Genomic DNA, 72,089 nt, shown 5'->3' on the forward strand with positions numbered 1-72,089 from the left:
CGGTCACCTCCGCTGAGGCGCAGAAACCTGACGAACCGGCTGAGGAGTGAGAGCCTGATGAGCCCTCCCCGGTTGCCTTGGTTGAGGCTCAGGAACCTGTTCACCCAGCTTAGGCATGGGAGCCTACAAACCGGCTGAGGCCTCCAAGGTAGCACCAGCTCCAACATCACCCCCAACACAAAAACAAAACAAAAAAACACTCCCTAATGCTTTCCTTTGTTGAGTCGTCATTCTGTAACGATGTACGCTGAGGAAGCAAGTTCAGGGAGTGAATACATTTAATTAATTAACAAAACAAGACACACAAACAGAGCACCAACATGAAACAGCAACAATGACGACTGGGGAAGAAACCAAAGGAGTGACATATAAAGGGCAGGTAATCAAGGAGGTGATGGAGTCCAGGTGAGTGTCATTATGCGCGTAATGCTGGTGACAGGTGTGCGCACTAACGAGCAGCCTGGTGATCTAGAGGCCGGAGAGGGAGTGCACATGACAATGGCTTTGTTATGGACGGTTTGGGAATCAATTCCTTTTAGGTGGTTGTAGAATTTAATGGCTCTTTTCTGGATTCTGTATCGGCCTAATTCTGCTCTGCATGCATTATTTGGTGTTTTAAGTTGTACAAGGAGGATATTTTTGCAGAATTCTGCATGAAGAGTCTAAATTGGATTTTTGTCCCATTTTGTGAATTCTTGGTTAGTGAGCGGACCCCAGACCTCACAACCATAAAGGGCAATGGGTTCTATAACTGATTTAAGTATTTTATGCCAGATCCTAACTGGTATGTTACATTTTATGTTCCTTTTGATGGTATAGAAGACCCTTCTTGCATTGTCTCTCAGATCATTGACAGCTTTGTGGAAGTTACCTGTGGCGCTGATGTTTAGGCCGAGGTATGGATCGTTTTTTGACTGCTATAGGGCAACGGTGTCTAGGTGGAATTTGTATTAGTGGTCCTGGCAACTGGACCTTTTTTGGAAGCCCATTATTTTTTGTCTTACTGAGATTTACTGTCAGGTCCCAGGTCTGACAGAATCTGTGCAGAAGGTCTAGGTACTGTTTTAGGCAAACAGTAGACATTTGACTTCAGATTCTAGTAGGGTGAGACCGGGCTGTTCTAGTGCCCTTGCCAATTCATTGATATATATGCAGTTGAAGTCGGAAGTTTACATACACTTAGGTTGGAGTCATTAAAACTCGTTTTTCAACCACTCCATACATTTCTTGTTAACAAACTATAGTTTTGGTAAGTTGGTTAGGACATCTACTGTGTGCATGACACAAGTACATTTTCCAACAATTGTTTACAGACAGATTATTTCACTTTTAATTCACTGTATCACAATTCCAGTTTGTCAGAAGTTTACATACACTAAGTTGACGATGCCTTTAACCTGTCTGGGCTAGGGGGCAGTATTTTCACGGCAGGATGAAAAACGTACCCAATTTAAATAGTTTACAACTCTGGCCCAGAAACTAGAATATGCATACTATTAGTAGATTTGGATAGAAAACACTCTGACGTTTCTAAAACTGTTTGAATGGTGTCTGTGAGTATAACAGAACTCATATGGCAGGCAAAAACCTGAGAAAAAGTCAACCAGGAAGTGGAGGATCTGAGAATTGCAGGTCTTCTTTCTAGTCCCTTTCGAAACTACAGTATCCGTGGGGTTACGTTGCACTTCATAAGGCTTCCATTGGCTGTCTAAAGCCTTCAGACAGTGGTTTGAGAATTCTCCTGTCACTGGGCAGATAATAGGAGCTCAGTTTCTGAGTGGACTGCCTGGCAGCAAAGGGATTGGATATGCGCGGTCACGCGAGCACGCCGTTCCTTCTTTTTCTTCTTGAATGAATATGTTATTGTCCGGTTGGAATATTATCGCAATTTTACGTTAAAAATACCATAAAGATTCATTTTAAACAACGTTTGACATGCTTCTAAGTACGGGAAAGGAACATTTTGACTTTTCGTCTCTGGTTCCGCGCTCGCGCGTTATGCCTTTGGATAAGTGATCTGTACGCACAAACAAACCAGAGGTATTTGTACATAAATATGGATTATTTTGAACAAAAACAACATTTCTTGTGGAATTAGCAGTCCTGGGAGTGCTTTCTGACGAAGATCAGCAAAGGTAAGAGAATATTTCTAATACGAATTCTGAGTTTAGGTTGCCCCGAACTTGGCGGGTGTCTGAGTAGCTTGCCGTGATGGCTGAGCTATGTACTCAGAATATTGAAAAATGTGCTTTCTCCGTAAAGCTATTTTAAAATCTGACACAGCGGTTGCATCCAGGAGTAGTCTACCTATAATTCTTTAAATAATTGTTATATATTTTGTCAATGTTTATGATGAGTATTTTTGTAAATTGATGTGCACATTCACTGGAAGTTTTGGTGGGAATACATTTTCTGAACATCACGCGCCAATGTAAAATCCTGTTTTTGGATATAAATATGAACTTTATCGAACAAAACATGCATGTATTGTCTAACATAATGTCCTAGGAGTGTCATCTGATGAAGATCGTCAAAGGTTAGTGCATAATTTAGCTGTGTTTTGGGTTTTATTGACACATGTCCTTGCTTGTAAAATGGCTGTGTGATTATTTTTGTCTATGTACTCTCCTAACATAATCTAATGTTTTGCTTTCGCTGTAAAGCCTTTTTGAAATTGGACAATGTGGTTACATCAAGGAGAAGTGTATCTTTAAAATGGTGTAAAATAGTTGTATGTTTGAGAAAATTGAATTATGACATTTTGTTGTTTTTGAATTTGCCGCCCTGATATTTCACTGGCTGTGTCCCACGCTAGCGTCCCACGTAGCCCATAGAAGTTAAACAGCTTGAAAAATTCCAGAAAATTATATCATAGCTTTACAAGCTTCTGATAGGCTAATTGACATCATTTGAGTCAATTGGAAGTGTACCTGTGGATGTTTTTCAAGACCTACCTTCAAATGTAGTGCCTCTTGCTTGACATCATGGGAAAATCTAAAGAAATCAGCCAAGACCTCAGAAAAAAATGAAAGACCTCCACAAGTCTGGTTCATCCTTGGGAGCAATTGCGAAACGCCTGAAGGTACCACGTTCATCTGTACAAACAATAGTATGCATGTATAAACACCATGAGACCACACAGCTGTCATACCGCTCAGTAAGGAGACGCGTTCTGTCTCCCAGAGATAAACGTACTTTGGTGCGAAAAGTGCAAATCAATCCCAGGACAACAGCAAAGGACCTTGTGAAGATGCCGGAGGAAACAGGTACAAAAGTATCTATATCCACAGTAAAATGAGTCCTATATCGACATAACCTGACAGGCCGCTCAGCAAGGAAGAAGCCACTGCTCCAAAACCGCCATAAAAAAGACAGACTACGGTTTGCAACTGCACATGGGGACAAAGATTGTATTTTTTGGAGAAATGTCCTCTGGTCTGATGAAACAAAAATAGAACTGTTTGGCCATAATGACCATCATTATGTTTGGAGGAAAAAGGGGGAGGCTTGCAAGCCGACGAAACACCACCCCAACTGTGAAGCACAGGGGTGGCAGCATCATGTTGTGGGGTTGCTTTGCTGCAGGAGGGACTGGTGCACTTCACAAAATAGATGGCATCATGAGGAAAGAAAATTATGTGGGTATATTGAAGCAACATCTCAAGACATCAGTCAGGAAGTTAAAGCTTTGTCACAAATGGGTCTTCAAAATAGACAATGACCCCAAGCATACTTCCAAAGTTGTGGCAAAATGACTTAAGGACAACAAAGTTAAGGTATTTGAGTGGCCATCACAAAGCCCTGACCTTAAACCTATAGGAAATTTGTGGGCATAACTGAAAAAGCGTGTGCAAGCAAGGAGGCGTACAAACCTGACTCAGTTACACCAGCTCTGTCAGGAGGAATAGGCCAAATGTCACCCACATTTTTGTGGGAAGCTTGTGGAAGGCTACCCAAAACGTTTGACCCAAGTTAAACAATTTAAAGGCAATGCTACCAAATACTAATTGAGTGTATGTAAACTTCTGACCCACTAGTAATGTGATGAAAGAAATAAAAGCTGATATAAATCAATCTCTCTATTATTATTCTGACATTTCACATTCTTAAAATAAAGTGCTGAACCTAACTGACCTAAGACAGGGAATTGTTACTAGGATTAAATGTCAGGAATTATGAAAAACTGAGTTTAAATGTATTTGGCTAAGGTCTATGTAAACTTCCAACTTCAACTGTATGTGGAAGAGGGTGGGGCCAATTTTAACCACACACTTGTTGTTTGTGAACATGGATTTTATAATGTTGTATGTTTTCCCCCAAAACCACTTTCCATCAATTTGTATTGAAGACCCTCATGCCAAACTGAGTCAAAAGCTTTTTTGAAGTCAACAAAGCATGAGAAGACTTTGCCTTTTGTTTTGGTTTGTTTGTCAGTTAGGGTGTGCAGGGTGAGTACGTGGTCTGTCAGACGGTAATTTGGTAAACCGCCAATTCAACATTTGCTCAGTACATTGTTTTCACTGAGGAAATGTACAAGTCTGCTGTTAATGAAAATGCAGAGGATTTTCCCAAGGTTGCTGTTGATGCATATCTCATTGTAGTTATTGGGGTCAAATTTGTCTCCACTTTTGTGGATTGGGGTTATCAGGCCTTGGTTCCAAATATTGGGGAAGATGCCAGAGCTGAGGATAATGTTAGAGTTTTAGGTATAGCCAATTGGATTTTGGGGTTTGCATATTTTATCATTTCACGTAGGATACCATCAACACTATAGGCTTTTTTTGGGTTTGAGGGTTTGTATTTTGTCCTATAGATCATTCAATGTTATTGGAGAATCCAGTGGGTTCTGGTAGTCTTTAATAGCTGATTCTTAGATGTGTAATTGTTCATGTATGTTTTTGCTGTTTGGTCTTTGTTATAGAGCCAAAAATATTGGATAATTTGTTTATCTACAACATCTCCATTTTGGATACATAACTCTTCATGTTGTTATTTGTTTAGAGTTTTCCAATTTTCCCAGAAGTGGTTAGATTCTATGGATTCTTCAATTACATTGAGCTCATTTCTGAGGTGCTGTTCCTTCTTTTTCCGTAGTGTATTTATGTATTGTTTTAGTGATTCACCATAGTGAAGCCGTAGAATCAGGTTTTCTGGGTATCTATGTTTTTGGCTTAGGTTTTAGCATTCTTCATCAAACCATTTGTCATTGTTCATTTTCTTAGGTTGTCTGCTTGACGTTTTTTGATATGATAGGGAAGCTGAAAGATCAAATATACTGTTTAGGCTTTCTACTGCCAAGTTTACACTTTCACTATTACAGTGAAATGTTTTATCCAGGAAGTTGTCTAAAAGGGATTTAATTTGTTCTTGCCTAATAGTTTTTTGGTAGGTTTCTACACTACTTTCCTTTCGTCTATAGCATTTCTTAATATTGTGCAGTTCCTTTGGCTTTGATGCCTCATGATTGAGTATTGCTCTTTTCAGGAAGAATGTGATTTTGTTGTAATCTGATAGGGTTGTTAGTGGGCTGACAGGGAACGCTCTGAAAGACTCTGGGTTGAGGTCAGTGATAAAGTAATCTACCGTGCTACTGCCAAGGGATGAGCTGTAGGTGTACAGCCCCAGGTGCGACAGAGCTGCAGGAGTTGACGTATTTATGTTGGTTGTTTTGTCATACTTGTGTCTAGGGGGGCATATCTGGGAGGGAATAAATCAAATTGTATTAGTCACATGCGCCGAATACAACAGGTGTAGACCTTACAGTGAAATAGAGTTATTAAAGTGACTATGCATAGATGATAACAACAGAGAGTAGCAGCGGTGTAAAAGAGGGGGGGGGGGGCAATGCAAATAGTCTGGGTAGCCATTTGATTAGATGTTCAGGAGTCTTATGGCTTGGGGGTAGAAGCTGTTTGAAGCCTCTTGTACCTAGACTTGGCACTCCGGTACCGCTTGCTGTGCGGTAGCAGAGAGAACAGTCTATGACAAGGGTGGCTGGAGTCTTTGACAATTTTTAGGGCCTTCCTCTGACACTGCCTGGAATAGAGGTCCTGGATGGCAGGAAGCTTGTCCCCCAGTAATGTACTGGGCTTTTCGCACTACCCTCTGTAGTGCCTTGCAGTCGGAGGCCGAGCAGTTGCCATACCAGGCAGTGATGCAACCAGTCTGGATGCTCTCGATGGTGTAGCTGTAGAACCTTTTGAGGATCTGAGGACCCATACAAAATCTTTTCAGTCTCCTGATGGGGAATAGGTTTTGTTGTGCCCTCTTCACGACTGTCTTGGTGTGCTTGGACCATGTTAGTTTGTTGGTGATGTGGACACCAAGGAACTTGAAGCTCTCAACCTGCTCAACTGCATCCCCGTCGATGAGAATGGGGGTGTGCTCGGTCCACTTTTTCCTGTTGTCCACAATCATCTCCTTTGTCTTGGTCACGTTGAGGGAGAGGTTGTTGTCCTGGCACACGGCCAGGTCTCTGACCCCCTCCCTATAGGCTGTCAAGTCATTGTCGGTGATCAGGCCTACCACTGTTGTGTCATCGGCAAACTTAATGATGGTGTTGGAGTCGTGCCTGGCCATGCAGTCATGAGTGAACAGGGAGTACAGGAGGGGACTGAGCAAGCACCCATGAGGGGCCTGTGTTGAGGATCAGCGTGGCGGATGTGTTGTTACCTACCCTTACCACCTGGGCGCAGCCCATCAGGAATTCCAGGATCCAGTTGCAGAGGGAGGTGTTTAGTCTCAGTGTCCTTAGCTTATTGATGAGCTTTGAGGGCACTATGGTGTTGAACGCTGAGCTGTAGTCAATGAATAGCATTCTCACATAGGTGTTCCTTTTGTCCAGGTGGGAAAAGGCAGTGTGGAGTGCAATAGAGATTTTATCATCTGTGGATCTGTTGGGGCGGTACGCAAATTGGAGTGGGTCTAGGGTTTCTCGGATAATTGTGTTGATGTGAGCCATGACCAGCCTTTCAAAGCATTTCATGGCTACATACGTGAGTGCAACAGGTCGGTAGTCATTTAGGCAGGTTACTTAGTGTTCTTGGGCACAGGCACTATGCTGGTCTGCTTAAAACCTCTTCGCTATAGGGGGCAGTATTTTCACGGCTGGATGAAAAACATACCCAAATTAAACGGCCTACTACTCGGTCCCAGAGTCAAATATTTGCATATTATTAGTAGATGTGGATAGAAAACACTCTGAAGTTTCTAAAACTGTTTTAATGATGTTTGTGAGTATAACAGAACTCATATGGCAGGCAAAAACCTGAGAAACATCCGACCAGGAAGTGGGAAATCTGAGACTTGTAGTCTTTCAGACCATTTTCTATTGAAACTACAGTGTCTGTGGGGTCAACTTGCACTTCCTAAGGCTTCCACTAGATGTCAACAGTCTTTACAAAGTTGTTTGAGTCTTCTATGGTGAATTTTGACCGAATAACAGCCGGTTCAATCAGTGGACTGTCTGAGGTCATGTAGTTACTTCATGCGCATTCACGCATGGATAGCATTTTTTATTTTTCTTCTGTAATGAATACGCTATTGTCCGGTTGGAATATTATCGATTGTTTATGTTAAAAACACCCTAAGGTTTGATTGTAAACTTCGTTTGACATGTTTCTACAAACGGTAATGGAACTTTTGAGCTTTTCGTCTATTGATTTGCGCCCCTGTCTCGTGCCTTTGGAATAGTGTTCTGGACGCGCCAGCAAAACGGAGGTATTTGGACATAAATTATAGACTTTATCAAACAAATGAACATTTCTTGTGGAAGTGGGAGTCCTTCCGAATGCATTCCGCCGAAGATCAGCAAAGGTAAGAAATATTTATAACAGTATTTTAGAGTTTTTACGATGCCGTGGCTTGACGGCTAACTGTATAGCTTGCATTGATGGCGGAGCTCTGTACTCAGAATATTGAACAATGTGCTTTCTCCGTAAAGTTATTTTGAAATCTGACACAGCGGTTGCATTAAGAGGTAGTATAGCTATAATTCTTTAAATATTTGTTATATATTTTGTCAACGTTTATGATGAGTATTTCTGTAAATGAATGTGCACATTCACCGGAAGATTTGGAGGCAAATCATTTTCTGAACATCACGCGCCAATATAAAATGCTGTTTTTAGATATAAATATGAACTTGATAGAACAAAACATACATGTATTGTGTAACATGATGTCCTAGGAGTGTCATCTGATGAAGATCGTCAAAGCTTAGTGCTTCATTTTAGCTGGATTTTGGGTTTTTGTGACACATCTCCTTGCTAGGAAAATGGCAGTGTGGCTTTTCTTGTTTAGGTGGTGTCCTAACATAATCTAATGTTTCGCTTTCACTGTAAAGCCTTTTTGAAATCGGAAAACGTGGTTGGATTCTGGAGAAGTGTATCTTTAAAATGGTGTAAAATAGTCGTATGTTTGAGAAATTGAAATTATTAGATTTTTGATATTTTGAATTTCGCGCCCTGCTGTTCCATTGGCTGTTGGCTAGGGGTCCCGCTGGCGGAACGGGGTTCCGCTAGCGGAACGCCTAGAGGCAAGAAGTTAAAACATGTTGGTATTACAGACTCAGACAGGGAGAGGCTGAAAATGTCAATGAAGACACGTCCCAGTTGGTCACCGCATGCTCGCAGCACACGTCCTGGTAATCTGTCTGGCCCTGCGGCCTTGTGAATGTTGACCTGTTTAAAGGTCTTACTCACATCGGCTGCGGAGAGCGTGATCACACAGTCTTCTGGAACAGCTGGTGCTCTCATGCATGTTTCAGTGTTATTTGCCTTGAAGCGAGCATAGAAGTAGTTTAGCTCGTGTGGTAGGCTCGTGTCACTGGGCAGCTCTCGGCTGTGCTTCCCTTTGTAGTCTGTAATGGTTTTCAAGCCCTGCCACATCCGACGAGCGTCAGAGCCGGTGTAGTATGATTCGATCTTAGTCCTGTATTGACGCTTTGCCTATTTGATGGTTCGTCGGAGGGTATAGCGGGATTTCTTATAAGCTCCGGCTTAGAGTCCCACTCCTTGAAAGTGACAGCTCTAGCATTTAGCACAGTGCGGATGTTGCCTGTGATCCATGGCTTCTGGTTGGGGTATGTACGTACGGTCACTGTGTGGATGACGTCATCGATGCACTTATTGATGAAGATAATGACTGATTGGAACATATTCCAGTCTGTGCTAGCAAAACAGTCCTGTAGCTTAGCATCTGCTTCATCTGCCCACTTTTTTGATTGATCTGGTCACTGGTGCTTCCTGCAAAATTTTTTCTTGTAAGTAGGAATCAGGAGGATAGAATTATGGTCAGATTTTCTAAATGTATGGCGAGGGAAAGCTTTGTATGCATCTCTGTGTGTGGAGTAAAGGTGGTCCAGAGATTTTTTCCTCTGTATGCACATTTAACATGCTGATAGAAATTTGGTAAAACGGATTTAAGTTTCCCTGCATTAACTTGTTATGGATAGGGGGCAGTATTTTTCACGGCCGGATAAAAAACGTACCCGATTTAATCTGATTATTACTCCTGCCCAGAAACTAGAATATGCAAATAATTATTAGCTTTGGATAGAAAACACTCCATGGTGTCTGTGAGTATAACATAATTCATTTGGCAGGCCAAAACCTGAGAAGATTCCAAACAGGAAGCGCCCTCTCTGACTATTTCTTGGCCTTCTTGATCATCTCTATCCAAAACAGGGGATCTCTGCTGTAACGTGACATTTTCTAATGCTCCCATAGGCTCTCAGAAGGTGCCAGAACATTGAATGATGACTTTGCAGGCCATGGCTGAAAAACAGTAGCGCATTTTGTAAGTGGTCGATCTGAGAACAATGAGACTGGCGTGTGTGCACGAGACGACTCCATGTTTTTATTTTCAGTCTTTGAACGAAAACAGGGTTTTCCGGTTGGAATATTATCGCTTTTTTACGAGAAAAATCGCATAAAAATTGATTTTAAACAGCGTTTGACATGCTTCGAAGTACGGTAATGGAATATTTAGAAATTTTTTGTCACGAAACGCCCCGGGCGCGTCACCCTTCTTTACCCTTCGGATAGTGTCTTGAACGCACGAACAAAATGCCGCTATTTGGATATAACTATGGATTATTTGGAACCAAACCAACATTTGTTATTGAAGTAGAAGTCCTGGGAGTGCATTCTGACGAAGAACAGCAAAGGTAATCCAATTTTTCTTATAGTAAATCTGAGTTTGGTGAGTACCAAACTTGGTGGGTGTCAAAATAGCTAGCCATGATGGCCGGGCTATCTACTCAGAATATTGCAAAATGTGCTTTCACCGAAAAGCTATTTTAAAATCGGACACCGCGATTGCATGAAGGAGTTCTGTATCTATAATTCTTAAAATAATTGTTATGTTTTTTGTGAACGTTTATCGTGAGTAATTTAGTAAATTCACCGGAAGTGTTCGGTGGGAATGCTAGTTCTGAACGTCACATGCTAATGTAAAAAGCTGGTTTTTGATATAAATATGAACTTGATTGAACAAAACATGCATGTATTGTATAACATAATGTCCTAGGAGTGTCATCTGATGAAGATCATCAAAGGTTAGTGCTGCATTTAGCTGTGGATTTGTTTTTTGTGACATTATATGCTAGCTTGAAAAATGGGTGTCTGATTATTTCTGGCTGGGTACTCTGCTGATATAATCTAATGTTTTGCTTTCGCTGTAAAGCCTTTTTGAAATCGGACAGTGTGGTTAGATAAAGGAGAGTCTTGTCTTTAAAATGGTGTAAAATAGTCATATGTTTGAAAAATGGAAGTTTTCGGATTTTCGAGGAGTTTGTATTTTGCGCCACGCCTTTCATTGGATATTGGAGCAGGTGTTCCGCTAGCGGAACGTCTAGATGTAAGAGGTTTTAAAGTACCCGGCTACTTGGTGTGCCACCTCTGGGTGAGCGTTTTCTTGTTTGCTTATGGCGGAATTCAGCTCATTAAATGCTCTCTTAGTGCCAGCCTCTGACTGTGGTGATATGTAAACAGCTACGAAAAATACAGATGAAAACTCTATAGGTAGTGTGGCAGACCAGGGGGTTGGGTCAAAACGTTTAGTCATGAGTTTAGTACCCCAGGTACTCCACTTCCTCGAACGCTATTTTGCATTTCTTGGGGATCGCGGTCAACCCGACTTGTCTGAGCACATCCAGAATCGCCTGGAGGCGCATCAGGTGCTCTTCCCAACCTTGGCTGTGGATGATGATATCATCCCAATATGCTGCTGCGTACTGCCTGTGTGGTCGAAGTACTTTGTTCATCAGTCGCTGGAATGTGGGCGGGGCTCCATGGAGACCGAATGGGAGCACCCGGTACTGATACAATCCGTCTGTTGTCAAAAACGCCATCTTCTCCCAGGAGGTTCTGCCAACGATACCTGCCATTATCCTTTGGTCAGGTCAAGGGTGCTGATGTACTGGGCCTTTCCCAATCGTTTGATGAGCTCATCCACCCTCTGCATGGGGTAGGCGTAGAACAAGCTTATGTCGTTCACACCCTGGAAATCATTACAGAAGTGCAGGCTACCGTCCGGTTTGGGCACCAACACGATGGGCTGCAACATGCACTGTGAGACTCTTCAACGACCCCCATCCTCAGCATAGCCTCCACTTCCTGTTTCACGGCCTTCCTTCGGGCCTCTAGAATCTGATATGGCCTCTTTCGTACCATTTCCCCGGGCCGGGTACGGACGTGGTGTTCAATGAGGGTCGTGCGGCCCGGCTTCTCGGAGAACACCGCCGTGTTCCAATCGACGAGCTCCCTGAGCTCTTGCTTCTGGGCCGGGTCGAGGTCCTCATTGCTCGGGACCACCACTGGTACCGTTGGCGTCCTGGGTCCCGACCATAACATGGCCAAGGCTGTCCTCTCGTGCCACTTCTTCAACAGGTCACGTGGTCAATCTGTTGGGATTTCCTTCTCCCGGGCTGGTTTCTGTCTCCCGGGTTGCCGTACGTGGTAATTGACAGGTCCCAGCTTCTCGATCACCTTGTATGGCCCATGCCATGTTACCAGGAACCTACTTTCGGCCGTGGGGATCAAGACCAACACCCTGTCTCCCACCTGAAATTCTCAGGGCTGGGCTCCTCGATTGTAGACCTGAGCTTGGGCGCATTGGGCCTTCTCCATATGTTCCCTCACGACTGACCATATGGCTGTCATCCACTCCCTCATCGTCCCCACGTGCTCTACACGCTGCGTAAGGGAGTCGGTTGGGCTTCCCACACCTCCTTGGCGAGGTCCAGTAGGCCGCGTGGCCTCCTCCCATAGAGGAGTTCAAAAGGGGTAAACCCAGTGGAGGATTGGGGTACTTCTTAGATTGAGAACATTAGGTGGGATAGTAGCTGGTCCCAGTTCTTCCCGTCCTGCTCGATGACCTTCCGCAGTATTTGTTTGAGCATTTTATTGAACCGCTCGACGAGCCCATCCGTCTGCGGGTGAAAGATGGAGGTCCGGATCTGCTTGATCTGCAGGAGAGCTCACAAATCTTTCATTAGGCGGGACATAAACTCAGTACCTTGGTCTGTCAGGATCTCGTTCGGGATGCCCACCCGGCTAAAGAGGTGGAACAGCTCCCAGGCAATTCCCTTGGACACCGCCGCCCGTAGGGGAATGGCCTCGGGATACCGGGTGGCATAGTCTAAGATTACCAGGATGTACCAATGTCCTCGTGCTGTTTTTCCAGGGTTCCCACTATGTCCATGGCGATGCGTTCAAAGGGCACCCCGATCGGTAGGGGGACCAATGGGTTTTCGGAAGTGTGCCTTTGGGGCAGTCATTTGACACTGCGGGCAGCTGCGACAGTAGTCTTCCACGGCCCTCCTCATCCCGGGCCAATGGAACCGGGCGGCGATCCATTCCCGGGCCTTCTCCACTCCCAGGTGCGCCCCCGACAGGTGGGTGTGGGCCAGATGAAGAACAGTTCCCACGTACCGTTGGGGCAGCAACAATACTTCTCGAAGTTCCCCCTGTTGGCGCGACACCTGATACAAAAGTTTATTCTTGATTTGGAAATGGGGGTGTCACCAGTCACTCACCCTGGAAGTAGCTGTCACTTGGGCGGCGGCGGCTTTCAAGTTAGTGTCCTCCCACTGGGCCATCCCGAATTGTCCCCTCAGTTGGCCTCCAGGGGGTGTCTCGACTGGCCCCTCAAAATCAAGGAGGGGGAGGCTGGGCTCTACCTCCCGTGGTTCCCCAGGGGGGTCGGGTTCCGGCACCCCCTCCGACTCCAGACCTGTAGATACAGGTTGGTCAACCTTTTGCTTCCGGGCCACACAGGCGATGGGTCATCCTTGCTCGTCTATGGATGGCTCGTACCGTCTTCCTCAGCTCGTGCCCCCACAGGGCCGCGAACTGTGGACAATCTCGTCCCACTAGGAGAGGTACCGGCAACTTGGGTACTGCACCCACTGTCATCTGGCAGTTCCCTTGTGGCATCACGATGTTGGCCCATACGGTTGGATACTGCTTTGTGTCCCCGTGACCACAGGAAATGGACATCTCCCTACCACATTCGGTCTGCCTGGTTCAGCAGGCTCGTGGTTACGAGGGTAACCATACTTCCGGAGTCTAATAGAGCTTCCGTGTCATGTCCATCAACCTTCACCGGGACCATGGGTGCAGTTGATTCGTGGTGTGCGCAACAGGAGGTGACGTAGTTCACTGCATGTTCCACCTCGCTTCCAGGGCTTGCTGATGGCATCGACTCCTCTCGAGCCGGGCAATTCCAGGCGACGTGGCCCCGGGCGCCACACTCAAAACACCTCCTTTGGTCTCCATCTACCTGGGGTCGTCGGTGGCGGGTCGGCCCTACCCCAGCCATCTCTCCATGGGTTTGCGGTTCTTTGGCCCTGCTGACTGTCGGTTCGGGGTACCCAGCAGTGGGGTTGTCCTTCCGACCTCTCGAATGGGTTGCCGACTCGGCCCGGCTCCCACTCAGCAGGGCCTGAGTGTTCTGATGCTTCTCCACTGCTTCCAGGAGGCCCTCCAAGGTTTGGGGAGTGCATAGACTCGCTGCCCTCTTCATGTCGTGGGGTAGTGCCCGTAGGAAGCGAACCATGACCACTTTGTCTAGGAGGGAGAGGGTGGGTATGTCGGTTAGGAGCCATCCCCTGGTGACGCGTAGTATGTCGCTCATCTGGGCTCGGGGGGATGCGTTGGCTATGAACCTCCAGTTGTGGAATAGTTGAGCCTGATGGGCCAGGCTGTTTCGATGTCGTCATCTTCTGTTAGCTTGATTTAAAAACTGGTTTGGATGTGATTCAGTAGACACTCCTCCTTGTAGCTTCCTGATTTCCTCAATGAGGCGGACGTTTTGTAGCCGCTATTCCTCCAGCATTCGTTCCTGAACCGCCTGTTGGGCTTGTTGGGCCCAGAAGAACTGAGCTATCAACTCGTCCATGCTGATGTAAATGTCAACCCTGATCTGACCATGTTGTCAGAGTGCCCGCATTCTCCACCACTTGTGGCAGACCAAGTTGGTTGTAGTCATAGCAGATAATATTCAAATTTTTGGTGACTTTAATATTGACATGGAAAAGTCCACAGACCCACTCCAAAAGGCTTTCGGAGCCATCATCGACTCAATGGGTTTTGTCCAACATGTCTCTGGACCTACTCACTGCCACAGTCATACTCTGGACCTAGTTTTGTCCTGTGGAATAAATGTTGTGGATCTTAAAGTTTTTCCCCATAATCCTGGACTATCGGACCACCATTTTATTACGTTTGCAATCGCAACAAATAATCTGCTCAGAACCCAACCAAGGAGCATCAAAAGTTGTGCTATAAATTCTCAGACAACCCAAAGATTCCTTGATGCCCTTCCAGACTCCCTCTGCCTACCCAAGAACGTCAGAGGACAAAAATCAGTTAACCACCTAACTGAGGAACTCAAATTAACTTCTTTGGGATAGGGGGCAGTATTTTCACGGCCGGATAAAAAAACGTACCCGATTTAATCTGGTTACTACTCTTGCCCAGAAACGAGAATATGCATATAATTAGTAGATTTGGATAGAAAACACTCTGAAGTTTCTAAAACTGTTTGAATGGTGTCTGTGAGTATAACAGAACTCATATCTAGCCCTAACAGGTTAACCTCTATGGGACCGGCGGGACGAATTCGTCCCACCTACGTAACAGCCACTGCCATCCTGTGGCGCGATTTTCAAAATCTTCAAAATCATATTACTTCAATTTCTCAAACATATGACTATTTTACAGCCATTTAAAGATAAGACTCTCGTTAATCTAACCACACTGTCCGATTTCAAAAAGGCTTTACAACGAAAGCAAAACATTAGATTATGTCAGCAGAGTACCAAGCCAGAAATAATCAGACACCCATTTTTCAAGCCAGCATATAATGTCACCAAAACCCAGAAGACAGCTAAATGCAGCACTCACCTTTGATGATCTTCATCAGATGACAACCCTAGGACATTATGTTATACAATACATGCATGTTTTGTTCAATCAAGTTCATATTTATATCAAAAACCAGCTTTTTACATTAGCATGTGACGTTCAGAACTAGCATACCCCCCGCAAACTTACGGGGAATTCGCTAACATTTTACTAAATTACTCACGATAAACGTTCACAAAAAGCATAACAATTATTTTAAGAATTATAGATACAGACCTCCTCTATGCACTCGATATGTCCGATTTTAAAATAGCTTTTTGGTGAAAGCACATTTTGCAATATTCTCAGTAGATAGCCCAGGCATCACGGGCTCGCTATTTAGACACCCGGCAAGTTTAGCACTCACCATAATCATATTTACTATTATAAAAATGTCATTACCTTTTGTTGTCTTCGTCAGAATGCACACCCAGGACGTCTACTTCAATAACAAATGTTGGTTTGGTCCAAAATAATCCATCGTTATATCCGAATAGCGGCGTTTTGTTCGATGCGTTCCAGACACTATCCGAAATAGTAAAGAAGTGTCGCGCGCTTGGCGCAATTCCTGACAATAAAATTCAAAGTATTCCATTGCCGTACGTCGAAGCATGTCAACCACTGTTTAAAATCAATTTTTACGTCATTTTTCTCGTAGAAAAGCGATAAAATTCCGACAGGGAATCTCCTTTTCGGCAAACAGAGGAAAAAATCCCAAAGGCGGGGCGGTCGGGGTCACGCGCATAAGCTAGTGTCTCTTGATGGGCCACTTGAGAAAGGCGATAATGTGTTTCAGCCTGGGGCTGGAATGACGACATTCTCTTTTTTCCCGGGCTATGAGAGCCTATGGACGACGTGGGAAGTGTCACGTTAGAGCAGAGATCCTTAGTAAATGATAGAGATGGCAAAGAAGTTCCAGAAATGGTCAGACAGGCCACTTCCTGTAAAGGAATCTCTCAGGTTTTGACCTGCCATTTGAGTTCTGTTATACTCACAGACACCATTCAAACAGTTTTAGAAAATTTAGGGTGTTTTCTATCCATATGTAATAAGTATATGCATATTCTAGTTACTGAGTAGGAGTGGTAACCAGATTAAATCGGGTATGTTTTTTATCCAGCCGTGTCAATGCTGCCCCCTAGCCCTAACAGGTTAAGGCAAGGGCTGATATCAAGGTTTTACTGCTAACCTACAAAGCATTACATGGGCTTGCTCCTACCTATCTTTCAGATTTGGTCCTGCCGTACATACCTACACGTACGCTACAGTCACAAGACGCAGGCCTCTTAATTGTCCCTAGAATTTCTAAGCAAACAGCTGGAGGCAGGGCTTTCTCCTATAGAGCTCAATTTTTTATGGAATGGTCTGCCTACCCATGTGAGAGACGCAGACTCGGTCTCAACCTTTAAGTCTTTACTGAAGACTCATTTCTTCAGTTGGTTCTATGATTGAGTGTAGTCTGGCCCAGGAGTGTGAAGGTGAACGGAAAGGCTCTGGAGCAACGAACCGCCCTTGCTGTCTCTGCCTGGCCGGTTCCCCTCTCTCCACTGGGATTCTCTGCCTCTAACCCTATTACAGGGGCTGAGTCACTGGCTTACTGGTGTTCTTCCATGCCATCCCTAGGAAGGGTGCGTCACTTGAGTGGGTTGAGTCACTGACGTGGTCTTCCTGTCTGGGTTGGCCCCCCCCCCTTGGGTTGTGCCGTTGCGGAGATCTTTGTGGGCTATACTCGGCCTTGTCTCAGGATGGTAAGTTGGTGGTTGATGATATCCCTCTAGTGGTGTGGGGGCTGTGCTTTGGCAAAGTGGGTGGGGTTATATTCTGCTTGTTTGGCCCTGTCTGGGGGTATCATCGGATGGGGCCACAGTGTCTCCTGACCCCTCCTGTCTCAGCCTCCAGTATTTATGCTGCAGTAGTTTATGTGTTGGGGGGCTAGGGTCAGTCTGTTATATCTGGAGTATTTCTCCTGTCTTATCCGGTGTCCTGTGTGAATTTAAGTATGCTCTCTCTAATTCTCTCTTTCTCTCTTTCTTTCTTCCTCTCTCTCGGAGGACCTGAGCCCTAGGACCATGCCTCAGGACTACCTGGCATGATGACTCCTTCCTGTCCCCAGTCCACCTGGCCGTGCTGCTGCTCCAGTTATGGAACCCTGACCTGTTCACCGGACGTGCTACCTGTCCCAGACCTGCTGTTTTCAACTCTCTAGAGCGGTTGGGATACTCTGAATGATCGGCTATGAAAAGCCAACTGACATTTACTCTTGAGTTGCTGACTTGTTGCACCCTCGACAACTACTGTGATTATTATTATTTGACCATGCTGGTCATTTATGAACATTTGAACATCTTGGCCATGTTCTGTTATAATCTCCACCCGGCACAGCCAGAAGAGGACTGGCCACCCCTCATAGTCTTGTTCCTCTCTAGGTTTCTTCCTAGGGAGTTTTTCCTAGCCACTGTGCTTCTACACCTGCATTACTTGCTGTTTGGGGTTTTAGGCTGGGTTTCTGTACAGCACTTTGAGATATCAGCTGATGTAAGATGGGCTATATAAATACATTTGATTTGATTTGGGTCAAAACGTTTACATAGATCAGACACGGACAGAGTAGGATTAGCTAAGTTTCAAAGGTGTTTATTAAAATAATAGTCCAAAAGTAAATAATAGGTATCCCCAAGAGACCCTCTCAGGGATACCGTCTTCTGGGCTCCGGGTCTTGCTGTATCCTGTGGGGATCAAAAACTGAACTCCCTTCTGTTACCTCTGGTACCGTCCCCAACTACACGGGAGTCCTTTCCTCCCCCAGTCTCTCTCCTGTGTGCTGCCCTTCTGGCAGCTTTATGGGACTTGTACAGCTGGTGAGCAATCAGCCCTTGATTACCCACAAATCCCCAATCAGCCCCAATTAGTCCTGGCCGGAGAGCCCGTCGAGACCTGGCACGTCCAGCAGATGGAGCCATCGCCTCGTGATGTATACTCCGTCTGTCACCAGGCCTCGACGAGTCTCCCCCTGGTGGCTGACCTGCTGTACGCCACAGTAGATAGTGTGGTCTACAGCTTATCATGTGATACTCTACCTCAGGCGAGCAATAGCTCGAGACTTCCTTAGATATCATGCACCAGCTGTTATTTACAAAAATACATAGTCAGCCGCCCCTTGTCTTACTAGACTCCGCTGTTCTATCCTGCCGGTACAGCTAATAACCAGCCAGCTATATGTTGATAGTGTCGTCGTTCAGCCACGACTCCGTGAAGCATAAGATATTGTAGTTTTGAATGTCCCGTTGGTAGTTCAATCTTGAGCATAATACTGTCACCTCCAGGTAGGTGTTTGTCCCCCTGTGTGGTGAGAGTGTCAGGTTCTTGTCCAGTTCTAGCATTTAGGTCGCCACAGACTAGTACATGTTCCTAAGCCTGGAAATGGTTGATCTCCCCCTCTAGGATAGAGAAGCTGTCATCTTTAAAATATGGGGATTCTATTGGGGGGATATAGGTAGCTCACATGAGGACATTTTTCTCTGTTGAGATCATTTCCTTATTAATTTCTAGCCAAATGTAAATCGTTCCTGTTAGGCTAATTTAATAGAGTAGGTTATGTCTGCTCTACCAAATTAGCATACCCTCTTTCACACCTGGTAGTTTGGTGGATTGAACTTCCAGCTCTCTGTAACCTAGAGGGCAACCAGTGGGTCCATCTCCTCTATACCATGTTTCTTGTTGGATGACAATGTCTGTATTTCCAATTTCTTTGACGAAGTCACGGTTCCTGCTCTTTAGGCCAAAGGCAGGTGACTTTAGACCTTGTATATTCCAGGATGAGGTTGCTACAGTAGGTGTTAGCAGAGCATGTTGAGCATCTGATACATACCTCATAGGTTGCAGGATGGGGCTTGGGGGGTGCACTAGTGGAGGTTGGGCCTGTTGCTCTGCTCACGGCCTGGGCATATGTTGAGGTCCTTTCTGCAAAGGAGGGGGGCATGGGGGGAGCAGAAGGGGCATAGGTCTGATCTGGGGGGGGGCTATAGGGTGTGGCCAGGGTTTGTTTGGGGTGGTCTCAGCTGGTTGAGGTGGTCTGGGTGTAGGTCCTCTTGGCGTGTGTCCTCTCGGTGCAGCTCCTTCTGGGAGGGGGTCTTGCATGTCTGGGAGGGTGTCTTGCTGGTCTGGCGGGGTGTCCATTGCTCTGTTTCTCCTGTGTGAGGTGCTGGAGCTGTGGTTGAGGGTGACATCCTTCAGGGTCCTGGCAAAAGTTGGGATTGCTGCCTTGTAGAGGTGGACCTGCTCATAAAGCCTGTTCAAGTCCAGGGTGGAGTGGTGGGCCAGGTAAACATTTGGTTTTGAGGCACAGTCCTGGGAAATGCTTGCATTCACCCAGTGTATGGTGGCAAGGTGAATGTCTTTTTGTGGTAGCAACCATTTGTGCGTTGGGGAAATTGGAAGAAGATTTTTCAATCACTCCCTTGAGTGCTGTGGCCACCCTTTCCTGCTGGGCCCTCAGGTTGTTTGTGCCCGTGTGAATTATAATGTGGCTGGGGGACCCTAGTCTGTCCTCTGACAACAGCTCCAGGGCATGCCTAGGGTTTGGGCCCCAGAGTTTAGCCACTTTGTGTTTAGGAAAAAGCTTATTCTCTTGAATGTATTTGCCATTTGAATCAATGAGGAGCACAGTTTCTGGCTTTTGAGTGTCCTCAGTGGATGTGTGGAGGTTGTCAGGATGGCTATCGGGGGAGCTAACAGGGGGGGCTGTTAGGAGGGGGTGGGGTCTGTTGGGTTGGGGGGGTCCTGTGTTGTCTGTCCAATTTTGGTGTTGAGGTTGTGGTCCGGGTCTGAGGTGGACTGTTCTGTTGGCTTTTCTGGAGGAGGGTCTTGCTCTCTGTCACACCTCAGCTTTCTCACCTCCTCCTTCAGTGCTGTTAGCTGTGCCATGTGTTCCTCTCCCTCTTCTTTAAGTTCTCTCACCTCAGTCCAGAGTGCAGCCAGCTGTCCTCTCTATGATGGAGGAGCAGTGCAGTTGTGGGACCTGGGTGTGTTCAGTGCTGGGGGGGGGTGGTGTGTGACTATCCTCGTCTGCAGGACAGTTTGAAGAGGTGTGATCAGACTCACTCAGGAAGGGGGAGTCATCACTGAGAGAGAGCTTTTCCTGCTGTGCTCTCTCTTTTATTCTGTAAAAGTCCTGCTGGACCTGCTTGAGGATGCCCTACACCATTACTGTCCCAGACTTGTACACGACGTTGACAAGTTAATCTGAGTTTCCACCCTGCTCTTGTAGCACCGTGCCATGCCAGGGGATGGTCTGCGTGGAAAATGAAGTTGCTTACGTTCCCCTCTTTGTGGCAGTCAGCAAATGTCTCTGGATTGTCCTTGAGGATCTTCTTTTTGCACTTATTCTGTGCAGTGTTATTTTTTTATATCCAAAGGGTACTCTACTGTGATGACATCTGTACAGGGATGTGCCATGGCACAGGGGGCTTCAAAGGACTCTGCATTTGGGTGGGGGAGGCTGTGAAACACTGCTGCTATTGTTAGGCTCAAGAGTTTTCACACATCTCACTTCACACTTCAGTGCTAATTGAAGCTGCAGCCAGGTCTGTTCTGTCCTAGCAGCTTGGTAGCTTAGTAGCCTTATTTAATAAGCTTTATATAACAAAATTATCTAGAGATTTTTATCTTTGACTTTTTGGCTTCAGAAGTAGGTTCAGACAACATTATTCACTCAGTTTTGTGTTGGATGGTATTTCCAGGTTTCTGCTGTGTTTCTTCTGCAGGTTTTGGTTTGTTAGAAGTTTTTTCTTGACAGTCCTTGGCAGTAATTTTGTCCAAAATCAATGTTTTAAGAATGGAATTTGATTTGAAGGTTTTGATGTAGAGGGTAGTAAGTCCTTGCAAAAAAAATGCACATTTATCTACATTTACCCAACTATAATTCTATTTTTTTGCAGAAGAACTCAGGAGCCCATGAGCCCATGATCTCTCTCTGCCAATTCTGTCTTTTTTGTTCTCTGGTGTGTGTGACATCACCAGCTAGCTGCTAGCAGATAGAGGTCGTATAGTCTAGTTGTCTGCTGGGAGCTGGGATCCAAGAGTGTCAATATTATGGAGTAGTTACTATACTCATCTCCTTTTATTGTGTCAAGTTGGCTTCTATTCTTGTCTCCTTTCCTTCATATGCTTGGATCTGAAAACTCAGGATAGGTGGAGTGGAGGCAATATTTTGGAAACCCATACAGTCTATCATCTATATCAGTCGACATGAAACAAAGGCCAAGACAAGAGGAAACCATGACATTTGAAATAGTTTGGGAAGTGCCTAGGGAAATTGAGGAAATCTCCTATTGACATAATGTAAGATTTAAACAGTTCAAACGTTTGATTTATGCACTTGTATTGTATCTCCAGTTATGATTGGGCCCATACGACAGTAAGGAGTAAACAAAGAGAATTGATTTACGTACGATAATAGACAACAGCTGCAGTACTGCGTCATTGTGTCCTTCAATGACATAGCTGTTATTGACAGTCAATGCAAATACAATGCAAATAAACATCTTAGAGCGAGAGAGAAGGTTGCAGACTGTCAGCTAGGCTGCCAACATGTATGCCTCTGGGTCAAGAAATCTGTCGCTGCTTCTCTAAGCTCAGAGGTGTGCTTGTCTGTCTGCTTAGGTGTGTGTGTGCTCCTGTGTCTGCCTGCTAATGTCAGTGTGTGTGTATAAATGAGGGCTCCATCTATAAATATCAGCAGTGTTAGCATCCGAGGGAGTGCAGACAGCAGCAGCATTATCCAGACAGCCTGTTCTAATGCCTTAATGCCTGTTCTGTTGACAGCATTAATTATGCCAAGGGCCTTTGTGTGTCTTTGTTTACAGCGTTGAGGCATTTCACATTCCACCTGTTTCAAAGCTTCAAATGTCATGCCTCTTTACTGAGGCCTCACTGCATGTGTTGTTCCAGCCATCTCTCTGCCAGACAGACACTCCACCGCGCCCAGCCCTGGAGCAGACATCCTGTGGGCTGATGGTGTAACTTCTCTGGCTGGCCTACATCTGAACAGAACCTCTAGTCCTCCTGTGTGTCTGACAGCACAGCTGCAGGAGGTGAGAAATCCTCTAAGATCTGAGAGGTGAGGACTGACAGGTAGAGGAGAGATTTTAGTTGAGTGTCAAAAGATGAGGGGATGAGAAGAGATGCAGCAGTAGCGTGTGTGTGTGTGTGTGTGTGACTGACATAGAACCAGGATCATCTGTGCACCACAACACTGAGTTATCCCACTGAGTTAAAACCCAAACTATGTTTTTACACATTATGTGCTAATCTTTGAAATGCTTTCTCAATGCAATTATTGCCACCACGAATGAACCTGTCATACGATCTCATAGTTGGCAGATCAAGAGTGGTTTAGACACTCTGTCCTTCAGAATGCCTCTCCCACATACAGTACAATAGAGCCATAGATGTGGTAAAGAGGTCAATGGAACGCAGACTGTGGGGGATAGAAGGACGCAGGATTGGGGCACATATAACAAATCTGATCTAACAAAGTGGATATTTGTCTAATCTGTCATGATTGATGTATTGTAACAGGCCCACAATGTGGTTACTAAAGTCAGATTTGGATATATTTGGCTGTTTTCGCTGCATAACATGTAGAAGTTGTTTCTTTTCAGCTACAGAAGAAGTGACTGATAAATGATAACTCCCTTTTGTATTAGCTGGTACCATAGCTGGCATGCAGAAATCGGTGGTGCTAGTCAAAGTTGTTTTTAACTGCAATGCAGTTGATTGGTGAACATGTGTTGGGGTTGACATCCATAAATGTAGGCACATTTTACTAGGGGGCAATGAGGAGATTTGGGATCTTTCCCCCACAAGTTTCAATGGAATTTCCATTTTTGGGTTGAGTTCCATTGACCTCTTTACGGCATCTAATTACGTGCATCTTGACATTTTAACATTGCAAACAACAGAATGTTGAATAACAGTTTCTAAGCAATCTGTGTCAAGTAATTATATTGAGGGAGAACAGAGCAGAGCAGTTGACCTGTCTGGTGGTGTTGTTGTTGTGATCAGAGCAGAGACCAGTGTTTATCTCAGCATCAGTCACTGGTAAAGGATGACTCCTCATTTCCTAATACTAGCCATGTCCTCTTTTCAACTAGAATGTCAGCTAAACAACCCTCTACCTTGAGACTGTCATGCACACACAGAACTAGAATGAGATATATCTATGCATGCACACTCACATTCATCCAAAATACTCTAGAATCTAGATCATGGCGAGAGTACATTCCCTGAGCTACACGTCCACTCTTTTGTTCTCTCACATTCTGTTGTTGTGGACCATATGATCATTCATCTCACTGCTTTTTCTGCTGCCAGTTGGAAAGAATTAGGAAATATTCAATGTGACTGCTGGATACTCTGACATATGGTTTGGGTTATGTTATTGTGATATAAACAGTGGGAAGATATTAGTGGGACAGAGAGAGAGTCTTGATCTGATGGTGTGCTGCTCAGAGACTCGTGGAGGACATCGCGGCTGCAGCGCTACTGCACTTCTCTGTGATAGCTATCTGAGAGGAGAGGAAACAGACATGTGGATCAAAGACCTGTCTGTGTGCCTGTCTGCATGCCTGCCAGTCTGTCTGCCAGTCTATCCACAGCAGCTAAGGATACACCTGAGGATACAATGCATCCAACGAGTTTTGAATGGCAAGAGTGATGGAATTCTAGAACTCAATAGACTGCTCTGGAATGCTATACTCTGTCTAGAATGTTATGAAAGATGTGATGAATCTGACTCATCACAACAGGGCATGCCACACATATACATGTGATATCTTTATGCAAAACATTTGATATGTAAGGGCCGGGATAATGATCAATGAGGGCCTACGCGTTTTATGGAAAATAATGAAAGACGGTGTGTTCAACAACGTGCTAGCGGAGTGTAACTGACATTCCACTGAGTTGCATTATTTTCCAGAGAATGCATAGAGCCCCGAGTTGATTATCCCTTTGATACGATGGGTCCAATGTAACACATTTGCTGCTATAAATGTGTTCAACATCTACTGAAGTAGCTAGTAAGTTTACTAGATAGTTACAGCAGTTGCCGTGGTAACAAAACAAACATACTTGCTAGTTTAGCTAGCTAACTAAACCATCAGTCCGGCGGCGTTTCAAACTCAAAGTAGACAGCCCTCGGCCCTAAACCCTCAACCCTTGAATGACGTTTTACACCCGAGTGTACCTTAAATGTCCCTTGCCCAAGCGAGAAAGAGTGATGATTGAAGAGGCAACGTCCTTGGAAATCTGGAAGTTGAGTTTTAAACAACCAACCTAAAGCTATTAATGTACCTAGTAAGCTAACGTATCTAACTAGCACTCCTGTCAGGTAGCTAGCTACAGTTACCCATAACTGGCTAGCTAGTTTTATAGTTTGGTCATTTATTCCAATACATTTCAGAATTCCCAAAAATATGTTTATGAACCAAGCTACATTTTATAGGCTCCTCACTACGAGACTACGCCAACGCTAAAATCAATGTCTCTCTCTCTCTATATATATATATTTTATCAAGCTAGCTTTATATTTTTTTCTGACATGCTGAAAATCTAACCTTGTTGATTCAATTTTACACTTCACGGCCAGCAGAGTTTGACATGTGACTACAGTTTGTATTGAATTGTGGCCATGGTATATTGGCCATATACCACAACCCCCCGAGGTGCCTTATTGCTATTTTAAACTGGTTACCAATGTAATTAGAGCAGTACAAATAAATGTTTTGTCATACACGTGCTATATGGTCTGATATACCAGGGCTGTCAGCCAATCAGCATTCAGGTCTCGAACCACCCAGTTTATAACAGACTATATACCATGGGTATGACAAAACATTTCATTTTACTGCTCTAATTCATTTGGTACCTTCTTAGGGATAGCCCCCTTTTTTTCAATTTTCACCTGAATGACATACCCAAATCTAACTGCCTGTAGCTCAGGCCCTGAAGCAAGGATATGCATATTCCTGGAACCATTTGAAAGGAAACACTTTGAAGTTTGTGGATATGTGAATTGAATGTAGGAGAATATAACACAATAGATCTGGTAGAAGAAAATACAAAGAAAAACCGTTTTTTTTCTACCACCATCTTTGAAATGCAACAGAAAGGTCCCTGCTCCAGCCATCACTCTGTTGTAATTCCGATGGTGTACACAAGACGGCAGCAGTGTATGTGCAACGTTTCAGACGGATAACTTGAAGTATGAACGAACTACATGACATTTAGTGTGAAGTCACCCAGGTACATTTGGGCAAATCGTGAAGGAGACATTTGCATTCATATTACATTTTTCTGCAAGAATATCGTCAAATCTGTATACTTGGACTTTGATTTAGGTTTTCCAGTATTAGTAGCCATATTATAAGTTCAACATTTGCAAAACAACCAGTTTTCATAACTTCATAACTCTGAATATTCTTAAAATGTTTGTCCAAAAAGAAAAGACATGCTGTCGTACAAGGTTAGTAGCTACATTTTATGACAGATATAGGGTTTATGATTGGGCCCATACTCCCGTAAATACCTGGTTTATGATTGGGTCCGGATACTCCCGTAAAGCCCAGCTCATTGGATATCTAGCTAGCATTGTTTGACCCCGATTGGTGCTTATTTGACAAAGAGTTGTTCAAGTGAAGGCTGCCCGCATCATCGGCATGCCATGAAGGTGTCGCTCTCTGACCAAATATGGTGTCCTATTGGATATACGACATACACCCCTAATGATATAGTGATGTCTCGTTATGTTCTAGGATCTCGGAGGAATACATACGAACGTGATTTGACTAGTTGAAACAATGTTTAGGGTTAGATTTTCACAGATTCCTTTATTTGCAAATTGAACGAGTGGAAATTCAAACTCGATCGTGCATGCTATATGGAGATTTTTAGGATATGAAAAAGGATTTTATCTAACAAAATGACACTTCATGTTATCTCTGGGACCCTTCGGATGATAAATCAGAGCAAGATTTCAGAATTTAAGTACACATTTCTTCTTCAGAGGTGCATTTATCAAACCTATCGCGGTGAAGAAAAGTGTTTTGTTGTTAGGAGCTCTCTTCAAACAATAGCATGGAATTGTATCTTAGTAATAGCTACAGTAAATTGGACAGTGCAGTTATATTAACAAGAATTTAAGCTTTCAGCCGATATAAGACACTTATATGTACCGACATTTGTTGTTTCTCTAAAATCTGCAATCGTTACACAAGGTGCTGCATGATTCATTTTACTGCTCTAATTAAGTTGGTAACCAGTTTATAATAGCAATAAGGCACCTCAGGGTTTTGTGGTATATGGCCAATATACCACAGCTAAGGGCTGTATATCCAGGCACTCTGCATTGCATCGTGCTAAGAACAGCCCTTAGCCATGGTATATTGGCCATATACCACACCCCCTCGGGCCTTATTGCTTAAATAATGCAAGCTCTAGAATGCCCTTCAAGCCAATCAGTATTCAACAATGCCATGGTATAAATACAGATAACTGCCTAAGTAAAGGAAACACCAACATGGTGTTGGGCCACCACAAGCCTCCAGAACATCTTCAATGCGCCTTGCCATAGATTCTAAAAGTGTCTGGATGCGACACCATTGTTTCACGAGAAATGACATAATTGTGTTTTGTTGATGGTGGTGGAAATCGATGTCTCAGAAGTGTTCAATTAGGTTGAGATCTGGTGACAGCTGCGCACACACTCTAAAATCTCTTCTTCTAGCCATGGTAGCCAAAATAATGGGTAACTGGGCATTTTTATACATGACCCTAAGCACGATGGGAAGTTTTTAATTGCTTAATTAACTCAGGAACCAGACATGCGAAAAAGCACAAGCTTTCAATATACTTTATCCTCATTTACATAAGTGTTTCCTTTATTTTGGCAGTTACCTTTATTTTCTATCAGCAAATTCCCAGAGCCCTGCATATGTATAGTGCACAAGCTGTTAAAGAGTTTTTACGAGGTGTGGGTTATAAAAGCGAGTCATTTCCCCTCTCTCCAGCATGGCAGTACCTCACAGATGCAGAAGCTTGGCAAAACAAACCTTTTGGACAGCAGGAAGCTGGCGAAGCAAAATCTTTTCACACGTGGTAATGGAAAGATACCCTGATGGAGAGGGCGGGGGGGCAGTGGGAGAGAGGGGTCAGGGAGAGAGAGGCTGGCTCAGGAGGGCCATGTGGGTTCTTCACAGGGAGAGGAACGGCTAGAAATAGACCCATCCACAGGAGGGTCAGCAGAGATCAGCTAAGCACACAGAGCCCTGACCTGTATGTAGCGGGTTTGCTATGCACCACAGGAGAACTAAGAAATGAAGAGCGACACCACGGCTGTCTTTTAGGCTTTTATGTTGATCTGCAATAGTATTGTGAAAAGACAGGACAGGAACACATCAGTCTCCAATGCACCATCTGACAAGTTGTTCTTTCTCTCCGTTTTCTCAGACTCACACAATCACACTCATACATAAAGCCATAATGTATAGTATAAAATAATAACCAGTCCCTAATACAAAGAATGTATAATCTTAATTCTTAGACAATAGAACCATACCTGCAATAGTATTGTGAAAAGACAGGACAGGAACACATCAGTCTCCAATGCACCATCTGACAAGTTGTTCTACACAGGAGCATGAAGAAAGGTAAAACACATATCCTGTCTCACATCCCCAATACACTGCTAGGTGCTTTCAGTGTTGACAGTACCAAAATACAACAACTCATGTACAAAAACACTGCAACACAAACAAGTTACAACGTGAAATCGCCTTTATCCCATTCAGACCTTAGGAGGGCCAAAACTACATCTCCCATAATACAACACCATCACCAGTCAGCAGCTCAGCTAACCGTCTGCATCACAGAAAGGCATGCTAGCTAGCAACACTTTTAGCACTCTGTAAACTATATTACTAACAACAATAAAACTCTGAAAGTTACGTGTTTCAATAGTCTCACACTCCCGTATAACAATATCTACAGCATTAACCTTTGAGATGTTTTATTTATTTCACGTTATGGACTTCTACAAATGAGTAATCTGCAACACAACTTTCTGTGTTTTCTCGGACTGATGAGAACGGGAGCTACGGGTAGTACCAGGGTGTTAGTAGGTGACGTAAGCACCCAGATTAAATAAAATACATTTAATGAAACAAAACCCGAAGATGTTATCATTCAGCTACTGTAGCTGCCCACCTAACATCAACAGGCAGCACCAGTAGCGCAACAATTAAAAATAGAGACCAAAAGTAAAGTTCCTGGCGAACATAGCATCTGACTCTCCCCTTCTGTCTGAAATTGGAATATTCTTGTTCGCGGGCTTTGGCCACCTGGTTGTTCTGTTCTGCGTTGTGTACTATTCTAATAATTTGAAGTTTGATGGAATAACCATTTTAACTCTACTACATGTACTACAGCAACACACGAACAGTGCATACACTACCACACACCTGACACACTTACCCTCTACATCAGGGATGGGTAACTGGCGGACCCGTTTTGTAGGCCCACGGACCAACAAAAATACGAGGTAGTTTTTTTTTGTGGCGCCACCGCCATAAAAGTTGCCCATCCCTGCTCTACATGATAATCAATAGCTTTCCAACAGAGACTGACATGGTTCACTAGAACATCATTTGGGAACTGCATTCTACCAGAATGAAGTGTATTTTAATGATGTCTAGCTAAAGCATGCTGGAATAAAGGCATGTGCAACATGGTGCAGATTACATGGCTGTCTAGCCTTCCTCTTAGACATGTGGAAAAAACTACTGCAGGCTGCTGGTGAAATGGCTCACTTAAAAAGTAAAGTGTCACAGCTCACTGCTGGAGCTTCAAAAACAGCTCTTACCCAATGTTCCCTCTCTCATCAGCACCTGCAGATGCTGCAGCACTGTTAGTAATTTACTACAATGGCATCTCAGCGCAGAGGAAAGGGACTAATCACAGAATCACAATAATGAGTCATTGATTACCATTACAGAAAATGCTTTATTCAGCAAACTTTGATAAATGACTAACCGCGTTATTCACACACTGCTCAGCTAGGCTTGGTGTCTGTCACAGTGTGTTGTCAATTCATAGACTTAATCTCACAGTGGCCATAAATGTCTTTACCACACAGAGGAATAAAAAGGTAACAGAAATGTTTTAATTTGTTATTCTATGGAATATTATTATCTTGTATCTTATGGTACAGTGTATTTACAACAGACTACAGTAGACATGTTGACTTCTGTATAACTACAGGTGACCTTCAACTTGAAAGATATCCTTGTTCAGGAAAGGTTTCAGAATAGTCTCTGAGGATGGTAATGTCTTAGGGCTGGAATAAATAGATCTGTAGTATACTGTAGTCCAGGAGGTCAGAGGGGTGATGGGGGCTGTAGTTTTTAATCAGCGGCGTTGGTCTTTATCCAGTAGGTCCTTGGCCTCGTTGATCTTGGCGGCCATGTAAGGAGATCCACCTGGAGAGAGAACACACATCCGCTTCTCATCAATGCTCGTCTGTTTCATCCTCTTTTTTCCTCCCTTTGTTCCCCCCCATTCCATCTCTCACCCCTCTATCCATTCCAGGTGAGAACAATATAACACAGTCTACACATGGCATGCAAGCCGTTTCCCCAGACATAAAAAAACCTCGGTGACATCTACTGTCAGAAGTAGAGGACTTCAGTAGTCTCAGTCACACCCAATCACCTTATATAGTGCTTTAACACCCGGTGGAACACTAATCACTATGGAGCACAGGAAATGGGTGTATGCTGAGCTAGCACAAACTGAGGTTGGGTCGCATACTAATAGTCTAAAGTGACTTCCTCTCCTCGTCTCCTACCCCCACCACGCTGCTCTGAAAACATATAGAGATATATCTGTGTCCTGAGGCAGAGTGGTCTGCTCAGCTCACAGGGTCAATGAGTACAGCATCCTGGGAGTAGTAGTCTGCTGTGTGACACTACCCCCCCCAGGTGGTGTGTTTTGTGTCAGCAGAAGCAGTACTGTGTGTGTGTGTTTAGGGTAATAAATGAGAGTGTTACTGTTTGCAGTGACAGAGAGCAGGGCCTGACGAAGGCCTCAACTAGTCTGCTAATCAGTCACTGACAAACACAGAGCCGGCACGGCACGGCCTTCAGCACACTCACAGGGAAGGAAAGATACTAAAAACAGGGCTAGAGGCCTAGAGAGGCAGAAATAGAGAGCAGTCTGATTCCCTTTCTGAAATCTCATCATCTTGCTCACTGGAACTTATTGGCTTAAATACAGGAAATAATGAGAGGTAATTAGCCAATCATTCCAATCCATTACTCTGACCAGGAATCGGTCCACTCTTTCCTGCCCAGACCCACCTGACAAGCTGTGGGTTATTACCCTCTCTTCTCCATCGATGTCCCAGTAACCAAACACATGAAAATTAACTATAATAGATACTGTGCTGCCTCCTGAAACAGAACACAAAAAGCCATATCCAAGGATGACAGAATTGATGGATGTTCTTACAGGTGACCCTATTGAGTTTGTAGCCCCATATTTCATCCCCTATTTATTCTTTGTCCCTCTCCTGCCTTCTCTCTAACTCCTCGCTGTCACCTCAGCCCTTATCGCCCAGTCAGAGAGGAATCCCACAGGCCATTTCTCATTTCACACTGAGTAAAAACTGCACACTGTGTGTGTGTGCGTGTGTGTGTATTCCTCTCAGGAGAGGGAAAAACACAGTGTGGATGAGTGTGTAAAACTAGCTGCTGTGTATGTGTGTGACTTTATGTGTGTGTGTGTACACACCTCTCAGGAGAGGGAGACCAAGGGAGGCCATTAACCTTGATAGAGGACAGTTGGGGCGAGTGCACAAGCCTGACGCTGGAAAAAACACCTTGTATATGGGTTCAATAAAGACAGGTGATATGCTGTTCACACAAGAACCAGTAATAGGAGATCATCACTGTATAATTCACTCAGTTGTCTCCAATCTGTTTTTTCTCATGTCCAGTAAATTGGGATTAAACTGCCAACTGACCTTTATCTGGGTGGTTGAGGACCATGATCCTCCGGTGGGCATCTCTCACCTTGGACTTGGTGCTGGTCGGGCTATGGGGGGGGGGGAAGAGATACAGGATTGGGATTAGAAGAATGAACAACATAGAGCTACACAGATTTAGCACAGGATTACAGCACCATCTAGTGGTCAAATCACATTCACAAGTTGCAGTAAGAACATCGAGTTCTTCTGACCACTAAACTATTCAGGTGTTCTCTTCTCCCTAATGTGATTGACAGTGTGAAATGTAACTAAACAAGGAAGAGCGATGACTAATATAAACCCATCAAAGACACAGAAATCAAACACATCCTTAGCATGAACACAGACTGAAATAAAACATTGGGTACACACCCGCACAAACAGGCGAGCATGACACACACACACACACACACATACATACTTCCGCCAGTCTTACCTGATACCAAGTATGAGGCTGGCTTCTCGCTTAGTCATCTTCTGGTCAAACCCTCCTTTATAGTAGTGTGATGAGAAGGCCTGGAGAGAGAAGAGATGTTAGTACTGAAAGTACACACACACACCTAGAAATTGAGTAAGAAGGGTGGAAGTGCATTCTGTGGTACATAGGGTTCATTAACTCCCTTCGGTCAAGCACTGCCTCACAGTACACACTGGGAGAAACTGCCAGACACACGCACAGTGTGAGGTCTGATCACTCATCCATCTCACGTCACACACTGCTTTATTCACACACACACACAGTGGTGAAAGAGGGCAGTGGGTGCATCACCCTGTCTGGGAACCTGATGTGGAGCCTTTGGTCTGTGGAGCCATAACTCAGGTGCAGCAGGGGGAACTGAAGACCATGAGTCAGTCCACCAACTACCCACCCTACAGACAGTGAGTGGAATAAGTACTACACCACAAACATTGGTGCTTGGTGACTATCTGATGGGGCAATACATGAATCCCCCAGATTTGCAAATATGCGTCTGTAGGGTGGTGGGAGAGTTTTGGCAAAAGCAGTGGGTGTCATCGTTGATCATGCATAGTTTCAGAATACAGTGTACCAAGACATACTAACAATCAGTTGGAGTTCATTAGAAGTTGCCCAAAAAAAACATAGGTCTACATGGTTAGACACGTTTTCATCTCCTCTTAGGATTGTGATGAACCACATAACCAAGTTAGTGGGTTACTTACAGAGGTGGGCATCTTCTTAGCAGTCTGTGACAGGACTTGTCCTAGAGGCTTCCACAACTGGAAGGCATAACGACCTGAAACACAGTACTTATTTATTTTCCTACACACACAGACCCCTTTCCACTGGTCACCACAGTTATGTTCTTGTCCTGTATTTATGTTTTTAATTTCACCTTTATTTACAACTGCGACCTGGCCAAGATAAAGCAAAGCAGTGCGACACAACAAAACAGAGTTACACATGGAATAAACAAACGTACAGTCAATAACACAATACAAAAATGTATATACAGTGTGTGCAAATGTAGTAAGATTAGGGAGGTAAGGCAATAAATAGGCCATAGTGGTGAAATAATTACAATTTAGCAATTAAAACACTGGAGTGATAGATGTGCAGAAGATGAATGTGCAAGTAGAGATACTGGGGTGCAAAGGAGCAAAAAAATAAATAACAATATGGGGATGAGGTAGTTTGATTGGCTATTTACAGATGGGTTGTGTATAGGTGCAATGATCAGTAAGCTGCTCTGACAGCTGATGCTTAAAGTTAGTGAGGGAAATATAAGACTCCAGCTTTAGTGATTATTGCTATTCGTTCCTGTCATTGGCAGCAGAGAACTGGAAGGAAAGGTAGCCAAAGGAGGAGTTGGCGTTGAGGATGACCAGTGAAATATACCTGCTGGAGCACGTGCTACGGGTGGGTGCTGCTATGGTGACCAGTGAGCTGAGATAAGGCGGGGCTTTACATAGCAAAGACTTGAAGATAACCTGGAGTCAGTGGGTTTGGAGACGAATATGAAGCGAGGGCCAGCCAATGAGAACATACAGGTCGCAGTGGTGGGTAGTATATGGTGCTTTGTTGACAAAACGGATGGCACTGTCATTGCAAATTGGATGTAGTCTGAGTAGAGTGTTGGAGGCTATTTTGTAAATGACATCGCCGAAGTCAAGGATCGGTAGGATAGTCAGTTTTACGAGGGTATGTTTGGCAGCATGAGTGAAATGATAATTTGTTGTGAAATGGGAAGCCGATTCTAGATTTAATTTTGATTGGAGATGTTTAATATGAGTCTGGAAGGAGAGTTTACAGTCTAACCAGACACCTAGGTATTTGTAGTTGTCTACATATTCAAAGTCAGAACCATCCAGAATAGTGATGCTAGACGGGCGGGCGGGCGGGCGTGGGCAGCGATCGGTTGAAGAGTATGCATTTAATTTTACTTGCATTTAAGAGCAGTTGGAGGCCACGGAAGGAGTGTTGTATGGCATTGAAACTCGTCTGGAGGTTAGTTAACACAGTGTCCAAAGAAGGGCCAGCAGTATACAGAATGGTGTCGTCTGCGTAGAGGTGGATCAGAGAATCACCAGCAGCAAGAGCGACATCATTGATGTATACAGAGAAAAGAGTCGGCTAGAGAATAGAACCCTGTGGCACCCCCATAGAGACTGGTCTGGACAACAGGCAAACTTAGGAAGAAAACAAACTTAGGAAGACGGCTTCTGATGTTAACAGGCATGAAACCAAGGCTTTTACAGTTACAGAAGTCAACAAATGATAGCGCCTGGGGGCTACAGGGCCTGGGTTAACCTCTACATCACCAGAGGAACAGAGGATGAGTAGGATAAGGGTACGCCTAAACGCTATAAGGACTGGTCGCTAGAGGTCAACCGATTATGATTTTTCAACGCCGATACCGATACCGATTATTGGAGGACTCAAATAAATAATGAAACATGTTCAATTTGGTTTAAATAATGCAAAAACAAAGTGTTGGAGAAGAAACTAAAAGTGCAATATGTAAAAAAGCTAACGTTTAAGTTCCTTGCTCAGAACATATGAAAGCTGGTGGTTCCTTTTAACATGAGTCTTCAATATTCCCAGGTAAGATGTTTTAGGTTGTAGATATTATAGGAATTATAGGACTATTTCTCTCTATACGATTTGTATTTCATATACCTTTGACTATTGGATGTTCTTATAGGCACTTTAGTCTTGCCAGTGTAACAGTATAGCTTCCGTCCCTCTCTTCGCTCCTATCTGGGCTCAAACCAGGAACACATCGACAACAGCCACCCTCGAAGCAGCGTTACCCACGTAGAGGAAGGGGAAACAACTAGTCCAAGTCTCAGAGTGAGTGGCGTTTGAAACGCTATTAGCGCGCACCCCGCTAACTAGCGAGCCATTTCACATCGGTTACACCAGCCTAATCTCGGGAGTTGACAGGCTTGAAGTCATAAACAGCGCAATGCTTGAAGCATTGCGAAGAGCTGCTGGCAAAACGCACGAAAGTGCTATTTTGAATGAATGCTTACGAGCCTGCTGCTGCCTACCATCGCTCAGTCAGACTGCTCTATCAAATCATAGACTTAATTATAACATAATAACACACAGAAATACGAGCCTTAGGTAATTAATATGGTCGAATCCGGAAACTATCATCTCGAAAACAAAACGTTATTCCTGTTACATTGCACAATCTTCAATGTTATGTCATAATTACATAAAATTCTGGCAAGTTAGTTCGCAACGAGCCAGGCGACCCAAACTGTTGCATATACACTGACTGCGTGCAATGAACGCAAAATGACACAATTTCACCTGGTTAATATTGCCTGCTAACCTGGATTTCTTTTAGCTAAATATGCAGGTTTAAATATACACTGCTCAAAAAAAAGGGAACACTTAAACAACACAATGTAACTCCAAGTCAATCACACTTCTGTGAAATCAAACTGTCCACTTAGGAAGCAACACTGATTGACAATAAATTTCACATGCTGTTGTGCAAATGGAATAGACAACAGGTGGAAATTATAGCCAATTAGCAAGACACCCCCAATAAAGGAGTGGTTCTGCAGGTGGTGACCACAGACCACTTCTCAGTTCCTATGCTTCCTGGCTGATGTTTTGGTCACTTTTGAATGCTGGCGGTGCTTTCACTCTAGTGGTAGCATGAGACGGAGTCTACAACCCGCACAAGTGGCTCAGGTAGTGCAGCTCATCCAGGATGGCACATCAATGCGAGCTGTGGCAAGAAGGTTTGCTGTGTCTGTCAGCGTAGTGTCCAGAGCATGGAGGCACTACCAGGAGACAGGCCAGTACATCAGGAGACGTGGAGGAGGCCGTAGGAGGGCAACAACCCAGCAGCAGGACCGCTACCTCGGCTTTTGTGCGAGGAGGAGCACAGCCAGAGCCCTGCAAAATGACCTCCAGCAGGCCACAAATGTGCATGTGTCTGCTCAAACGGTCAGAAACAGAGTCCATGAGGGTGGTATGAGGGCCCGACATCCACAGGTGGGGGTTGTGCTTACAGCCCAACACCGTGCAGGACATTTGGCATTTGCGAGAGAACACCAAGATTGGCAAATTCGCCACTGGCGCCCTGTGCTCTTCACAGATGAAAGCAGGTTCACACTGAGCACGTGACAGACGTGACGGAGTCTGGAGACACCGTGGAGAACGTTCTGCTGCCTGCAACATCCTCCAGCATGACCGGTTTGGCGGTGGGTCAGTCATGGTGTGGGGTGGCATTTCTTTGGGGGGCCGCACAGCCCTCCATGTGCTCGCCAGAGGTAGCCTGACTGCCATTAGGTACCGAGATGAGATCCTCAGACCCCTTGTGAGACCATATGCTGGTGCGGTTGGCCCTGGGTTCCTCCTAATGCAAGACAATGCTAGACCTCATGTGGCTGGAGTGTGTCAGCAGTTCCTGCAAGAGGAAGGCATTGATGCTATGGACTGGCCCACCCGTTCCCCAGACCTGAATCCAATTGAGCACATCTGGGACATCATGTCTCGCTCCAACCATCAACGCCACGTTGCTCCACAGACTGTCCAGTAGTTGGCGGATGCTTTAGTCCAGGTCTGGGAGGAGATCCCTCAGGAGACCATCCGCCACCTCATCAGGAGCATGCCCAGGCGTTGTAGGGAGGTCATACAGGCTCGTGGAGACCACACACACACTACTGAGCCTCATTTTGACTTGTTTTAACCTCTTACATCTAGACGTTCCGCTAGCGGAACACCTGCTCCAATATCCAATGATAGCGAAATACAAATTCCTCTAAAATCCGAAAAACTTCAATTTTTCAAACATATGACTATTTTACAGCATTTTAAAGACAAGAATCTCGTTAATCTAACCACACTGTCCGATTCCAAAAAGGCTTTACAACGAAAGCAAAACATTAGATTATGTCAGCAGAGTACCCAGCCAGAAATAATCAGACACCCATTTTTCAAGCTAGTATATAATGTCACAAAAAACAAAACCACAGCTAAATGCGCACTAACCTTTGATGATCTTCATCAGATGACAACCCTAGGACATTATGTTATACAATGCATGCATGTTTTGTTCAATCAAGTTCATATTTATATCAAAAACCAGCTTTTTTACATTAGCATGTGACGTTCAGAACTAGCATACCCCCCGCAAACATCCGGTGAATTTACTAAATTACTCACGATAAACGTTCACAAAAAACATAAATTATTTTAAGAATTATAGATACAGAACTCCTCTATGCACTCGATATGTCCGATTTTAAAATAGCTTTTCGGTGAAAGCACATTTTGCAATATTCTCAGTAGATAGCCCAGCCATCACGGCTAGCCATTTAGACACCGACCAAGTTCAGCCCTGATCAAACTCCGATTTACTATTACAAAAGTTTCATTACCTTTGTTGTCTTCGTCAGAATGCACTCCCAGGACTTCTACTTCAATAACAAATGTTGGTTTGGTCCAAAATAATCCATCGTTATATCCAAATTGCGGCGTTTTGTTCGTGCGTTCCAAGACACTATCCGAAATGATAAATCAGGGTCGCGAGCATGGCACAATTCGTGACAAAAGATTTCTAAATACTCCATTACCGTACTTCGAAGCATGTCAACCGCTGTTTAAAATCCATTTTTATGCCATTTTTCTCGTAAAAAAGCGATAATATTCCGACCGGGAATCTCCATTTAGCTAAACAGAGGAAAGAAAACAAAGCTTTCGGTCGACGCGGGCACGAGCCTGAGTCTCACAGTACTGTAACCAGCCACTATCCAAACGCGCTACTTTTTTTCAGCCAGAGCCTGCAAAGCCACGATTCAGCATTTTGCCGCCTTCTGAGAGACCATGTGAGCCGTAGAAAGTGTCACGTAAGAGCAGAGATCCCCTGTAATTGATAGAGATAATCAACAAGGCCAAGAAATGGTCAGACAGGGTACTTCCTGTACAGAATCTTCTCAGGTTTTGGCCTGCCAAATGAGTTCTGTTATACTCACAGACACCATTCAAACAGTTTTAGAAACTTTGGAGTGTTTTCTATCCAAAGCTAATAATTATATGCATATTCTAGTTTCTGGGCAGGAGTACTAATCAGATTAAATCCGATACGTTTTTATCCGTCCGTGAAAATACTGCCCCCTAGCCATAACAGGTTAAGGACATTACATCAAAGTTGGATCAGCCTGTAGTGTGGTTTTCCACTTTAATTTTGAGTGTGACTCCAAATCCAGACCTCCATGGGTTGATAAATTGGATTACCATTGATTATTTTTGTGTGATTTTGTTGTCAGCACATTCAACTATGTAAAGAAAAAAGTATTTAATAAGATTATTTCATTCAGATCTAGGATGTTATTTTAGTGTTCCCTTAATTTTTTTGAGCAGTGTATATACTTGTGTATTGATTTTAAGAAAGGCATTGATGTTTATGGTTGGAGCAACGTGTACCTAAGTGATTATATGCAACGCAGGATAGGCTAGATAAACTAGTAATATCATCAACCATGTGTAGTTAACTAGTGATTATGATTGATTGATTGTTTTTTATAAGATAAGTTTAATGCTAGCAACTTAGCTTCTTACTGCATTCGCGTAACCTCGTGGAGTGCAATGTAAAGCAGGTGGTTAGAGCGTTGGACTAGTTAACCGTAAGGTTGCAAGATTGAATTCCTGAGCTGACAAGGTAAAAATCTGTCGTTCTGCCCCTGAACAAGGCACTTAACCCACCGTTCCTAGGCCGTCATTGAAAATAAGAATGTGTTCTTAACTGACTTGCCTAGTTAAATAAAAGGTCTAAAAAAATTAAAATAACTAAATAAAAAATAAAACAATTAAAATCGGCGTCCAAAAATACCGATTTCCGATTGTTATGAAAACTTGAAATCGGCCCTAATTAATCGCCCATTCCGATTAATCGATCGACCTCTACTGGTCGTCTATGTATAACATGTATCGGAGTGTGTGTGTGTATCGTCAGTGTGTACTGGGTCAGTGTTTGTGTTGGTAAGCTGCAGTCACTCTCCAAACCCACATAGAGCCAGTCAGCATCTAGACCCTGCCAAACATTCTCTGTTTATAAAGTCCACACACACAAGAAGCTAGCAGAAACCCCTCTGGAGGAGCTGGTTTCCAAGAGAAAAACACAAAACCACTCAGTCATGTATGAGAGCCATGCTGCTAAGCTCAGGGAGTAATCAGGGCATTATTTATAACCTGATGACTGACATGTTCTGAGTGGGTGGTGTAAATCCACTACTCCACCTCCAGGCTGCCTGGAAGTTCTGTTTTCCTAAAACTACAAAGCTGAAAGTCCATCAACTGTGGAGGGACCGCACACACGCACGTGCACGGATGGCCTGCTGCTGGCCTTTCCATTTACATTGAGAGGATAATTAGACTGTGCTGTTCCTCAAAGCCGCCACAACAACTATCACTGACCTCACATTACCCGAACTCTGTGGCAACTGGCAGACCACACACTGCCTTACTATTAACCACTATACAAAACGGCTGTGCTGACTGACATTCTTGTACCAATGCTGATAATGGCATAGTGCGCCCTGCAACCCGATAGCACCATTATCACTGTACAGAATGACAGGAAGATCATAATATACTGTTTTGTAAGACATCTAACTTTCTAAATAACATGGATGTGTGATTGGTTATATCACATTATCTGGCGTACAAAGATTTTGGGTGTCCATTACTGGACGTTAGAGGTTTGTCCATACAAACCGCTGCAATAAATTCTTCAACTAACCTGGTATTGGCGGTACTCTCTTCAATCTTGATTCTGGAGAAACTTATCTTATACATGTGTATAGTTGCAGGTGGTTCTACAAACACCAGAGAAAACTCAGAAAGATAGTAAATCCATGTTTTGTATCAAGTGAGATATGCCTCTTGCCTCATTCTTGTACCAATGCTGATAATGGCCTCATATGCATAGTGTTGCATAGAAACAATTAGTTCCTGCAAAATGCTGTGAAATGCTAGATGTGTGCAGCTAAGATGGTGACGAACTGTCTCTTGCAGTACAAAACATGGATTTACCACCTGTAACTGTACACTGACATTTGTGACTTGTTTCAGGAAACTAGGCATATGTTGCACGTCACTACTTCACAGGCGAGACATTTGAACGTAAGCATTTTTAAAAAATCGAAATGCATTTTTGGGGTAGAAATGGCTTCTGGAACATGTGAACTTTCACGAGCCTTAACAACAAAAAGTTGTATGCCATCTGTACAAGCGAATAAAATTGTTAAATTATGACCTCCCCGCTAGCCATAATTTGCTGAGGTTATTGATGGGGTGGACATGCCGAGAGAGGAGTTTGGATTGGTCTGCCATGTAGCATGCTTCTGTCTATAACATGAGCTGGTCAGAATGTGTTGGTAAGTCTTTCTAATGCAGCTTTTTTGAAAGATATCACGAAGAACTGCAAAGGTGTTGCTAATGCGCTCCAATTTCTAGAGCACTGGTTCTCAATCCTGGTCCTGGGGACCCAAAGGGCTGCACATTTTTGTTTTTTTTATGTAGCACTACACAGCTGATTCAAATTATCGACTCATCAAAAGGCTTTGATGATTTGAAACAGGTGTGTGGTGCTAGGGCAAAAACAAAAATGTGCACCCCTTTGGATCCCCAGGACCTGGATGAGAACCACTGTTCTGGATGACAATCGTGCCATGCTGACTATCTCTGACTCTGAAAATGAATCAGACAATGAGGAAATCCCTGACTTAGGTAAAAACATTTTCATTGAACCAGACAGTCGTATGAAATGGTGATCAAGTGTTGTTGTCACGGAAGAAGTTGACCGAGTTCTAAAAATCAGTGGAATGCTCGGAGTATGATCGCAGAGTATGATCGCAGAGTATGATCGCTAAGGAGATTAAGAAAATTCTGGTATTTGATTACAAATACGAGGAGGGAGTCAATGTGAACACACAGAAGGCTGTTGCATAAAACACCTGTCTCCGGATTACATCTTCAAACTAAGGGCAACCATGGCATCTGTGACAGAAGTGTTCATCCATGTATACAGGTAAGAGACTCTAGCTAGCTACATTTTCTGATATTATACATTTCTAATTTTGTCAAAGTTGTTTTCATTGCAAGTTAAAGCATACTGTTAGCTAGCTAACTTCACGTGTATGATCTGTGTAGTAATATTACAGTTGAAGTCGGAAGTTTACATACACTTAGGTTGGAGTCATTAAAACTTGTTTTTCAACCACTCTACAAATTTCTTGTTAACAAACTGTAATTTTGGCAAGTCGGTTAGGACATCTATTTTGTGCATGACAAGTAATTTTTCCAACAATTGTTTACAGACAGTGAATTAAGTGAAATAATCTGTATCACAATTCCAGTGCATCAGGAGTTTACATACACTAAGTTACCTGTGCCTTTAAACAGCTTGGAAAATTCTAGAAAATGTCATGGCTTTAGAAGCTTCTGATAGCCTAATTGACATCATTTGAGTCAATTGGAGGTGTACCTGTGGATGTATTTCAAGGCCTACCTTCAAACTCAGTGCCTCTTTGCTTGACATCATGGAAAAATGTAAAGAAATCAGCCAAGACCTCAAAACAATTGTAGACCTCCACAAGTCTGGTTCATCCTTGGGAGCAATTTCCAAACGCCTGAACGACCACATTCATCTGTACAAACAAAAGTACGCAAGTATAAACACCATGGGACCACGCAGCCGTCAAACCTCTCAGGAAGGAGACGCGTTCTGTCTCCTAGAGATTAACATACTTGGGTGCGAAAAGTGCAAATTAATCCCAGAACAGCAGCAAAGGACCTTGTGAAGATGATGGAGGAAACAGGTTCAAAAGTATCTATATCCACAGTAAAACGAGCCCTATATCGACATAAATCTGAAAGGCCGCTCGGCAAGGAAGAAGCCACTGCTCCAACGCCACCATTAAAAAAAGCCAGACTACGGTTTGCAACTGCACATGGGGATAAAGCTCGTACTTTTTGGAGAAATGTCCTCTGGTCTGATAAAACAAAAATAGAACTGTTTGGCCATAATGACCATCGTTATGTTTGGAGGAAAAAGGGCTTGCAAGCCGAAGAACACCATCCCAACTGTGAAGCACAAGGGTGGCAGCATCATGTTGTGGGGGTGCTTTGCTGCAGGTGGGACTGGTGCACGTCACAAAATAGATGGCATCATGAGGGAGGAAAATTATGTGGATATATTGAAGCAATATCTCAAGACATCAGTCAGGAAGTTAAAGCTTGGTCGCAAACGGTTCTTCCAAATGGACAATGACCCCAAGCATACTTCCAAAGTTGTGGCAAAATGGCTTACGGACAACAAAGTCAAGGTATTGGAGTGGCCATCACAAAGCCCTGACCTCAACCCTATAGAAAATTTGTGGGCAGAACTGAAAAAGTGTGTAAGAGCAAGGAGGCTTACAAACCTGACTCAGTTATACCAGCTCTGTCAGCAGGAATGGGCCAAATTCACCCAACTTATTGTGGGAAGCTTGTGGAAGGCTACCCAAAATGTTGACCCAAGTTAAACAATTTAAAGTCAATACTACCAAATACTAATTGAGTGCATGTAAACTTCTGACCCACTGGGAATGTGATGAAAGAAATAAAAGCTGAAATAAATCCTTCTCTACTATTATTGACATTTCACATTCTTAAAATAAAGCGGTGATCCTAACTGACCTAAAACAGGGAATTTTTACTAGGATTAAATGTCAGGAAAAGTGAAACTGAGTTTAAATGTATTTGGCTAAGGTGTATGTAAACTTCCGAATTCAACTGTATTTGAATCTCAGAAAGCCATTTGCTTTGCTAGTTATAGCCTAATGTTAGCTAGCTCCTATGCAAGTAACCATTTCACTATACCGTTTACACCTTCTGTATCCTGTGCATGTGACAAATAAACGTTGATTTTATTTGAAATAATCTGTTTACCAGAGATGGTAATGTGAAGAACAACATGACCTGCACCAAAGTCAAATTAGGATGTAACGTTAGGCCAACGAGACAGTGTCCAAGTTCTAAAATTCTCCGGTAGAATGCCCTGCTTTTAATTCGTCACACTCACAACAGTAAACTATTATCTGTAATTAGCTCATCATTAACTTGTAAATAAGATAAAGTTAAGATGTTTCAGCTCTGAAATTGGCATTATTTGAACTGGCTAGCCAGCTAACTTAATGTTAGCTAACAAGCTAGAAATGAACAAAAACATTGTTTACGAAGTTGCCTTTAGTTGCCTGATTTGTTAGACTGACATATACTACATTCATTTTTTAACGGATGGGTTTATTGGTGTGTTACAGCAGTGATGCTATTTTGGACCACCAGGCTGCTGATGTCATGCAGCGCGTCTTTTTTAATAGACAAGTCTTTTTTTACCCCTTTTTCTCTCCAATTTCGTGGTATCCAATTGGTAGCAGTTAGTGTCTTGTCTCATCGCTGCCACTCCCATACGGACTCGGGAGAGGCGAAGGTCGAGAGCCATGCGTCCTCCGAAACACAACCCAACCAAGCCACATTGCTTCTTGACACAACGCACATCCAACCCGGAAGCCAGCCGCACCAATGTGTCGGAGGAAACACCGTACACCTAGCGACCTGGTCAGCGTGCACTGCGCCCGGCCCGCCACAGGAGTCGCTAGATGAGACAAGGATATCCCTGCCGGCCAAACCCTCCCTAACCCGGACGACGCTGGGCCAATTGTAATAGACAAGTTTGATGTTGGATGACTATAGAATGTTCATGATGTCACTGCGACAACTGTCTACAGACATGTCGATAGACGTAGTATTAACAAGACTTTAGTCTTGAAATATTTGGCTGTTTAGTACACTACCATACACACTGTTTAACACATGTATTTCCTTAAAGAGATGGGTAGGGCTAAGGCTTAAGAGGGTGTGAACACTGATAAATGGGTGTAGACAAAGAACTCTCCAGTAGGTGTACCAAACATTCAACGGCCATTTTCTCAAAAATGTGGTTACAAGTTTATCAACTTTCAAAGCAGAATTACTTTCCCACTGTTCCTCAACTGTAGTGTATGATATACCATTTTCTAGTTATGAGTCTCTACTTTTATCCAATGTAAAAAACACAATTTCAAATTATCTACATAAGATCGAATAGAGCCGGTCGAGAACGAAGTGAGTATCGCCAATACCAGGTTAGTTAAAGAATTTATGGCAGCGGTTTGTATGGGCAAACTTGTAATTAACACCAAAAATCGTTGGTTATATCACATTATCTGGCATACAAACTGTAGCAAGGTGTATATTATGTTTACCATTTCTTACCTGCAAAGCCTGCAGCAGCAACACCAAGGCCAACCGCTATCAGAGTACCACCCTGAAGATACAGAAAAACATCAATACAACAATCCAGAGTCAACAGTGGTGTAAAATACTTAAGTAAAAATATTTTCAAGATCTACTTAAGTAGTTTTTTGGGGGCATCTGTACTTTACTACTTATATTTTTGACAACTTATACTTTTACTTTACTATATTCCTAAAGAAAATCATGTACTTTTTACTCCATAGATTATGCCTGACACACAAAAGTATTCACTACAAATCTTTTTAATGCTTAGCAGGACTGGAAAATTGTTAAATTCACGCACTTCAAGAGAACATCCCTAGTCATCCCTACTCCCTCTGATCTGGCGGACAAACTAAACACACAAGCTTCGTTTGGAAATTGTCTGAGTGTGCACTTAGCTATCCGTAAACACAATTTAAAAAAATTAAATGGTGCCGACTGGTTTGCTTAATATAAGGAATTTGAAATGATTTCTACTTTTACTTTTGATACTTATGTATACTTTTAGACTTTTACTCAAGTAGTACTTTACTGGGTGACTTTTACTTGAGTCAATTGGGTACTGACAATTGGGTACTTTTTCCACCAGTCAAAAGAAAAAAAGAATCAACGCAGTTTTCATTGCAAGCCTGAGTCACTCAGCCGACTGATTACATCACAGCATGTTATATGACATTCATGTTACTGGCGATTGCTAGATTCATTACCATGATGACACAACCTTGGTCCCATTGACATCTGTAATGGGCAACCAACATCTGCTTTCTGTTGCTAGTACTGTAACTATCCACCAGCTAATTGCTAGTAAATAGAAGGTTCTGGCATTAGCTAGCTAGCTATCTTAGCTGCAGGCCTGTGAAATAACCAGCGCTTGTTATCCACCAAAAATTCAAACAACAAAATAACGTATATACTTACAAGTCTTTTGTCGATTTCTGTTTCACTCCTGATTTTAGATTGAGAATTGTATTCAGCATATCGCATAGTTTCTCCTTCAATAGATACCCTGCTACCAGCATTTGCCATACTGCCGCTATCACTTGAAGGACACAACTATGGAGCGTCTGAGCGGACAACCAGTGTCAATTGAAAAAACATTTCGTAATACAGAACGAACGGGTGATCCACCTTGCACAATATTGTGGAAATCTGGAAAATGTAAATAAATCAACGAACCACATAAAAACAAACGAATTAAATGTTATAACATATATAGGCTACATAGTGGGATAATTCGCATAGATGGCAGTAGCCTAATACATTTTCTATTTGCTCCAAGGGATTTGTATTCTTGTCTAACATTGATTTTGAAAAAGTTTTAATTAGGCTATTACTGTTATATATATATATATATTTACTATTACTGTAGCCTAATTCAAACTTATATATTACGATTATGCTTCCGATTATGCTTCCGTTGTAAAAAAAAAAAAATGTTAAAAAAAGAAGGTTATGATAAACTTTCATAGCGGGTTGGGCTGTCCCATAGGGCGGCGCACAATTGGCCTAGTGTCGTCCGGGTTAGGGGAGGGTTTGGCAGGGGTAGGCCGTCTTTTTAAAATTCGAATTTGTTCTTAACTGACTTGCCTAGTTAAATAAAGGTTAAATAAAATAAAAAAATAATACATCTATGGGTGATGCTCGTTTTTGGATAGAGAAGTTCCCAAAACACGTGTAATTATTTAATTTTTTTCTTCATTTTTTGTATTCATTTGTTAGTATTTTCTTGTATTTTTTATTTTTTCAATACAAGTGTTTGCCACAGGGGACGTCCAATAACTACACCGGAGTTTTACTGATAAGACAAGTCAGTAGGATATAGGCTGGCATGGACTACCAGGGGTATTAGAGGAATAATATAATCAATTATACCAATTCAGGAGCTAATCAGAGAACAATAGACAGTTGGAAAATAATTAATGGCACGAACCCGGTGATGCCAACGCTAACCCACCTGACAACGCAAACACAGCAGGATCAAACTCAGCCTCGACAGTGAGTAGGCTAGCCAAAATAGATGTATCTTCATTATTGACTTATTCAATAACAGCTATGTTTTCAAATGTTTCAAGGGGACTTTATCCAAAAGTCATTCGGGATATTATAGAATATTATCTTCTTCAACTGCAGTATAAAAAAAAAGGGCGAAAAATGTATCAGGCGAGGTAGTCTTATGTAAAATTATGGAATATAAATGATTATATTAAATAGGTATACCACATTACATTCCGCATACATTTTTCGTTTTGTGCTCCGTTCCCTTCATAATATTCCAGTATTTCTGGTTCCGGTGACGGGATAGATGCACGAATGGCACATGGACAAATGTTTTTGTTATTTTTGGGTGTACAAGAATAGTGTGTGCATGCGTTAATAAGTTTCAGTACCACACCTCTGGGCTGGTAAACCCCCTAGGCATATAAGATTATGAGGCTTATTAAATGTCTAGGTAAGGGGAGGCATTTCCATGTCCCTCTCTCCTCCCTCTCACTCAGTTCAGATGGGTTCACCATGATACCACCCATTCAATCGCGACGGAGTAAACTACAGGAGTAAGTCTCATTATAGCATTGTTATGATATCTCCCCATCTATCCCTCCCTCCACACCTCCATCTACAGTATACCTCTATTACCCCTCCTTCCCTCCACCCCTCCCTCTAGTCTTGTTACCGTTAATAGTAGAAGTAATAAAATATTGTAATGTACTCACCATCCTGTCTAAACCTGCAGTGGATCAGAAAGAAGAGGAGGACATACAGAGAAGCTAGGTACACACGTATGCACGCACACACACACACACACACACACACACACACACACACACACACACACACACACACACACACACACACACATGTGCGCACATTAATAATATCATCTTCTAATACATGTATCTCTATAAGGTGGTGCTGTGAGGCCAGGGAGAGGCACCTGGTGGAGTTAAGCCAAGCTAAACTGCAGAAGCAGGTACTCCATCGTCACATTTTAAAGTATAGACTTAATTATTAGATTATGTCCAGAGAATTTGTATTTACCATCCCACTTGTGCAATGTGCATGGCATGTAAAACACTCACATTCTACTCATCTTTTATTGATGCCTTCTAAATAGTCTATAACAGACAGAATGAGTAGGTTGTCTACTTGTGTTGTGTGGTAAGTTGAGAAAAGAGGAGATGGACCGGAGGTAGAGGAAAAGGAGTATGAGAGGATGAAGGCTAAACAGCAGGAGAATGTCAGAGAGTGAGAGAGTGTTAGCAATGTACAAATAAATCACTTATTTACTGTCACTGTATTGTTCTTTAAGTATTGTTTCTCTCTGTAATACCATTTCCAGCCAATAGAGGTCACTGCAGACAGCTGGCACACTGAAACAATCCTAGATGTAGTCATTGAATGAGAGAGAAAGAGAGACAGAGAAAGAGACATATCCACACCCATAGGAGAGTTTCCAGGAATTACATGTTACAGCAGAGAGAGCTGTTAGACATGCTCGGACCGGGCCTCCCGAGTGGCGCAGCGGTCTAAGGCACTGCATCTCAGTGCTTGAGGCGTCACTATAGACCCGGGTTTGATCCCAGGCTGTGTCACAGCTGGCCGTGACCGGGAGACCCATGAGGCTGCGAGCAATTGACCCAGTGTTGTACGGGTTAGGGGAGGGGTTGGCCAGCCAGGATTTCCTTGTGAATTGCGCTCCAGTGGCTCCTTGTGGTAGGCTGGGTGCCTGCAAGCTGACACTGGTCGGCAGCTGGATGGTGTTTCCTCTGACACATTGGTGCGGCTGGCTTCCAGGCTAAGAGAGCAGTGTGTCAGGAAGCAGTGCGGCTTGGCAGGGTCGTGTTTTGGAGGACGCATGGCTCTTGACCTTTGCCTCTCTTGAGTCCGTAGGGGAGTTGCAGCAATGGGACAATGAGAAAAATAAGTACTTTTTTTTTTAAAAGACATGTTTGCCTGGCTCTCTCTGGAACAGTGGTTAATACCAACAGTTTATACAGTTTATTTTAATAACTTTGGTACCATTTTCATAAATATGTGGTGAATTTTCAAAACTCGGTACAAAACTCCAAACTGGTAACACTAGCCAGTCATGCATTCAAAACATTTCATTCTGCATTCATTTTGTTTATAGACATCTTTCATGATACAACCATTGATCCAAAATATTTGTTTATAATGAGTACATTGGTTTAATTACCAAAACAGAACATAATGATATCTTCTCAATTTAGTTATTTTAATAATCCAGTTAATCCAATAGCAAACTAATTTGAAATAATCATAATGTTTAGCAGGCACTATGTAAGGCTTGGATTCACCATGCCAAAAGATTGTTCCCCTGGTGCATGAAAAATTTGGATATTTACTCCTGTATAGTAATTGTATTGTATTGTACATATTTATTGTAGTGGTCATGTATGTGGCTCAGTTCATAAGAGCATGGCACTGGCAACCCCAGAATTGTGGGTTTGTTTCCCACTGGGGTCACATATCAAATTGTATTTTTATTTATTTATCCTTTATTTAACTAGGCAAGTCAGTTAAGAACAAATTCTTATTTAAAATGACGGCCTATCCCGGCCAAACCTGGACGACTCTGGGCCAATTGTGCGCCACCCTATGGGACTCCCAATCACAGGTCGGATGTGATACAGCCTGGATTCGAACCAGGGACTGTAGTGACGCCTCTTGCACTGAGATGCAGTGCCCTAGACCGCTGTATCGGCCAATATAATTTCAATAAAGCAGTGTGAACCCCCACCCCCATCAAAAAGACCCCAGCAACTACATTTTGGATGCAGGTTTACTGTATAGGGGATGCATTTCTTTCTTGTTTTGGACTTTCTGGATAATTGGTATTATATCGTATTACTTCACTGTAGGAGCTAGAAACACAAGCATTTTGCTGCACCTGCTGTAACATCTGCTAATCTGTGTACCCGACCAAGACACTTTGATTTGTAACATAGAAGATCTCTGATCTTGTAAATATCCAATCTTTTTTTTACTGTGAAGTAAAATCATAATAGTCATCATCAAAGTAGTTCTCAAAATCTGCAGAAGACAAAACAGTTTACATGTAAAATCTATAGGTTTACCAAACGTTCAAGTGATTATCAATTAAGAGCCGTTGGCTTATGTAATAGTAAAATGTATTTTAACAAAAGATAAGAGAATCATATCACAAGTAATGTGAGCATTGCATTGTGTAATGCAATTATTTTTTACATTTTATATTAACATGTATTGCAATGGGAAACATGTATTTCTAGATGAAACACTGATTAAGTTTGGTGAAAAAGAGACTGTATGATTTTGTGTGTTTTACTTAGTCAATTGAAAATGTCCTTAAGAGTTTTGAAACAACTGCCTTTTTGATGATCTGTTTTTAGTTTTGTACTAAGAGTTGTGATGTACCACATACTTGTGAAAATTGCACCAAAGCGATTAAAACAAGAGATATGGTTACAGAGCCTTTGAAGGGACCCACCTAAAAAGCCAACCATGTTTCTCTCGACAACCCAGTCCTCGGTCGTGACTCAGAGTTCCAGTCTGAGAGACAGGAGGAGAGGTGTAGAAGAGAAGTAATCCATCAGGACAACGTCAGGTCAGCACTTTGAACTTGTGAAGGAACTTGTAGCAGACATCAGAGGAGGGTTTGTTTGACATGAATCACTCAACCATGATACAGTGCATTCAGGAAGTATTCAGACCGCTTGACTTTTTCCACATTTTATTATGTTACAGCCTTATTCTAAAATGGATTTTAAAAAAATCCCCCATCAATCTACACACAATAACCAATAATGACAAAGCAAAACATTTTATTTTTTTGCAAATGTATAAAAAAGAAAAGTGGAAATATCACATTTACATAAGTATTCAGATCCTTTACTTTGTTGAAGCACCTCTGGCAGCGATTACAGCCTCGAGTCTTCTTGGGTATGACGCTACAAGCTTGGTACACCTGTATTTGGGGAGTTTCTCCCATTCTTCTCCGCAGATCCTCTCAAGCTCTGTCAGGTTGGATGGGGAGCGTCGCTGCACAGCTATTTTCAGGTCTCTCCAGAGATGTTCGATCGGGTTCAAGTTCTGGCTCTGGCTGGGCCACTCAAGGACATTCAGAGACTTGTCCTGAAGCCACTTCTGTATTGTCTTGGCTGTGTGCTTAGGATCGTTGTTCTGTTGGAAGGTGAACCTTCGCCCCAGTCTGTGATCCTGAGTGATCCTTAACTGCTCTGGAGCAGGTTTTCTTCAAGGATCTCTATGTACTTTGCTCCGTTCATCTTTGCCTCGATCCTGACTAGTCTCCCAGTGCCTGCCGCTAAAAAACATCCGCACAGGATGATGCTGGCACCAGCATGCTTCACCGTAGGGATGGTGCCAGGTTTCCGCCAGACGTGATGCTTGGCATTCAGGCCAGAGTTCATCTTTGGTTTCTTCAGACCAGAGAATCTTGTTTCTCATGGTGTGAAAGTCCTTTAGGTGCCTTTTGGCAAACTCCAAGCGGGCTGTCATGTGCCTTTTACTGAGGAGTGGTTTCCATCTGGCCACTCTACCATAAAGGCCTGATTGGTGGAGTGCTGCAGAGATGGCTGTCCTTCTGGAAGGTTCTCCCATCTCCACAGAGGAACCCTGGAGCTCTGTCAGAGTGACCATCTGTTCTTGGTCACCTCCCTGACAAAGGCACTTCTCCCCCGATTGCTCAGTTTGGCCGGGCGGCCAGCTCTAGGAAGAGTCTTGGTGGTTCCAAACTTCTTCCATTTAAGAATGATGGAGGTCGCTGTGTTCTTGGGGACCTTCAATGGTGCAGAAATGTTTTGGTACCCTTCCCCAGATCTGTTCCTCGACACAATCCTGTCTCAGAGCTCCACGGACAATTCCTTCAACCTCATGGCTTGGTTTTTGCTCTGACATGCACTGTCAACTGTGGGACCTTATGTAGATAAGTTTGTGTCTTTCCAAATCATGTCCAATCAATTGAATTTACCACAGGTGGACTCCAATCAAGTTGTAGAAACATCTCAAGGGTTATCAGTGGAAACAGGATGCATGTGAGCTCAATTTCCAAAGGGTCTGAATACTTATGTAAATGTTTTACTTTTTATGCGTTTGCAGAAAAAAACAAGTTTTTGCTTTGTCATTATGGGGTACTGTGTGTGTGCCTATTGATGAAGGATTTAAAAAAAAACATGTAGAAGAAGGCTGTAACATAACAATGTGGAAAAAGGGAAGGTGTCTGAATACTTCGGAATCCACTGTATTATTGCAGGTGCGTAGGAGAAAAAACAATCAGTAAGAAGCATAAACATTGCACTTTAATCAATGTTTATTTGGAAGTACAGAGTGTCATATGCAGGCATCTCTTCTCTAAAAGCATACTAATATGAACCACTAGCCATAAAGTACCACACACAGTTTTGTTTTGTTTTATAGGAACCCTGACTACTCTCCAACCCCTCTGGAGGAACAGTTCTGTTTGATGTCTCACCCCTGGCATCAGCCCAAGAACAACTAACATGGCACAACAACACACTTGGAGAACTGTACAATACAAACATGTAGAAACACTACAGACAGTGGGAGCAGGGTGGAGTTCAGGGGTAGAGAGAGGAGAGGTTACAGAGAACAGAGGATCAGACCCTACAGAGAGAGATGGGGCTAGAGATGGGACAGAGGATAGGAAAAAGGATGAGGACAGCAATAGTCAGACCAGGACAAACAAACTGGACGACTCCTCCGTTAAACAGCATTCTGCTGTGGGGAGAATCAGGAGTGTTCAGAAATCACAGCTGTGTGTGTGCGTGCATGTTCTTCAAGAGGACAGAGCAGCTCCTTCAGAGGGTGGAGAGGTCAGACGCAGCTCCAGTGGCATCGACTAGTGCCTCACACACATCACCCTTGGTAAGACTGCTGTGTGTGTTTCTGTGTGTGTATCCTCGACAGGGACCTGGGTTCAGGCCTGTCTCAGAGCTGTGGCTGTGAGGCCGGGGGTAATTTACACCAATGGATCCGTCTGATCCGTTAGTAAACATGCTCTAGAGCTCTCGTCGACTGGGGTGGAGTGGTGATAAACTCAGCCTCAGAATGGTTGGTCAGCCCAGGGAGAGGACCGCTACTATTATCCACTGGTCAGAGCCAGAGGACACTGTGTGTGTGTGTGTGTGTGTGTGTGTGTGTGTGTGTGTGTGTGTGTGTGTGTGTGTGTGTGTGTGTGTGTGTTAGAGAGAGAGAGAGAGAGAGCCAGGGCACAGAGGGGCTTTAGAGGGTATGATTGCATTTGAGTAAGTGTAAATAAATACTCACTAGAAACCTTGCAATTTCTGTCTCTATCTCCCTTAATCTCTGTATGTCTTTCTTTACCCTCACACTCCTCCTCCTAGCTGTTTCTCCATCTCTCTCTCTCTCTCTCTCTCTCTCTATCACCCCCCTATTTTCATAATTTGATGGTTCGAGGAAGGGAGTTAGTGGGCTGAGAGGCTCACAGAGTTCAAGGGACTTCCCAGAGTTCACAGAAAGTACATAGAGATGGATAGAGGCATAGAAAGAGAGAGGGATGAAGAGAGAGAGGAGAGAGCAGAAGTCTGCAGACAGACCAAGGGTGGAATAACCTGCATAGTTCCTGTGAAAGTACCTGGAAGGAAGCCAGGATGTCAGCCAATGAGAGACGAGGATGCAGGAAGACCTGCCAATCACAGAGGTCGTCCATGCTATGTCATCCAGGTTGCTATGTCAACCAGCTCCATAACAACCAATCAATCTACCTGGAGAGGAAGGATAGATAGACCACAAGCCATCATAGCTCAATGTGTGTAACATACTATTATTAGCATTTAGTGTGCTAATAATACTAATGTTTCCTTTCAGCACTAGTCTGGTTTCAGAGGTGTTGTGTTGTGGTGATGCAGCAGACAGGGGAGAGCCGAAAAGAAGGGCCCCAGGGCAGGGTTTGAGTATGTGTTGTTAGGGAGGGGTTTCATACTGTACCGACCAACGATGGTATTATGTGCCAACCAGTGGTGTAAAGTACTTTAGTAAAAATACTTGAAAGTACTACTTAAGTAGTTTTTTGGGGTATCTGTACTTTACTTTACTATTTATATATTTGACAAGTTTTACTTTTACTTCACTACATTCCTAAAGAAAATAATCTACTTTTTACATCATACATTTCCCTGACACCCAAAAGTACTCGTTATGTTTTGAATGCTTAGCAGGACAGGAAAATGGTATAATTCACACACTTATCAAGAGAACATACCTGGTCATTCCAACTGCCTCTGATCTGGCGGACTCACTAAACACATGCTTCATTTGTAAATGATGTCTGAATGTTGGAGTGTGCCTCTGGCTATCCGTAAATTAATAAAAATAAAAATGTTCCTGTCTGGTTTGCTTAATATAAGGAATTTGAAACCATTTTTACATTTACTTTTGATACTTAAGTATATTTAAAAGCAAATACTTTTAGACATTTACTGGATGACTTTCACTGTTACTTGAGTCATTTACTTTTACTCAAGTATGAAAATTGGGTACTTTTTCCACCACTGGTGGCAACTGACATCTTTGTTGAAATGGCACACGCAGCTCCTGTGGTAGATAGACAGACAAAGGAAATGTTTTCTTGTGTGGCTTTTCTCATTGTTGTACAAGTTACTCTCTTTTCCATTATTCCTCACATTATTGTGAGAGTTAGCAGTGCCAGGAGGGAGTGTGAGAGAGAGAGAAACAGGACAGGAAAGAGGGTTATCAGAAGAGAAAGGAGGGTTCTCCTACACTTTCTGTCAGTGAGAGGAATCCAACATAACAGTAACATCACTACAGTAGATTACAATACCCTAGTCAGCTCTGTGGAGACAGACAGACAGACAGACAGACAGACAGACAGACAGACAGACAGACAGACAGACAGACAGACAGACAGACAGACAGACAGACAGACAGACAGACAGACAGACAGACAGACAGACAGACAGACAGACAGACAGACAGACAGAGAGTAATGTGTGTAGTAGTAGAGATCTTACATTCTATTCATATATTCTCTACTGGTTTTCTCTGAGAACATGGTACACTCTTAGAAAAAAAGGTGCTATCTAGAACCTAAAAGGGTTCTTCGGCTGTCCTCATAGGATAACCCTTTGAATAATCATTTTTGGTTCCAGGTAGAACCCTTTCGGTTCAAAGTAGAACCCTTTTGGGTTCCATGTAGATCTCTTTTCACAGAGGGCTCTACATGGAACCCAAAAGGGTGGTACCTAGAACCAAAAAGGGTTCTCCTCTGTGGACAGCCAAAGAACTCTTTTGGAAACCTTTTTTCTAAGAGTGTAGTGAAGGTGTGTCAGGATGTCTGTGTGTGTTCCTGCTTCACTCTCTACTGAACTAGTCCTCTGGAGGTGCTCCAGACTGCAGTACAGGATCCATCCAAGCTAAACCAACGTCACAGACACAGCGATCAAAGACTCCGAACAGGAGGGGGAGAGCAGGGGGAAGAGAGTGTGGTTGATGTGGTCTCTACAGTGTTACTGGGGGATTTGTTGTTTTATCAGAGACGGTTCCTTAAAGCAGACTAATATTCCCCATATCCTTTAGTGAGGAGTGTGTGCACTCCCTAGAGGAGTCTGAGGACAGAGAGCCTGACTCCAGAACACAACATACTGTATCCCTTCATCCTTTCAGATCCCCCCTCTCTCTCGCTCTCACTCACTCTTTCGCTCTCTATTCAATTTCAATTTAAGGGGCTTTATTGCGTGGGAAACATATGTTTACATTGCCAAAGCAAGTGAAGTAGATCTCTGTCTATCTCTCACATTCTCTGTCTGTCTGTCTGTCTGTCTGTCTGTCTGTCTGTCTGTCTGTCTGTCTGTCTGTCTGTCTGTCTGTCTGTCTGTCTGTCTGTCTGTCTGTCTGTCTGTCTGTCTGTCTATCTCTCACATTCTCTGTCTGTCTATCTCTCACATTCTCTGTCTGTCTATCTCTCACATTCTCTGTCTGTCTATCTCTCACATTCTCTGTCTGTCTATCTCTCACATTCTCTGTCTGTCTGTCTGTCTGTCTGTCTGTCTGTCTGTCTGTCTGTCTGTCTGTCTGTCTGTCTGTCTGTCTGTCTATCTCTCACATTCTCTGTCTGTCTATCTCTCACATTCTCTGTCTGTCTATCTCTCACATTCTCTGTCTGTCTATCTCTCACATTCTCTGTCTGTCTGTCTATCTCTCACATTCTCTGTCTGTCTGTCTGTCTGTCTGTCTGTCTGTCTGTCTGTCTGTCTGTCTGTCTGTCTGTCTGTCTATCTCTCACATTCTCTGTCTGTCTATCTCTCACATTCTCTGTCTGTCTATCTCTCACATTCTCTGTCTGTCTATCTCTCACATTCTCTGTCTGTCTGTCTGTCTGTCTGTCTGTCTGTCTGTCTGTCTGTCTGTCTGTCTGTCTGTCTGTCTGTCTGTCTGTCTGTCTGTCTCTCTCTCTCTCTCTCACATTCTCTGTCTGTCTGTCTGTCTGTCTATCTCTCACATTCTCTGTCTGTCTATCTCTCACATTCTCTGTCTGTCTGTCTGTCTGTCTATCTCTCACATTCTCTGTCTGTCTGTCTGTCTGTCTGTCTGTCTGTCTATCTCTCACATTCTCTGTCTGTCTGTCTGTCTGTCTGTCTATCTCTCACATTCTCTGTCTGTCTATCTCTCACATTCTCTGTCTGTCTGTCTGTCTGTCTATCTCTCACATTCTCTGTCTGTCTGTCTGTCTATCTCTCACATTCTCTGTCTGTCTGTCTGTCTGTCTGTCTATCTCTCACATTCTCTGTCTGTCTGTCTGTCTGTCTGTCTGTCTGTCTATCTCTCACATTCTCTGTCTGTCTGTCTGTCTGTCTGTCTGTCTATCTCTCACATTCTCTGTCTGTCTGTCTATCTCTCACATTCTCTGTCTGTCTGTCTATCTCTCACATTCTCTGTCTGTCTGTCTATCTCTCACATTCTCTGTCTGTCTGTCTATCTCTCACATTCTCTGTCTGTCTGTCTATCTCTCACATTCTCTGTCTGTCTGTCTATCTCTCACATTCTCTGTCTGTCTGTCTGTCTGTCTATCTCTCACATTCTCTGTCTGTCTGTCTGTCTGTCTGTCTATCTCTCACATTCTCTGTCTGTCTGTCTGTCTGTCTGTCTGTCTGTCTGTCTGTCTGTCTGTCTGTCTCTCTGTCTGTCTGTCTGTCTGTCTGTCTGTCTGTCTGTCTGTCTGTCTGTCTGTCTGTCTGTCTGTCTGTCTGTCTGTCTGTCTCTCTCTCTCTCTCTCTCTCTCTCTCTCTCTCTCTCTCTCTCTCTCTCTCTCTCTCTCTCTCTCTCTCTCTCTCTGTCTCTCTGTCTGTCTCTCTCTCTCTCTCTCTCTCTCTCTCTCTCTCTCTCTCTCTCTCTCTCTCTCTCTCTGCCTGTGTTAAAGCAGAGCCTTTTTAAACCCACCCAATGTTATCAAAACATTTATTTATTATTATTTTATTTTGTAAATATCTTTTTTTGCTTGGAAAAGTATTTTTTGTTGTTGTCTTTTTTTCTTCTTCTTTTTTCAATCATAGTCATTTAATACTATTGACAGCCATTACAAATAACCATCCCACAATAGGAAAGTGGGAGCTAAAGGTTCATGGTCCCCAAGACTACATGCCACAACTCCCCCAGAACACCCCACCCTCTTCAGCCCACTACCCTCTTCCTTGTGTTCCTCTCCTACTGACCAGAGTCCAGGAGTACAGGGAGGGGAGGAGAGAGGAGGAGAACACAGCAAGACAGCTGAAGAAGGGGGAACAGAGGATGAATATTAAATAGATAAAAATTAAAAATAAATCGAATTTATTGTACATTTACAATGATATAAGGGTATGTTCAATGACCAGATGGTTTTATCCAAAATGACTTACAGTTAACACACATATGTTGACTATATGTTAACTATGTTTCCCAGGCAGGAAACAAACCATTGCCAACACATGTTAACTGTGAATGTAGCCCAAGCAGGAATCAAAGCATCAAACTACACTCCAGTATACGAAGCAGTTCTAATCGATCAACTAACAGTTCAGCCACAACATTTATCAGTCTATGATTATTGTTGTATCAGTCTAGTAATCATATTATGGCTTTATGAAGAGCCATACTAGGAGATACAAGTCTTTAAGCAGACTGACAAGGTCAAATATTAACCCCAGTTGCTGTTATTGTAAATACTGTTATCAGTACTATTGTTAGAGGTTAGCCCCTGATGTCAATAGCCGTTGATGCTGTATGTGTTACCTTTAGATTGACAGGTTTTATTCCCTTTGCCCTCTCTCTCTCTCTTTCTTTCTTGCTTGTCTTTCTGACAAATTTTTCTCTCTGTCTTTCTCTCCTCTCTCTCTGTGTTAGTCTCTCGCTCTCTCGCTCTCATGTTCTTCCCCTCAGAGTGATGTCTTGGGAGAGAAAGAGAGAGATCAGGAGGATAGGAGGAGAGAATTGAGAAGGTGTGCACCTATTTACAATAATGATAAAAACCTAATTGAATTGTTGAGTTATCTGTTTAGACATCCCTTGTATATTTTGCTCCAGCAGTTGGCTGGATGGCCTGTAGTTTACTGATATTATTTATTGATACCTGTAAAGGAGGTGTGGCTTGCGACATTACAAACATTAGCATAGAAACGTACTGAATAAATTCCAGAGAAACATTCAGACATTTTATAATACACACATGATTATGTGTTGTTGCAGGGGGATATCAGCCTTATTGGACCGCCTGCAGGGTGGGGGCACAGGGGTTGCATGGGGGCAGATGAAGGTACAGAGCCCCCCCGTGGCCGTGGAAGAAGACAGCAGAGTCTGATAGACCCATAGCCAGACCTCCAGACCACAGGACACCTTTACATTCCCTGACCCAGCACACAGCACCTCAGAGTGGCGAGAGGAGACCGGTAAGACCCACACGCATGCGCACACACACACATACAGTGAGGGAAAAAAGTATTTGATCCCCTGCTGATTTTGTACGTTTGCCCACTGACAAAGAAATTATCAGTCTATAATTTTAATTGTAGGCTTATTTGAACAGTGAGAGACAGAATAACAACAAAAAAATCCAGAAAAACGCATGTCAAAAATGTTATAAATTGATTTGCATTTTAATGAGGGAAATAAGTATTTGACCCCCTCTCAATCAGAAAGATTTCTGGCTCCCAGGTGTCTTTCATACAGGTAACGAGCTGAGATTAGGAGCACACTCTTAAAGGGAGTGCTCCTGATCTCAGTTTGTTACCTGTATAAAAGACACCTGTCCACAGAAGCAATCAATCAATCAGATTCCAAACTCTCCACCATGGCCAAGACCAAACAGCTCTCCAAGGATGTCAGGGACAAGATTGTCAGACCTACACAAGGCTGGAATGGGCTACAAGACCATCGCCAAGCAGCTTGGTGAGAAGGTGACAACAGTTGGTGCGATTATTCGCAAATGGAAGAAACACAAAAGAACTGTCAATCTCCCTCGGCCTGGGGCTCCATGCAAGATCTCACCTCGTGGAGTTGCAATGATCATGAGAAGGGTGAGGAATCAGCCCAGAACTACACGGGAGGATCTTGTCAATGATCTCAAGGCAGCTGGGACCATAGTCACCAAGAAAACAATTGGTAACACACTACGCCGTGAAGGACTGAAATCCTGTAGCCCCGCAAGTTCCCCCTGCTCAAGAAAGCACATATACATGCCCGTCTGAAGTTTGCCAATGAACATCTGAATGATTCAGAGGACAACTGGGTGAAAGTGTTGTGGTCAGATGAGACCAAAATGGAGCTCTTTGGCATCAATTCAACTCGCCGTGTTTGGAGGAGGAGAAATGCTGCCTATGACCCCAAGAGCACCATCCCTATCGTCAAACATGGAGGTGGAAACATTATACTTTGGGGGGTGGGTTTCTGCTAAGGGACAACTTCACCGCATCAAAGGGAAGTTGGGTGAGAACCTCCTTCCCTCAGCCAGGGCATTGAAAATGGGTCGTGGATAGGTATTCCAGCATGACAATGACCCAAAACACACGGCCAAGTCAACAAAGGAGTGGCTCAAGAAGAAGCACATTAAGGTCCTGGAGTGGCCTAACCAGTCTCCAGTCCTTAATCCCATAGAAAATCTGTGGAGGGAGCTGAATGTTCGAGTTGCCAAACGTCAGCCTCGAAAGCTTAATGACTTGGAGAAGATCTGCAAAGAGGAGTGGGACAAAATCCCTCCTGAGATGTGTGCAAACCTGGTGGCCAACTACAAGAAACGTATGACCTCTGTGATTGCAAACAAGGGTTTTGCCACCAAGTACTAAGTCATGTTTTGCAGAGGGGTCAAATACTTATTTCTCTCATTAAAATACAAATCATTTTATAACATTTTTGACATGCGTTTTTCTGGATTTGTTTGTTGTTATTCTGTCTCTCACTGTTCAAATAAACCTACCTGTCACAACATCCACAGAAGGGGGCGCCTCTCCTCGGTCGAGCGGCGCTCGGCGGTCGTCGTCGCCGGCCTACTAGCTGCCACCGATCTGTGTTTCAGTGTCTATTAGTTATGTTTGGTTTTTGTTTGCACCTGTTTTGTGTTTTGTCATTAGTGGGGGGGTTATTTAGTCTGTCTGTGTTTAGCTAGGATTTTGTGTGGGATTGTTCGTTGTTACGTGTGGTGTTACTTTTATTATCTAAGCATTAGGGTTGCCGGGCTGCGCCCCGTCTGCCTTTTGAACGGAGCTTCTTTTTGTAAATTTTTCTGACTGTTATGCTCCCAGCCGTATGTGAAACTTACCCGTGGATTTATTAAATTAAGATTGTTCCAACGGACCTCAGTCTCCTGCGTTTGACTCACTCCTTAAACTGTTCATTCCGCTTGTGACAGAATCCCGCACCACTTATGGAGTCAGCAGGGACAGGAACATTGTCAATGGAGGAACAAGTCGGCCAACATGCCAGTCTCCTCCAGTGACTGGGCACGGCCATGGACCAGCTGCTGACCCGACTGGAGAGCTGGGAGCGAGTCGCTCCATCACCCCCACCAGGACCAATTCATCGCCCTGCGCCCCTACCGAATCCAACCGAACCCAGTACAAGCGGGATACGGATAATGGCTCCCAGGGAGTTCGATGGGACGGCCGCTGGGTGCAAGGGGTTTTTGCTCCAGTTGGACCTGTACCTGGCGACCGTCCGGCCCTCTCCCTCCGATGAAGAGAGGGTGAGCGTCCTCGTCTCGTGCCTCACGGGTAGAGCCCTGGAATGGGCCAACGCCATCTGGGAGGGCCCAGACTCAGCAAAGGACAACTACCCAGAGTTCGCTCGCCGCTTCCGGGCGGTATTCGATCATCCCCCGGAGGGCAAGGCGGCGGGCGAGCCATTATTTCATCTGAGGCAGGAGACGAGAAGCGCTCAGGACTTTGCGCTGGAGTTTCGGACTCTAGCCACCGGATCGGGGTGGAATGGGCGGGCCCTGATTGACCACTACAGGTGTAGTCTACGTGAGGACGTCCGCCGGGAACTGGCTTGCCGGGACCATACCATCACTCTGGACCAGTTGATTGATTTGTCCATCAGGCTGGACAACCTGCTAACTGCCCGGGGACGTTCCGATCGGGGCCTATTCATTCCACCTCCCATCCCTCCTGCTCCAACGCCCATGGAGCTTGGAGGGACCGCTGCTAGGAGGACCGGAGGGGGGGCCTCTCCTGCACCCACTGTGGCCGTAGAGGACACACTGCGGACCGGTGCTGGAGAGGTTCTCCCGGGAACTCAGAGGGCAGGCAGAGCACTCCATCGACCCCCCAGGTGAGTCCGCACCAGTCTCACCCAGACCCCCTGTCGACCACATGTATGTCTCTGTTTTCTTCCCTGGTTTTTCCCCTCACTCCCAGTATAAGGCACTAGTCGATTCAGGCGCAGCTGGGAGTTTCATGGACCGAAGTGTTGCTGATAAGTTAGGGATCTCCCTGGTTAAACTGGACAAACCCTTCCCCGTGCACGCGTTAGATAGTCGACCACTAGGGTCTGGCCAAGTGAGGGAGGAAACAGTGCCACTGGTCATGGTAACGCAGGGGGGTCATGAGGAACGTATCAGCCTGTTCCTTATTGATTCCCCGGCGTTTCCGGTGGTGCTGGGACTTCCCTGGCTAGCCTCTCACAATCCTCTGATTTCGTGGGGGCAGAGGGCTCTTAAGGGGTGGTCGAGGGAGTGCTCAGGTAGGTGTATAGGAGTTTCCATCGGTGCAACCACGGTGGAGAGTCCAGACCAAGTCTCCACTGTACACATTCCCTCTGAATATGCCGATTTGGCTATCGCCTTCAGTAAAATGAAGGCGACTCAATTACCACCCCATCGACAAGGGGATTGTGTGATAAACCTCCAGGCTGGCGCGGCCCTTCCTAAAAGTCACGTGTATCCTCTGTCGCAGGAGGAGACAGTGGCAATGGAGACATACGTCACTGAATCCTTGAGACAGGGATACATTCGGCCATCTAAATCACCCGTCTCCTCGAGTTTCTTTTTCGTGAAGAAGAAGGGGGGAGGCCTGCGCCCGTGCATTGACTATAGAGGTCTAAATTCTATCACAGTGGGGTTCAGTTACCCACTACCTCTCATTGCTACGGCCGTGGAGTCATTTCACGGAGCGCGCTTTTTCACCAAATTAGATCTCAGGAGCGCTTATAACTTGGTGCGTATCCGAGATGGAGACGAGTGGAAGACCGCATTTAGTACCACATCGGGCCATTATGAGTACCTCGTCATGCCATATGGGTTAAAGAATGCTCCCGCTGTCTTCAAATCCTTTGTGGACGAGGTTCTCAGGGACATGCTTGGGCAGGGGGTGGTGGTGTACATTGATGACATCTTGATCTACTCCGCCACTCGCGCCGCGCATGTGGCTCTGGTGCATAAAGTGCTTGGGCGGCTGCTGGAGCATGACCTATACGTCAAGGCTGAGAAATGTGAGTTCTTCCAGCAAGCCGTTTCTTTTCTGGGATATCGCATTTCCACCACAGTGGTGGTGATGGAAGATGACCGCGTTACGGCTGTGCGTAATTGGCCGACCCCTACCACTGTGAAGGAGGTGCAGCGGTTCTTGGGGTTCGCCAATTATTACCGGAGGTTTATCCGGGGTTTTGGCCAGGTGGCAGCTCCCATTACCTCACTGATGAAGGGGGGTCCGGTGCAATTGCGGTGGTCGGCAGAGGCGGACAGAGCCTTCCGTCGTCTGAAGGTTCTGTTTACCAACGCTCCGGTGCTGGCGCATCCGGATCCCTCTTTGCCATTCATAGTGGAGGTGGACGTGTCCGAGACTGGGGTGGGAGCTGTGCTTTCGCAGCGTTCGGGCGCTCCTCCGAAGCTCCGCCCCTGCGCTTTCTTTTCTAAGAAGCTGAGCCCGGCGGAGCGCAACTATGATGTGGGGGACAGGGAGTTGTTAGCCGTGGTCAAGGCTTTGACAGTGTGGAGACATTGGCTTGAGGGGTCACGTCATCCTTTTCTCATCTGGACCGACCACCGTAACCTGGAGTACATCCGGGCAGCGAGGAGACTTAATCCTCGTCAAGCCAGGTGGGCCATGTTCTTTATGAGGTTTCAGTTCACCCTTTCGTACATCCCGGGTTCTCGGAACCGGAAGGCCGACGCACTGTCACGTCTCTACAACACCGAGGAGCGGACCATCGATCCCACTCCCATACTCCCTGCGTCCTGTCTGGTGGCGCCGGTGGTGTGGGAGGTGGATGCGGACATCGAGCGGGCGGGTCGGCTCGAACCCACTCCACCTCAATGTCCCGCGGGTCGGAAGTTCGTTCCGCTGGGTGTTCGCGATCGTTTGATCCGATGGGCCCATACTCTACCCTCCTCGGGTCACCCTGGGGTGGAACGGACAGTGCGAGGCCTGAGGGGGAAGTACTGGTGGCCCACCTTGGTAGAGGATGTAACACACTATGTCTCTTCCTGTTCGGTGTGCGCCCAGTGTAAGGCTCCTAGGCACCTGCCTCGAGGGAAATTACAGCCCCTCCCCGTTCCACAACGACCTTGGTCTCACCTCTCGGTGGATTTCCTTACGGATCTCCCGCCATCTCAGGGAAATACTACGATCCTGGTTGTTGTGGATCGGTTCTCGAAGTCCTGCCGTCTGATTCCGTTGCCCGGTCTTCCTACGGCCCTACAGACTGCGGAGGCCCTATTCACCCACGTCTTCCGGCACTACGGGGTGCCCGAGGATATCGTATCTGATCGGGGTCCCCAGTTCACGTCCAGGGTGTGGAGGTCGTTTATGGAGAGGCTGGGGGTCTCGGTCAGCCTGACCTCGGGTTTCCACCCCGAGAGTAATGGGCAGGTAGAGCGCATTAACCAGGATGTAGGCAGGTTCCTGCGGTCATATTGCCAGGACCGGCCAGGGGAGTGGGCGCGGTTCATACCCTGGGCCGAGATGGCCCAGAATTCTCAGCGCCACTCCTCTACTAACCTGTCACCCTTCCAGGTCGTGTTGGGGTATCAGCCGGTCCTGGTGCCATGGCAACAGAGCCAGGCAGAGGCTCCTGCGGTGGAGGAATGTGTCCAGCGCTCTAGGGAGACCTGGCAGGCAGTCCAGGAGTGTATAAAGAAGGCTGGAGAACGACACAAAGAGAGCGCTGACCGCCACCGCAGTGAAGCCCCCGTGTTTAACCCGGGGGATAGAGTCTGGCTCTCGACCCGGAACCTGCCCCTCCGCCTGCCCTGCCGGAAGCTGGGTCCGCGATTTGTGGGGCCATTCAAAGTCCTGAGGAGAATAAACGAGGTGTGTTATAGGTTACAACTTCCTACATATTACCATATTAACCCCTCGTTTCATGTGTCTCTCCTCAGGCCGGTGGTAGCTGGTCCGCTGCAGGACGCTGAGGTGCGGGAAGCCCCCCCTGCCCCCCCTGGACATCGGAGGGGCCCCGGCGTACACAGTCCGGGCCATCTTGGACTCCCGACGTCGGGTGGGGGGCCTGCAGTACCTCGTGGACTGGGAGGGGTACGGTCCGGAGGAGAGGTGCTGGGTCCCGGCAAGGGACATTCTGGATCCAGCCATGTTGCGGAATTTCCACAACCTCCGCCCGGATCGCCCAGCGCCTCGCCCTCCGGGTCGTCCTCGAGGCCGCGTCGGCGCGCTGCGGGACCCGCGCGTCAGGGGAGGGGTACTGTCACAACATCCACAGAAGGGGGCGCCTCTCCTCGGTCGAGCGGCGCTCGGCGGTCGTCGTCGCCGGCCTACTAGCTGCCACCGATCTGTGTTTCAGTGTCCATTAGTTATGTCTGGTTTTTGTTTGCACCTGTTTTGTGTTTTGTCATTAGTGGGGGGGTTATTTAGTCTCTCTGTGTTTAGCTAGGATTTTGTGCGGGATTGTTCGTTGTTACGTGTGGTGTTACTTTTATTATCTAAGCATTAGGGTTGCCGGGCTGCGCCCCGTCTGCCTTTTGAACGGAGCTTCTTTTTGTCCATTTTTCTGACTGTTATGCTCCCAGCCGTATGTGAAACTTACCCGTGGATTTATTAAATTAAGATTGTTCCAACGGACCTCAGTCTCCTGCGTTTGACTCACTCCTTAAACTGTTCATTCCGCTCGTGACACTACCATTAAAATTATAGACTGATCATTTCTTTGTCAGTGGGCAAACGTACAAAATCAGCAGGGGATCAAATACTTTTCTCCCTCACTGTATACACACACTTGCAGACTGGGTGCCATTAATTACAATGTGCCAGTAATGGAGTAAAATTCTTTGCCATTCAGTCTGACATTCGGTGTCTCTGAGCCAAGCTGTCAGTGTGATTCTGTCAGAGAGAGAGAGTGGTGAATGAGCTGGCATGCTGTGTGATTGACAGCTGGCTGCTTTGCGTGTGTGGTTGAGCCATTTCACAACACTAAGCTAGATGTTGTGGGGTTTGGTTTCCCATGCCACCCCACGGCTCCCAACTCAACCACCATGGACCATTTTGACCCCTGCCGCCATCTAAAAAAAAATACAGTGTGGCGAAAATAAGATCCCAAATGAAATTCTGAAACAATGTGTCCGAGAAATACCGGTAGTCAGGGCTTGGAACACTGCCTAGAGATGCAGCCTGTTGGCATTATTTACTGTTCTATGTGCCAAGGCATGCAGTCCTCAGATCAGACGTGTGTGTGTGTGTGTGTGTGTGTGTGTGTGTGTGTGTGTGTGTGTGTGTGTGTGTGTGTGTGTGTGTGTGTGTGTGTGTGTGTGTGTGTGTGTGTGTGTGAACCTGTCAGTGACAGCAGCCAACGCCCACATAGCAGCAGCAGGACAGGAGCAGATGTTCTGTAGACTAGAGTTACCTCATATTAAAGGTACACTTTGATTCACTTCCCACGTTCCTGGGCTTCTGTAGCTGATGCTGCTAACACTTACACTATATATACAAAAGTATGTGGACACCCTTTCAAGTTAGCGGATCCGGCTATTTCAGCCTCACCGTTGCAGACGTGTATAAAATTGAGCACACAGCCATGTGATCTCCATAGACAAATATCGGCAGTAGAATGGCCTTACTGAAGAGCTCAGTGACTTTCAACGTGTGACCGTCATAGGATGCCACCTTTCAAACAAGTCATTTGATCAAATTTCTGCCCTGCTAGAGCTGCCCCGGTCAACTGTAAGTGCTGTTATTGTGAAGTGGAAATGTTTAGGACAACAACGGCTCAGCAGCGAAGTGGTAGGCCACACAAGATCACAGAACGGGACTGCCGAGGGCTGAATCGCATAGCGCGTAAAAATCATCTGTCGTCTATTGCAACACTCACTACTGAGTTTCAAACTTCCTCTGGAAGCAACGGCAGCACAATAACTGTTCGTCGGGAGCTTCATGAAATGTGTTTCCATGGCAGCTGCACACAAGCCTAAGATCTCCATGTGCAATTCCAAGCGTCGGCTGGAATGGTGTAAAGCTCGCCGCCAATGGACTCTGGAGCAGTGGAAACACGTTCTCTGGAGTGATGAATCACGCTTCAGTATCTGGCAGTCCAACGGACTAATCTAGGTTTGGCAGGTGCCAGGAGAGCGCTACCTGACCCAATGCATAGTGCCAACTGTAAAGTTTGGTGGAGGAGTAATAATGGTCTGGGGCTGTTTTTCATGGTTCGGGCTAGGACCCTTAGTTCCAGTGAATGGAAATATTAACGCTATAGCATACAATGACATTCTAGATGATTCTGTGCTTTCAACTTTGTGGCAACAGTTTGGGGAATGTCCTTTCCTGTTTCAGCATGACAATGCCCCTGTTCACACAGCAAGGTCTATACAGAAATGGTTTGTTGAGATCAGTGTGGAAGAACTTGACTGGCCTGCACAGAGCCCTGACCTCAAACCCATCAAACACCTTTGGGATGAATTGAAACGCAGACTGCGAGCCAGGCCTAGTCGTCCAACATCAGTGCCCGACCTCACTAATGCTCTTGTGGCTGAGTGGAAGCAAGTCCCTGCAGCAATGTTCCAACATCTAGTGGAAAGCCTTCCCAGAAGAGTGGAGACTGTTAAAGCAGCAAAGGGGGTTACCAGCTGCATATTAATGCCCATCATTTAGGAATGGGATGTGTCCACATACCATTGGTCATGTAGTGTATTTCTGTTGGATTTCACTGTTCAGTTCAGGAACAGTTCAGTTCAGGAACAGTTCAGTTCAGGAACAGTTCAGTTCAGGAACAGTTCAGTTTAGGAACAGTTCAGGACCGCCTGCTACTTGTCATTACCACCTGCTAAATACTTTTGCTCTCACAGCCACACCACAGCCCTGGAAACTTGTGTTAGTTACCCAAGGTATTGCCTAGGCTTTAGCTCAGTGGGCTTACGCAGGAGACCTTGGTCTGGTTTGAACCCAGCTGCCATCATAGTCACACATAGTTATCTGTCTGTCAGTGCAGAACTGACTTTGCCTGGCCACACTATCTCAGCCATCATATCTGGCTAACCAGTGACATTCATCCTCTCCATCCATCCAGCAGCAGACTGTCAACTGGCTCTAATGGCTCAGGGGTTTGGAGCAGGGGTCTGGCAATGCTAAGGTTGTGGGTTCAATGCAAGATTTGTGGGTTCAATGCCAGGGTTGTGAGTTCAATGCTAGATTTGTGGGTTCAATGCAAAATTTGTGGGTTCAATGCCAGGGTTGTGGGTTTCTACTGAATACAGCCATCTGCTTGTATCCGGTAGCTGTAAATGGCCATGTTCAGCAATCACCCTTATTAGGGTGTAATGTACGGAGTACAGTTGTCAACTGGATTTTGAGGAAAGTTTTCTGTTGGCTAAATGGCCATGGTGATTGGGATGTTAGGAGGATGGTAGTCCTTCACCAACCTGACACTCCCAATATCCTCCTGGTTGGATGATGCCCTCTCCCTCCAGGCTCTGTACACTAACCTGCAGTCTGCCCAGGTGTGTGTGTGACCAATCAGGTACACTCTTAGAAAAAAGGGTTCCAAAAGGGTTCTTCAGCTGTCCCCATAGGAGACTCATAGGGTTCCATGGAGAACCCTCTGTGAAAAGGGTTCTACCTGGAATGAAAAGGGTTCTACCTGGGACCAAAAAGGGTTCTTCAAACTGTTCTCCTATGGGGACAGGCGAAGAGCCCTTTTAGGTTCTAGATAGCACCTTTTTTTCTACGAGTGCACTGGTCGAGTGTGGTTACTTTGAGGATCAGGTTGGGAGAGCCAGGCTGGCAGAACGACTGTGGTGGATGATCAGTGTTTTATATTTTCTCTGTCTCTGTCTCTGTCTCTTTCTCTCCATCCCTCTCTCTTTCTCTCATTTCCAGTCATCTGTCCTTCCAGGCTGAACCACATGACCCAGCAGAGACCATCATTGGAGTGTTCTGGCTGACTGAGATGAACGGGCTTGGTCTGGGATGAGACTGTCATCCTAATGTCTCGTCTGTGTGTGCGCCTGTGTGGGATCAGATGAGGCTGTGGCGTTTAGGAAATAAAGCAGGACTCTGTGTGTCTGTCGTCGTTTCTCATTACAAGGAACATTCACTCCAAAATCTAAGTTTTCAAAAGGTTTCATAACTCATAAAGGAGTCTAAAGTTGAGTCAATTTCCACGCCATCTGTTGTGCAGATCCTGCTGTATGCAGAAGAAATATCCAGCTTTTATTTAGGGTTTGATAGGCCAGGGTATGGTACGTCTGTCTCCTAAACCCCGTCGTTTAGAGACCTAAAGGATCACACGGTGTGTGGCATAAAACTCCACGAGAGGAGTTGTCTTGCTTTCCCAGGCTTGTCAAGAGACCGCAACAAAGGCTTTCTTTGTTACCTAATATGAAAGGAAAAATCATAAATATGGATGATTGTTAAATGTAGTCATTACATGAGCAACTGTCTTATAAACACTGAACTGTCTGTGTTTCTCTCCTGTAGATCCAGACTTTGAGTGGGTTGTGCTGAAGCTTCAGAATAGCTTCTTGTTCTGTGAGAGACCTTTTCTGGAGGACATCATCATTCAGTGTAACAGAGACTATCAACAGGCCTATGACTTACTTATCTAGTGTTGCAGAGACTACCAACAGGCATGTGTGCTAGTCTAATGACAACCCTTGTCATTCAGTGTTTCCAACATGTACATGGGTAACTTCAAGGGTACCTACTCTATCATTCAGTATAACAGAGATAATCAATGGGACTGTTTATTTTTTTTACGACACTTTCTTTTGAGTGATAAGGAAAAATCAGCTTTTTAGCCATTATTAGTGTGTTAACTGTTAGTACTGTATCTTTGTCATATCTTAGTAATAATAATATTGCGAAATAATAATAATATTGTGATACTAGATAATTTCTTCGCACACCAATGACTCATATTTTCCATTGTCTCTGACAGTGATTTAGGATGATGTGCGTTTTACAAAATAACTGTAGGTCACTGGGATGAGTCAGCATCTCTATATGCGTTTGGCTTTTAACAAGTTCAATGTGTTGTGATGGAGACGTCTGTCCAGGAAGAGATGCTGTTTTCTGTTAGTCTGTATAAAGACTAATCCCAATAATATGTTGGCTATCCATTACAAGGACTTCCTAGCTGGAAGAATGGACGTCAATGGACTGTTTCCTTTGCTGTATCCTATTAGATGATATATTAGGTCTTTATGATCAGTGTGATCTCTTGTTTTTACGGTTTCCTTGTTTGAATCAGTATTGTAATGTTTGGGTCAGCTATCAAGTGCTGTGTTTAATAAATGGGTGTTAAAATCAAATCAACATTTATTTGTCACATGCGCCGAATACACCGGGTGTAGACTTTACCGTGAAATGCATGCTTACGAGCCCTTCCCAACGATGCTAAGTAAAAAACTGAATACACAAGAATGACGCTATATACAGGAAGTACCAGTACCACATCAATATGCAGGGTACAAGGTATTTGAGGTGCGACACTGTGCACGGTTGAAGGAGTTTTGTCTTTCTCGGATTCTGCACTTCGTTTTATTTAAGGGTACTTCCAAACAGGTCTTTGTCAGTTGACTCAAAATAGAACAACATAGAAGCCAGTGTTTGTAACAACAGAACAAGGTTTGTAAAGGTGGTAAAACTTGTCAGTTTGACAGAGAACGTCACTTCCACTCATTATTTATCAGACAATAGCAATGTCATCACCTTTTTATAAATGAACCGAACAAAGAACAGAGTGGTACTTTCACATGGCACAGGGCTGTATTACTCAGGGGCGGTTCTGGGGGGGGGGCAGGGGGGGCCAGTACCCCTGTGACAACAATTTTGGACCCCCTTGTGGCCCCCCTAAATGTGGAGTATGAAATAATTTTTACATAACTAATTTTTGCTATCGTTCTTTTTTTACATCCGTTAATAGACAGTGGCAACGCGGAACACTAATGATTATGAACATGATCTTTTGCCTGCTAAAGCCTGCAATGCAGTGAAGAAAACGATATGACAACAATAACGTCTAATGTAACTGACCCCTCTAACAGTTACAACTGGCCCCAGCTTGGCCCCCCCAGTTGAAATGGTCTAGAACCGCCACTGGTGTTACTGCCAACCAAAATCCCCCTCAGTCGTAATGGAAGTACTAATGGTAAATGTGACAGCACAAAGTCTTCAGAGATGACCTGGAGATCTTCCTGTTCCCATTGCTCAACTGGGCCGGGTTCAGAACTAAACAACCTACGTCATACCTCCTCAGCTTTACTGTGGTGATGGGAGTACACCTGAACACACCTGCCATGGTTGAAGCAGCTTGTGTGTGTGTGTGTGTGTGTATGTATATATATATATATATATATATATATATATATATATATATATATATATATATATATATATATATACTGTGTATTTTTTTCCAATGTGTTTCTGTTTGCTATCCCTTTAGTCATTATATTGTGTGTGCGTGTCACAAAGTGACAGAGGGAAAAACGAGTCCTCTGTCCCTAGATGAATGTTGTGTGCACATACAGTTGACTACATCGTGGTACAAACCACCACCCTCAGTATAATCAAACCAGTATTGCACAAAGCTTTGTCTTGATGAGACCATGCTATAATAAGGTATCACATGATGCTCCTCGGGCGGTGTATGTGTATCTGTTACAGGATCACACACACACACACACACACACACACACACACACACACACACACACACACACACACACACACACACACACACACAGTAAGCAATACCAGCAGACTGGATGATGCGTATGATCGCTGACAGGCCTTGCATGCACAGGAAACATGTGGGATAGTTAGCTACAAAGAAGAAGGAAACTAGACCCAAAACTAGTCAATAATGACAAAAACAAAATTACTCTCAGGGATATTAAATATAGTTAGCCTTAACGTAACAGTACCTGGATGCATTTATTTTAGAAAAAGTGATAATATATCTCCTCAACTCTCACTGTACAGTATCTTGTTGATGTCTTTCAAACCGCTTGACTCAAAGCAACTAGTCCTCTCCTCATTACACACTGGTGTGCTTCTCCTCTGACCCAGAATCAGGGCGAGGGGGAAAAGGAAGAGACTGACAGTTGTGGAGGTAGCGGGGAGGGAAAGCACACCAGGGTGTAATACAGGAAAGGTCTGAAAATAGCCCATATTAATATATGTATCCTTAGAAATAAGGTTCATGAAATCAATAACTTGCTAACATCAGATAACATTCATATATCAGCCATTTCTGAGACTCACTTAGATAATTCATTTGATGATACAGCAGTAGCAATACAAGGATACAACATCTGTAGAAGAGACAGAAATGCTTATGGGGAGGTGTTGCTGTATATATTCAGAGCCCTATCCCTGTAATGCTTAGAGAAGATCTTATGTCAAGTGTTATTGAAGTGTTGTGGTTGTAGGTTAACTTGGCACATCTAAAGCCTTTTCTTTTGGAGTGTTGCTATAGGCCACCAAGCGCTAACTAGAGGTCGACCGATAATGATTTTTCAACGCCGATACCGATTATTGAAGGACCAAAAAAGCCGATGCCGATTAATAGGCCGATTTTTTTTTTTAATGTTTTATTTGTAATATTGACAACTACAACAATACTGAATGAACATTTATTTTAACTTAATATAATACATCAATAAAATCAATTTAGCCTCAAATAAATAATGAAACATGTTCAATTTGGTTTAAATAATGCAAAAACTGTCACAGCTGTCTTCAGGAAAGGACCAAAATGCAGCAGAGTTAGTGTTCGTCATCTTGAATTTAATAGAAAGAACACTATAACAAAAACAAACTGAGAAAACTGACAGCCAACAGTCCTGTCAGGTGCAACCACACTAAAC

At 44.3% G+C, this 72,089-nt stretch overlaps 1 protein-coding gene across 1 annotated transcript; it reads right to left on the reverse strand.

Moving 5' to 3' along the window:
* Positions 1 to 29,451: 29,451 nt before the first annotated feature.
* Positions 29,452 to 45,353, reverse strand: dcj15 (DnaJ homolog subfamily C member 15). The gene is given in 6 exon segments (NM_001140811.1): positions 29,452 to 29,944; positions 31,489 to 31,559; positions 31,928 to 32,007; positions 32,674 to 32,747; positions 44,273 to 44,324; positions 45,215 to 45,353. Coding segments are annotated over 6 exon segments (456 nt in total). The 5' UTR covers positions 45,323 to 45,353; the 3' UTR covers positions 29,452 to 29,873.
* Positions 45,354 to 72,089: the final 26,736 nt, after the last annotated feature.

Source organism: Salmo salar, chromosome ssa21, assembly GCF_905237065.1.
Source record: "Salmo salar chromosome ssa21, Ssal_v3.1, whole genome shotgun sequence".
In the NCBI taxonomy this organism is placed as follows: domain Eukaryota; kingdom Metazoa; phylum Chordata; class Actinopteri; order Salmoniformes; family Salmonidae; genus Salmo; species Salmo salar.